At 36.5% G+C, this 72,089-nt stretch overlaps 1 protein-coding gene and 1 pseudogene across 1 annotated transcript; one reads left to right on the top strand and one right to left on the bottom strand.

Moving 5' to 3' along the window:
* Window positions 1-611: 611 nt before the first annotated feature.
* On the top strand, window positions 612-1,624 carry LOC138892783 (uncharacterized). Its single transcript, XM_070176521.1, has 2 exons — window positions 612-1,037; window positions 1,493-1,624. Exons 1-2 carry the CDS (start codon window positions 612-614, stop codon window positions 1,622-1,624), a joined length of 558 nt encoding a protein of 185 aa, XP_070032622.1.
* Window positions 1,625-30,090: 28,466 nt separating this feature from the next.
* Window positions 30,091-43,925, bottom strand: LOC104098491 (MLO-like protein 6; annotated as a pseudogene).
* Between the last annotated feature and the right edge of the window lie 28,164 nt (window positions 43,926-72,089).

Here is a 72,089-nt window from a genome sequence, read left to right as displayed (position 1 = left end):
AAAGGAACTTTTTGACAATGAAGAATGTATCAGCTTCACAGACAACTTTCCTACTCTTTCTACACCTTAGTAAAACACTGTATTCTTAAGTTTACAAGTGTTATAAAATATAGAGAGAAAGGGAAAAATATTGAGAGATTTTGTCATTGTTCGTTTCTTTGGTGAGAGAGTGAAAACCAAAGTGTCGTTGTTGGTGAGTGAGTAAAAACCAACCCTTTGTCATTTGTTGGTAAGCGAGTAAAAAACAACCTTTGTAAATGTTGGTGGTGAATGCTAGAAACCACAAAAGCTATACTCAACCCAACTTACAAAGAGCTCTAAAAGATAACACTCTTGCAATTTACTTTATCGTTCACTTTCAATTGTCATTTACTTTATCGTTCTCATATTATGTTCTGCACCTTTAGTATTTCTTATAATTTGCACTTGGTTAAATTAAAGGACTAATGATTATGTGCAGACTGTCTCTGTATCAGTCGACTAAGTCTAAATATAATCGATCAATTTTTTTAATAAAAGTACAATTCACCCCTACCCTCCTGTACTTTCAATTGGTATCAGAGCAGGCCTCACATCTTTACTTTTGCTTAACATCAAGTGAGAGAAGATCCATGACAGGTTATCAAATTACTGAAACTGTACTTCAAGAGGGTTACTCAACAAGAAGGCCACCGTACTTCAATAGTCAAGACTATAACCATTGGAAAGAAAGAATGAAGGTTTATGTTCAATTAATGGATTATCGAGCCTGGATAATTATTCATAATGTACCAAGGCCTATTCCGAATAACAATGATGGAAATAAGCTTGTAAAAAGGGCATCCATATTTGACTACACAAAAGAACAATTAGATATTAAGCTAACAAACGCTAGAGCAATCAATATGCTCTATTGTGCGATCAGTGAAGAAGAATATAAGAAAATATCCATGTGTGAGACTGCTAAAGCTATATGGAAAAAATTGGAAAATATACATGGGACACCATCAAAGTTAAGGAAATTGAATCCAAATCAACTCTTAAAGAATCTGAAAATGGTGAAGATCGAGAAGACTTGGCCGTGATACCCAGGACGAAAAAAAAGAAGAGTAGAAAGAAGCAAAATGGAAAATATCAATCCATCCAAAATCATCAAAAGAACCACAAGAATGAGGTTCAACAATAAGAGAACGTATGCTGCTACAAATGTGGCGAACCTGGACATATGGAATTAAAATGTCCTAACTTCAAGAAGAAGAATCATAGAATCTCAACTTGGAGCGATGAGGATGATCAAGAAGAAATGACAAACATATGTCTCAAGGAAATAGGAGAAACTATTATGGATTGTGATCTCAAGAAAATGAATCACAAATCTTGGAGCGACGAGGATAAATCTGAAGAAGAAAATGATCACGAAAGAATGGAGCACCTATGTTTCATGCTAATGGGATAAATTGATAAGGTATATCCTACTCCTATTACGTATTGTGATAAATGTGATGAATTGCAGGAAAATATTGAATTGGTTCTCAACGACCTTGAGAAAGTTCTTAATGAATATAATAAGTTTAGGAAAGAGAAGAAGATTTGGGAGATCGAACTTGAAGAATATAACAAGTTGATATATGAGAAGAAAGATTAGGAGATCTAACTTGAAGAATATAACAAGTTGAGAAATGAAAAAAAAGTCTGGGATATTCAGCTTGAAGAAAGTATGGTGAAGAACAACTTACTTCAAGAAGAGAATTCCGAGCTTTGCAAATAAATAACCAGCTTTCACAAATCCTCCGGCCACTACTTTGATCGATCAAAGTCTACTCCCAATTTTAACAGCTATAAGTCGACTGAAAAAGGTTTTACTGGTAGACGTTTTATTTCAAACAAGTTTACTAAGCGAAGTTTCAAGTCGACTAATAAGGTATCTATAGGTAAACACTCTTCTTTTCATATTACATGTCATTATTATGGTAATTTTGGACATAAAGTATTTGCATGTAATTATAACAAAAGTTATATTAGATCAAAATATATTTGGAGACCTAAACATGTACATGCATCTCCAATTACACTAGTTATTAACCATGAAGGACCCAAAAAGGTTTGAGTACCAAAAACAAATTAATTTATTTTGCAGGAATCTTGTGTCCAGCCATAAAAAGGGATAAATAATATTTGTATAATGGATGGTCCAGGTCCAGGCACATACTTATAAATGCTTCAAAGTATACATATACTATATAGAGGATGAAGGAACTATTACACATGTTGGCAAAGCTTAAGTGACTAGTATCATTAAAGTTTATTCAAGTTTTTTTTTATGCATTATAAGATGATGCGTATATAGTTATTTTTTAGTGTAAGTATATATTGCTTGAGTCGACTAGCTACATTTACTACAAGTCTGTTTGGTGTTACCTTTATCCTTGACTTAGAGATTTTAAATAGCACGAATGCATGTCTTGCATGAACCATGTCATTAACATTAGGATAAGCAAGTATACCTGTATTTTTTTTATGTCGTCATGTGTTTAAGATGTTACAAATGATATTCATTCTCTTGGTGAGAGTATCAATACTTCTTTCAAGTTCAAAAAAGTTGTTTAACCTTAAGGCCACTATAACTTGTGCACATATGGAGATACTAGACCATTCCTAAGACTCAAAATCTTGGAAGGTACGTGTATATGTTTCTATTGATATTTATCCATATTTTTGATTAGGTTATATTTCTTAATAAGAAAATGATGTATTTGAAATGATCATAGATGTGAGTTATAGTATTTGTACAACAAATGTGATTTCTCACATAATTTGTTTGGCGCCTGAATTGAATGCAGAGTTGAAAAGAAAGCATCACTTTTGCATAATTATTTTTTTTAATCATAATTGGATTTTATGTGCTTAAATATTTTTTCATTAGATCTTTTCTTGAATGAAATTCTGTTTGAGCTATGGGAAGAAAGAAAAACCAATTGTTGGTTATCTTATCCCCTTTGGTTACAACTGTCTTGGTAAGTCTCTGGTATATTCCTTATTCGTTAGTACTTATGATTTTATGAATTGTAGTTGTAGAGAAATCTAAACATGCATGTTTTCTTTACACTAATACTTTTTAAGCAAATTATGAATAATGATAGAGAACTTTCAGTGGATAGCTAGCAATAAACTGATAATGACACATCCATGCTAGTTGAACTGGACATACATGAAGAAGCATTAAGAGATGAATGCTGGATTCTAGCAGTGTAAGATTTGTTGTACAAAGACGAAAGAATAAAAAGTATGGAAATCCATTATCAAGTAGGTTTATTTCTTCATGAGAGTCTTGTTAGAATGTTATTTTTCATGTGCAAATTATAAAGTTTGTTTTTGGATGTTGAATATTTTAAATGGTCTTACAGTAAGATTTCTTTGTCTAGCATCTTACTTGAGTTGAAAGTCTTTAAAACCATGCTTATGTGACTAATATTCGTTATAATCTGAAATATCTCTAGATTACTGTATGACTATTTTTTTAATCATGGATTTGTAAGTGGCAAGTAAAACTGCATCATTTTTAGAAATGCGTGATCTTGAGTCACAAGTGTATTAACTTATGTTGATGATCATAGCATTATTGATAACTCTAATAGAAAGTGTGCCAAGCATTTCTTAAGCTTATGGAAGGTGATCGGTTCCGAGATGAGCATGATGAAAGAATTAACATTCATCTTCATGTTACCAATAATGCAAAGCAAAGAGAAAATTAATAAGTCCACCGATCGAATAAAGTACCAAGGTATGACCGACTCTCTATTGCATTTTTATAACAGATATTTTGGTATACCTGATCCCATAAAACCTCTTTATAGTGCCATAAAAGATTTCTGCTTGACATTTAAATTATGGCTTATTGTATGCAAGAACTAATTGCTTTGATCTAGTAGGATATTCTCAGATGAAAATCTTGCAGGTTGCAAAGTGGACTGAAATAGAAAAATTGGCATGGGGATTTTTTTTAAAATTCTTTATAACGACCCGACCGGTCGTTTTGAGCATTTGTACTTCGCTCGGTAGTTTAAGGGTATGAGTAGATCTGTATAATATATTATGACTTGTGTGAATCGTCATTTTGGTTTTCTTATTATTCAGAATTGATTTCGAAGAATGAATTTGATGATTGAAGCTTTAAGTTAGAAGAGTTGACCAAGTTTGACTTTTTTAGTATTTGACCTTTGATTGGAGTTTTGATGGTTCAGTTAGGTCCGAATGGGGATTTTAGACTCGGGCGTATGCCTGAATTTGCATTTGGATGTTTCTAGAAGGTTTCGGCGTAAATTGACGAAAATTGAAAATTTGAAGGTTTGGAAAGTTCATAAGTTTGGCTGAGAGTTGACTTTGATGATATCAGTTTCAAATTGTGGTTGTGGAAATTATAATAGCTTCATTATGTTATTTGGGACTTGTATGCAATATTTGGGTCATTCCGGGTTGATTTGATATATTTCGGTGCGAGTTTGGGAAGTCGAAAGTCCAAAGTTTAGTTAAGTTTGAATTGAGGTGTGATTTGTTGTTTCGATGTTGTTATGTGTGATTTGAGACCTCTAGTACGTCCATGTTATATTATGGTACTTGTTGGTATGTTTGTAAGGGGTCCTGATGGACTCCGGTGAGTTTCGAATAAGTTTGGGTTGTGTTGCACTCGTTTTTATATCATTTGAGACTTGTATGCAGAATTTGGGTTCATTCCGGATTGATTTGATAAGTTTCAGTGCGAGTTTTAGGAAGTTAATAGTCCAAAGTTTAGTTAAGTTCGAATTGAGGTGTGATTTGCCATTTCGATGTTGTTATATATGATTTGAGACCTCTAGTAAGTCCATGTTATATTATTGGACTTTTTGGTATGTTCGTAAGGGATCCTGAGGGACTCGGGTGAGTTTCGGATTGGTTTGGGTTGTGTTGCGCTCGTTTTTATATGTTTCGACATCGTTTCTTCAAGCATAAATGGTAGCACATTAAGCAAATGAGCTCCAATTTTTTGTTCTGATTGAAGCATTAGATCTGTATCGTAATTTTGGAACTATAGCAACTGGAATCATCAAGTTTCGACATCGTATGAAGAATTTATGATCATTTTACTTAGAAATTGAGTTTCTACATTTTTCAGATTAATTGCGACATTGCCACTGAATTCGTATTTAAAAATCTGCACTATTTGCAAATATTAAAACCATCATATCTCCTTCATTATAAGGTTAAATGGAGTGATTCAAAAGCCTAACTTGACTGAAATTTTACAATGAATACATTGGAGGCATCAAAAGTGAGTTTCAGGGTCATTTGACATGAGAAACGAGGCACAATAATTGGGTGGAAGCATATAAATCAAGAGTTTGTTCATTTGGTCATATTTTGAGTTGGGAACCTCAGATTTGGACGATTGTTTAAGTGATTTTCACCACATAGATTGGAGTAAGTATTCCCTACTCATTTATGATTATATTTTATTAATATATCTTCATTTTTGGCAATTGGTTGATGATTTTAAAAGTGAAATTTGAAGTTTTTGTTCTAAAATTTCATAAAGTAATTTGTTTAGTTTTGAACATCGATTTGGAGTCGGATTTGAGTGAAACTAGTATGGTTGGACTTATAATTGAATAAATTATTGGATTTTATAAGTTTCGTCAAGTTCCGAGGCGAGAAACCTGGTTGGATTTTTCTGTTAATTTTGGGCTTTTAAGTAAAGATTCGACCTTTATCAATTGGAATTGTTTCCTTCGGCTTTATTTGACGTATTTGAGTTGCTTTTGGCTAGTTTCGAGCCGTTCGGAGGTCGGTAGACATGGGATGGCATTTTTGGAGCATCGTTAGGCTTTCTCGATGTTAGACTTGACTTGTTCGAGGTAAGTAACACTTCTAAACTTGGTGGTGATGGTATGAACCTCGAATATACGTGATATGTGTTTGGTATTGAGGCGACGCACATGTTAGGTGACGGGCGTGTGGGCATGCACCGTGTGAATTGTGACTCGGTTATTTATGTGGTATTGTGTAGTCACCTAATCTTATTTGTATCAATTAAATCTCTATGTGCTAGAGTAATTGAGCTGTGATCCATGTTAGAAATCATGTCTAGGCTATATGCTTATCCTGTTGGGATTCACTGGGTCATTTCTGTTGTTGAGTTACCTTTTTTTAATTAAAATTACATACTCAGTCATACGCACTCATCTACATATCATATCTCAGTCTTTGTTACCATTTATTGATACATCACAACATTATTTTTGGGCTAATCTTTCATGACATTGTGAGCCCGAGAGACTGGATTGATTGATGACTGAGTGAGGTCGAGGGCCTGTTTGTGAGTGATATTTATGGAAGCGGGCTGCACGTCGCAGTATGTTATTTTTATTTATGCCATGATTGGCTTTTTATATCACTTGGGGTTGAAGGAGCCCCTCCGCATTTTGTACACACCCTCAGTGAGCGCATGTACCTACTGTGTGCGAGTGGCGAGTGATTGGGAGGATTGAGTAACTGTGAGGACTGAGTGGCTGTGAGGATTGAGTGACTGTGAGGACTGAGTGACTATAAGTACTGAGTGAATTGATACTCTAAGAGTATGCATATGGTTTTATCATTAAGTTATATCGCATTCGATATGCACACTTGACATACAGCATAGAGATGCATTTTCCTCATGTTGTACAGTACCACGTCATTCATGACTTCTCATACATAATGATATGTAGGCATATAGATGTATTTTCCTCATGCCATTTGAAAATAAAACATTTACCTGTTGCAAGCTTTGGAAAAAATTACAGTTTTAAAACTTACTCATACTTTTGGTGTTTTCAGTGAAAGATTTGGGATTTACTGTTATACTTGAAAAGCATGCCTATTTTTTCGTAACTGTGAATGAGCCGAACATCATATCTCTAAGTTATTTTGTGTACCATTCTTTACTATATTATTATGCAATGTTGTTGGTTATTAGAGTTGGACTCTGACCCTTGTCCCAGCTCGTCACTACTTTCAACCTAAGGTTAGGTTTGTTACTTATTAAGTATATGGGGTCGGTATTACTCATACTATACTTCTGCACCTTGCGTGTAGACTTGGATGCTGATGTTGATGTGTATGATGGGAGCTAGCATTGAAGACGTACCTGCATTCCGGTAATAGCTGCCTTTTGTTCATGGTAACTCTAGACTTATAAAAAATCTGTTTATTTATAATTCGGACAGATGATGTATTTATTTTACACTAGCTTTATAAACTCTAAATCTTAGACACTCATGATTTGTACTACCAGTCCTCGGGAAATGTATAAGGTTCAGATATTTCTTTTATTTATTTGTCTCATTAAATTTCATTATAATTGGTTTATTGTCAATTGGCTTACCTAGCGGGTTGGGTTTGGTACCATCACGACTAGTTAAATTTTGGATTGTGATAAGTTGGTATCAGAGCTCTAGGTTCATAGGTTCTACGAGTCATGAACAAGTGTCTAGTAGAGTCTTGCAAATCGGTATGATGACGTCCAAACCTATCTTCGAGAGGTTACAAGGCATCTAGGATAATTTTCTATATTTCTTTTCTTATCATGCAGAATTGATTCATCTTGAAACATAACTCTTTGAATTCCTTCCACGCATTCGTATGCGCATGTGAGCGCTCAGTATCGGCTGTGTATCGATGGCTTGTGATTCTATAGATGAGGTGCGAGATGTGATTTTTTCGTGCTGATGATAGGCCAATATGGAGGACTTGAGGCCAGGTTTTGACTGTAGCTTGAGCATTGGAATTTCGGCTTTGTGAGCACATGTTTTTTGACTTATATGTCTGATAGTGTCCTTATGAGTGGAATTTATGGCTCGATGAGTGGTTGGATGGCTATATGATGAGTATAGTGTGATTGCAGGATGTGTTTAGATGAATTGAATGTGACGAGAAGATTTTGCTTGAGATGTAAAAAGGATTATTGGGTGCTTGATTTGTTTCTTGATGTGGCGTATAGTCTCAAGTTATGAGAGTATTGGGGGATCTTTCATGTTATTTAACGGAGGAACGAATTAGGTTCTCATGCCTAGTTGGTGAGTTCATACCCATGAAGATTAAGTGATTGCATAGTAGTCATGGTTGTGAAAGGTTGTAGAGAGATGTCAATTTGGGGCTAAGCATGTGGGTTATAACCCGCAAGGTAATCTATGGATGTGTGATTTATATGATGTTGTGTGGAGAATTTCTTTTCTTCCAAGTGGGTTATACTTGTGCGATTTGAGTTTGGATAAGTGGTAATAACTGACCTGACCGTCACGAGAATAAATGCAAGGTTTGCTGATGATTTGAGGTATTAGAGGGTTTGTGTTACATGAGCTTATGAGGGATTGAGTTGAATTTCGTTGTGAGATTATGGAAGTAATAGAGAATGGGTATTATAAGTTATCGAGTATTTTTTCCTTTGGCTTTGAGACAAGTGGGGGAGTCTGCTATCGACGATTTGATTGCATGGTTGTGTATTGTACTAGTTTCGGTTTGAGGCATACTTGTGAATCGGTTATGACTTGCAGAGATTGAGATCGAGGATGGCTCGAGTAAAGGAATTTCTGGATACGGGTTATGTTACACTTTATGGGTATATGGAAATCATGGAATGATTGAGGTGTTATTCGTGAAGGATATAGTGTGCATGGAGTAGGAATTTGCTCGGTTGTGTTAAGGCGGTGTTACTTCTGTGGGTGTTGTCGTGCTAATGGGGCACAAGTCGTTCGGCCCGTTTGGTGTGGTACAATTGAGATTTGAGCAAAGTGGATGACTCTCAAGTAAGTTCTAATGGATTCAAGATTTTTATGTAGCAATTGTGAATTTTTTCGGATTTGTACGTGGCACAGAAGAATTATTGAAGTATTCCATGTGGGATGATCGTGTATGAAAGATGTGTTAGACATTTGGGCAGTGAAGTTGGGATTGGATATGGTGATTCATGTGTTCTATGGACTTGGAGACCAGAAGTTCTCAGAAATAGATCGTTTTGTGGTTGTGGAAGAAGATGTGGCCAAAGCTAGCTAGGTGATAGTATGTGTTATGGTTTAGTTATTGTGGACTTTCGAAGGGTTATGTATCTATTTTTGGGTGACCAAAGTGGATTTGGGGTCCATTTGCAGGCCCAATGAGGATGTGTATTCTACACCATGTCGGATTAGTTAACTTTCGTACTGTAGTTGTTGAGGGATGTGCCATTCGGTTAGAGTTGAGCTTATTCATGTTCTGAGATGTTCTATGAGTTACCCTTCTATGCTACAAGGGGTTGGGATTCGTTGGTTATAGGCACACATGTTGAGGTCCTATTTGGTCCTTATAGCGGAATTTGAGCGAGATGGATATTAGGGTGTTGAATGATTGATTGCGCATTTGGTTATGTTCTTTCCGGACTGTGGTATTGTGTTATTGGTTCCTCCGTGGTTATGGTCATGCACCTTGGGTACTTGAGGTCATATTGAGTGTGGTTGTTGATTTTGGGCATAGTGACTTGAGGTATTCCATATGGACAATGTTTGGATGGGATCACGCATTGCAACAGAGTTATGTTGAGATATGATCCTTTGTGTCAGATTCGTGTATCGTGGTTCTACTGTGTATGATGGACTCATGGCATTGTGTTTGTGGTGGTATTTGTTGAACTTGCGGGATAGTTTTATCATTTGAGTCATTTTTGATGAATGAGTACATTTGAATTGTTATGTATTGGTGCACGGATTGCATGGTTTATGGCTCTATGTAGTATTGGTGTGGCGTGTCAGTAGAGTCACTTGTATTTGATAAGAGGAGGTCGTCGGACCTATAATGATTGCTATTATATTTTATTGCAGAATATTTGAAAGGACAATGTCGCTGATCGGCTTATAAATTGGCTATAGTTCTTGTTGAAGGCAAGGGATCTCCATAACTTGTTGATCTGATGAATGGTTAGAAGTTTCTGCATGTTTCTTTCATCATCGGCAGTGTACGAAGGTTTTAAAACGAGGTTTTGCTTGATATGAGGTTTATTACCGGCATTGGGTTGTTTTGAGAAGCTACTGTGATCGGAAATTTTGCTACGATTATGCGAGTCGTGTGGTATGTTATGGGATTACATATTGGGTTATGGTTATGGCTTGATACAGCTTGTTCAGACTCATACAGTGTGTGAAAGCGAGATTCGGGTCTTGTAGGAAATTCTAGGTGTTGGAAATTAGATTCTGTGGTTTACGGGCTGAGGTTGAAGTAATGATCTTCAGTTATGTTGTGTTGTCCGACCTATATGGAATACGGTGACGTGGAATCAACCCTGGGTATGTGCATGGTAAGGTAACATGGCGGTTTGATGGCTTTGGAATGACTCTGGGCACGTTCGAGGACGAACGCATGTTTAAGTGGGGGAGGATGTAATGACCCGATCGGTCATTTTGAGCATTTGCACTTCGCTACGTAGTTTGAGGGCATGAGTAGCTCCGTATGATGTATTATGACTTGTGTGATCGTCGGTTTTGTTTTTCAGGTTATTCCTAATCGATTTGGAAGAATGAATTTCATGATTGAAGCTTTAAGTTAGAAGAGTTGACCAAGTTATTTTTTTAGTATTTGACCTTGGATTGGAGTTTTGATGGTTCAGTTATTCCCGAATGGTGATTTTGGACTCGGGCGTATGTCCATATTTGCATTTGGTTATTTCTAGAAGGTTTTAGCGCAAATTGGCAAAAGTTGGAAATTTGAAGGTTTGAAAAGTTTATAAGTTTGATCGAGAGTTGACTTTGATGATATCATATTCGAATTGTGGTTTCGGGAATTGGAATAGCCTCGTTATATCATTTGAGACTTGTATGCAAAATTTGGGTTCATTCCGGATTGATTTGATAAGTTTCAGTGCGAGTTTTAGGAAGTTAAAAGTCCAAAGTTTAGTTAAGTTCGAATTGAGGTCTGATTTGCCATTTCGATGTTGTTATATATGATTTGAGACCTCTAGTAATTCCATGTTATATTATGGGACTTTTTGGTATGTTTGTAAGGGATCCTAAGGGGATCGGGTAGTTTCAGATTGGTTTGGGTTGTGTTGCGCTCGTTTTTATATGTTTCGACGTCGTTTCTTCAAGCATAAATAGTAGCACATTAAGCAAATGAGCTCCAATTTTTTATTCTGATTGAAGCATTAGATCTGTATCGTAATTTTGGAACTATAGCAACTGGAATCATCAAGTTTCGACATCGTATGAAGAATTTATGATCATTTTACTAAGAAATTGAGTTTCTACATTTTTCAGATTAATTGCGACATTGCCACTGAATTCGTATTTAAAAATCTGCATTATTTACAAATATTGAAACCAACATATCTCCTTCATTATAAGGTCAAATGGAGTGATTCAAAAGAATAACTTAACTGGAATGTCTCAAGGAATCCATTGGAGGCATCAAAAGTGAGTTTCAGGATTATTTGGCATGAGAAACGAGGCAGAACAACTGGACGGAAGCATATAAATCAAAGGTTTGTTCATTTGGTCGTATTTTTAGTTGGGGAGCTCGGATTTGGATAATTTGTGAAGTGATTTTCACCACATGGATTGGGGTAAGTGTTCTATACTTATTTTTAATTATATTTCATGAATCTATCTTCGTTTTTGTCAATTGGTTGATGATTTCAAAAGTAAAATTTGGGTGTTTTGACTAAAATTTCATAAAGTGAATTTTTGAGGTTTGAATATCTATTTGGAGTCGGATTTGAGTGAAACTAGTATGGTTGGACTCGTAATTAAATGGGTTGTTAGATTTTATAAGTAGCATCGAGTTCTGAGGCATGGGCCCGGGTTGGACGTTTTGATTGATTTTAGGCTTTTAAGTAAAGATTCAATCTTTATCAATTAGAATTGTTTCCTTCGGCTTTATTTGACGTATTTGAGTTGCTTTTAGTTAGTTTTGAGCCGTTCATAGGCTGGTACGCGTGGGATGATATTTTTGGAGCATCGTTTGGCTTGCTCGGTGTTGGATTTGATTTGTTCGACTTAAGTAACACTTATAAACTTGGTGTTGAGGGTATAAACCCCAAATATACGTAATATGTATTTGGTGTTGAGGTGACGCACATGCTAGGTGACGGGCATGCACCATGTGAATTGTGACTCGATTATTTCTGTGATACTGTGTAGTCACTTAATCTTATTTGTCTCTATGAAATCTCTACGTGCTAGAGTAATTGAGTTGTGATCCATGTTATAAATCATGTCTAGGCTATATGATTATCCCGTTGGGACCCACTGGGGTCATTTCTGCTATTGAGTTACCTGTTTTTATTGAAATTGCATACTCAGTCATACGAATTCATCTACATATCATATCTCAGTCTCTGTTACCATATATTGATACATCTCATTCATACGCATGTTATTTTAATTTATGCCATGATTGGCTTATTATAACACTCGGGCTGAAGGAGCCCCTCCGGAGTCTGTATACATCCCTAGTGAACGCAGGTAACTACTAAGTGCGAGTGTCGAGTACGAGTGACAAGTGATTGGGAAGATTGAGTGACTATGAGGACTTGTTGAATTGATACTCTAAGAGTATGTATATGTTTTTATCACTGAGTTGCATCGCATTCGACATGCACACTTGACATACAAGCATACAAATGCATTTTTCTCATGATGTACGGTATCACGTCATTCATGACTTCTAATATATGTTGACATATAGACATAGCAATGTATTTTTCTCATGCCATTTAAAAATAAAACATTTACCTATTGAAATTTTTGGGAAAAATGACAGTTTTCAAACTTACTCTAACTTTTGGTGTTTTCGATGAATGATTTGGGATTTACTGTTATACTTGAAAAGCATGCCTATTTTTTCGTAACTGTGAATGAGCCGAGCATCATATCTCTGAGTTACTTCGTGTACCATTTGTTATCATATTGTTATGCATTGTTGCTGGTAATTAGAGTTAGACCCTGACTCTTGTCCCAACTCGTCGCTACTTTCAACGTAGGGTTAGGTTTGTTACTTATTGAATATATGGGGTCGGTTGTACTCATACTATACTTATGCACCTTGCGTGTAGACTTGGATGCTGACGTTGATGTGTATGACGGGAGCTAGCATTGAAGACGCACCTGCATTCCGATAATAGCTGCCTCTTGTTCATGGTAGCTCTAGACTTATGAAAAATCTGTTTATGTATAATTCGGACAGATGATGTATTTATTTTACACTAACTTTGTAAACTCTAGATATTGGACGCTTGTGATTTGTACTACCAGTCCTTGGGAAATGTATAAGATTCAGATATTTTCTTTTATTTATTTGTCTCATTAAATTTCTTTGGAATTGGTTTATTGTCAATTGGCTTACCTAGCAGGTTGAGTTAGGTGCTATCATGACTAGTTGAATTTTGGGTCGTGACATTCTCATGTCATGAAAAAGACAAAAGCAAGTTTCAACAATTTTATCTAGTCAAGAGTGAATACTTCTCCATGAGAAGCTATTGCGGATAAATTTTTCGATGAAATATCAGCTAGAGCACAAGGCATAAAACATGTCACTAGATTGCTTGTGACAAAAGGTAGTGTGGAAGCCTTCCTTGTGGACATTGAATATCACCTTGCAGATATTTCCTCACACTGGGAAAAGAAGTTGGTATGGTAATGATATCATCATGTATTCTTTCAAGGCAAAAATATTTCATTTTCTTATATGTTTATTACAGTGAGTTTGCAAGTCCTTAAGTTAGTCACAAATTCTTTAACGAACTCCATGCACTTTCTGCTACTTCACATTTTTACTAAGGCAAATAGTTTTCCTCACTAGTTTAAAATTTGTCTTTTAGACGGTGCTTATTCTTAGCTTTTGGTAACTGCTTTAGACTAGTCGATCAACTTAAGAGTTTTCAATTTCCTTAAACATTTTCCAAAGTTTTAACTTGAGATTCCACATGTGATAAGTATGGCATGTTCTCTTGTATGGTTCTTTATTTTACTATGCTCCGTGGATTGAATATATAGTTTTACCCTTTTGATGATGACAAAAAGGGGAGAAAATATATGATATAAAACTTGCCATATGAATATTTTAGATAAGGTGCATGAAGGCAAGGGGCATGACTAAGAAACCCTTAGAGTAAGGAGAAGCATTTACTTGCCATGACATTTATACGCGAGAGAGAAAGTTCAACATGAGCTCGATGTTTCAGGGAAGTAAGCAGTTTATCGAACTTATTGCTTATGAGCTTTTATTAAGTCTTCAGGGAAGTAACTAGTTTATCGAACTTATTGCTTATGAGGTTTTATTAAGTCTTTGATTAAATTTTTCATGTCTTCACCCAATGGTTTGCCATCATCAAAAAGGGGGAGATTGTTAGAGCCAAGGTTTCACATATTGATTTTGATGATACCAAACAAACATAAGTTTTAATCAAAGAACATTTACTTGCGGTAAATTTATTTTTATACAGGTTTGTTAATTGAGGAAGGTTTTGGACAAAAAGGAAAGAAGATGTACGAAGACGTATAAGACAACTAAGATCTATCCAAAATCAAGAAGATCTGAACGTGATAAAAATTATCTATATCAAAGTCAGAAGAGTCAAGAAAGTAAAGTTTCGATATATATTTTGGAATTTCTAGAAGCAAGTTTTGGGAAGGAAAGTTTGGATGCATGGAACACCGACAAAGAAAGATAAGAGAACTGTTTAAAAAGAAAATTGAAAGTTGTCCTAGATTGATTGCATTTAAGAAGAAGCTAGGCGTGTGAAATAAATATATGGATTGTTGTCCATGATACGTACTCTAGCCTTCCTAAATTCAAAGTGGGAATCTTTAGACAAGAAAAGTCTATATGGAATTAAGGTATTGATTTATTACACAACCAAGGGAGAAAATTATTTTTATATTAAAGATCTACTACCTTATGAGAGGGAGTTTGGACAGAAGATTGGCACTCCTCTAAAAAGGGAAGAAGCTTGAAGTGGAAAAAAGATTGGTACTACAATCAAAAAGGAAAAGAATAAAAAGGAGATTCAAGAAAGATGGTTCGATGCTTGATAAGGAAAAGTACTAAAAGGAGGCTTGGTACTGCTATTAAGGAGGAATATGATCTAAAACGTTTTTTGCTATACAATTGGATGCTTTAATATAAGGAAGTGTACAAGACTTATGGAAAGTCAATCAAAAGATTTAAATATGCGCACAAAGAAGGATCTGCAACATTAAGTGTCAATTTCAAAGAGTGGGAATAACTAGTCAAAGTCTAGAGATTAAGGAAGGAAAACATTAATTATGAGAAGGTAATCAAAAAGGAAATTGGCTCTACATTAGAAGATGATATGCTGACTCACACAATTTGTGGAAAGAATATATGAAAGAAGATTCCTCAAAATTCCTTAAAGAAGGAAAAGCTATTTTCGACACAAGGTATGAAAATATTCTTCCTGTGAGAATATAGCAGCAACTACAAAGAATTCAAGGAAGAGATTGTCCAGAAACTAAGGAGATTTATATCTTAGAGAAGTACCATATGGAGCAACGGTCAGAGATTCAAGAATATTATAAAATGAGTAGTTTTTTGACAACGAAGAATGTATCAGCTTCGCATACAACTTTCCTACTCTTTCTACACCTTAGTCAAGCATTGTATTGAGAGGTTGTGTCATTGTTAATTTCTTTGGTGAGCGAGTTAAAACCAAAATGTAGTTGTTGGTGAGCGAGTAAAAACCAACCCTTTGTTGTTTGTTTGTAAGCAAGTGAAAATCAATCCTTGTAAACGTTAGTGGTAAATGCTAGAAATCACAAAAGTTGTACTCAACCCAACTTTCAAAGAGCTCTAAAAGATAACACTCTTGCAACCCAAGAGGACTGGATTAGGATACCAAATTGGTTCCGAACTAGTATAAAATTTTCTAATGTCATTTACTTTATTGTTCTCATATTATGTTCTGCACCTTAAGTATTTCTTATAATTTGCACTTGGTTAAATTGAAGGACAAACGGTTTTGTGCAGACCGTCTCCGTATCAGTCAACTAAGTCTAAATATAGTTGATCAATTTATTAATAAAAGTACAATTTACCCCTCCCCTCTTGTACTTTCAATTGGTATCATAGCATGTCTCACATCTTTATTTTGCTTAATAACAAGTGAGAAAAGATCCATGGCAGGTTATCCAATTACTAAAACCGTACTTCAAGAGGGTTACTCAACAAGAGAGACCAACGTATTTCAATAGTCAATACTATAACCATTCGAAAGAAAGAATGAAGGTTTATGTTCAATCAATGGATTATCAAGCCTGACTAATTATTCAGAATAGACCAAGGCCTATTCCGAATAACAATGATGGAAAAAAGCTTGTAAAAAGGGCATCCATATTTGACTACACAAAAAAACAATTAGATATTAAGCTAACAAACGCTAGAGCAATCAACATGCTCTATTGTGCGATCAGTGAAGAAGAATATAAGAAAATATCCATGTGTGAGACTGCTAAAGCTATATGGAAAAAATTGGAAAATATACATGGGACACGATCAAAGTTAAGAAAATTGAATCCAAGTCACCTCTTAAAGAATCTAAAAATGGTGAAGATCGAGAAAACTTGGCCGTGATGCCCAGGACGGAAAAAAAAGAAGAGTAGAAAGAAGCAGAATAGAAAATCTCAATCCATCTAGAATCATCAAAAGAATCACAAGAATGAGGTTCAACAACAAGAGAACGTATGCTTCTACAAATGTAATAAACCTGGACATATGAAATCAAAATGTCCTAACTTCAAGAAGAGGAATCATAGAAGCTCAACTTGGAGCGACGAGGATGATCAAGAAGAAATAACAAACATATGTCTCAAGGTTATATAATTTTCTCTTGGTTAAATTGAAGGACTAATGATTCTATGCAGATTGTCTCCGTATCAGTCGACTAAATCTAAATATAGTCGACCAATTTTTTAATAAGCGTACAATTCACCCCTCTCCTCTTGTACTCTCACTTATGTTTTATGGTAACTATAATTTACCAATACTTTATGCTAAACCAAATCATATTAATTATCATAATTAGGTTATAAACTAAGGCAAAAATGTATTAACTAATTATGGTTTAGTGATAAGAATATATTTGAAAAGAATCATGTATTCATTATTTAGTGACTTGGTGTAAAAAACAAAAAAGAGTACGAGTAAATTTTTAACTACGAGCAACTATAATTGAATGAAAATCAATTCTAGATTTGTCACGACCCAGAATTGTCACCCTCGGGGTCGTGATAGTGCCTAACATTTCACTTGCTAGGTAAGAAAACTTTATCTATATTTATTAATGGAAATAAACCGTACGATAGAGAAAGAAAGAAGTGAAATTTTTCCTAAAGCCTTATAGCCTCTGAAAGATACCGATCCTCTAGACTTTACCTAGCTTGCTCATGACTTGTGAGACCTAATCAACCTAGTTCTCTAATACCAACTTGTTACGGCTCGAAATTTCCACCCTCGAGACTGTGATGACGCTTAACATTTCACTTGCTAAGCAAGCCAATGTTAGCTATATTTATTAATCATTTTTAACAATTAAAATCAAATGATAATAATAAAACTGAATAGTCTAAAATAGAGTGAATAAACTAATAAACGGCGTAATCCAAATACAATCCTAGAACAGGTATCACAAATACATGAGCGTCTAGAGTACTACAAACAATGGTCTGAATAAAATACATAACTATCTGAATCAAAATAAACAGGTAAGATGATATAAAAGGGGACTGCAGGGCTGCATACAACGTACAGCTATACCTCAAGTCTCCAATGATAGCTACATTCGAGTAATCTCACTCAGCACTGCTGAGACCAACTCCGGTATCTGCACAAAAAATATAGAGTGTAGTATGAGTACAACCGACCCCATGTACTTTGTAAGTGCCGAGCGTAACCTCGACGAAGTAGTGACGAGGCTAAGGAAGGTCACTTACAATAACATGCACGCAATAATAATAATAATAATAATAATAATAATAATAATAATAATAATAATAATAATAATAACAGAAATGACATGAATGAAAATAAAGCAGTTAACGCATAACAACAAACTCAAAACCAACTACCAGAGAGTCCATAATAATCAGTCTTATAAATGTATCTCAAAATAAAGAGGCAAATCCAATAGCCATAAACAAATACATCATAAACAATCCATTGTAGTGCGAAATCCGATCCCACCATATCATCATCTGTCAATATCATAATCCGTCCTTATTCCACCATTTCAATTCAATATCTTTTAATTTTCGTTGCGGCGTGCAACCTGCTCCCCAAACAATTTCAATCAATAATAGCAAATCAACAACCAAAATTTATAAGAATTTCAACATCAAGAGAGTAAATGTACGAGGCGATGAAGAATCATATAATAATCAAAGAATCTCTAACAACTCGAATGTCTCAACCTTACCAACTCATCAGTATCTACCAATTAACAACTCGTACAAGTGAAACTACGTTATTGAAGGCAACAAATATTACAAAACTATAAGGCAAGTAATACATATGACAATTTGGATATGCAAGTAAAGCGAGTAGATATAGGTAGCAAAGAAGCATGGAATCATGAAAGGGGTGGACAATTTAATACAAGGATAACTAAATTACAAGTAATAATTATGGTATGGAAGTCAAATAAGCATGTAGCAATTAAGGAATGAAACAAGATATATTACAAAGTAACGAGAATATGGAAGCAGGTAACATAAGGGTGTATATACACTCATCACCTTGCATATACACTGTTTCCCACACAATTCACATAACATGTAGTTCAAGGTTTCCTAATTCCCTAAAATCAATGTTAGACTCAACACTTACATCACTCTGCAACTCAAACAATCAATAAACCACGACCTTGCCTTTTGAGCAAACCTCAAAACCAACCAAATTTAGCTAATTATTGACCAGATTATTCAAAATAAGTTTTAGAAACTACCCACAAATGAAAGAGGTTCAACTTTGATCATTTTTTAAAAGGTCAACAAAAGTCAACCTCGAGCTCGCTTGGTCAAAAAAAAAGATTCTGACGAAAATACGATTACCCATTCACCCCCGAGCCCGGTTTTGTGATTTGTTTTGAACTCCGACCTCAATTCGAGATCTAAATCTCAGTTTTACAAAACCCCCAATTCTACCAAAATTCCTAATTTCTACCATGAAAATTCTAAATTTGATGTTAAAATATCATGAAGTGTAATGGGTAATTGAAAAGAAATGGTTTAAAGTCACTTACCAATGCATTTAGGAAGAAAAGCCTCTGGGAAAATCACCAGTTCTGAACTGCCTCAATCTTCTTAGGATCCACTTTAATGCCCTTTGCAGATACAACAAGTCCCAAAAAACTACCGAGTCCAACCAAAACTCACACTTTGAAAAATTGGCATACAACTACCTAACTCTTAAGGTCTGAAGTACCACCCAAAGATGTTGCTCATGCTCCTCTCGACTGTGGAAATATATCAAGATATCATCAATGAAGACGATCATAAAAGAATCCAAATAAGGCTTAAATATCCGATTCATCAAATCCATAAATATTGTTGGGGTTGCCAAATGGCATCACTAGGAACTCATAATGCCTGTACCGAGTCCGGAAAGCTGTCTTAGGGACATCTGATTCCCTAATCTTCAACTAATGGTAGCTAGTTCAATCTTCAAAAACACCCTGGCACACCTTCAATCTAATCAAATAAGTCATCAATCCTCGGCGAGGGATACTTGTTCTTAATGGTGACTTTGTTTAACTGCCGATAATATATACACATCCTCATTGAACCACTCTTTATCTTCACGAATAACACGGGCGCACCCTAAGGTGAGACATTAGGTATAATGAATACCGTATCATGCAAATTCTGCAACTGCTCCTTCAGTTCCTTTAACTTAGGTGGCGCAATACGGTATGGTGGAATAGAAATGGGCTGAGTGCCCGGAGCCAAGTCAATATCCCTGTCGGGTGGCATCCCCAACATGTCTGCAGGAAACACCTCTGGGAACTTACGCACAACAGGTATTGAATACATGGAAGGAACCTCCACACTAGAATCACGAACATAGGCCAAATATGCAAGGCATCCCTTCTCGACCATATGTCGAGCCTTCACAAAAGAATTAACTTTGCTAGTAGAATGTCCAGGAGTCCGCCTACACTCTAATCAGCGCAACCCCGGCATGGCTAAGGTCACCGTCTTGGTATGACAATCCAATATAGAATGATAAGGTGACAGCCAATCCATGCCCAATAACATCAAAGTCCACCATATCAAGAAGTAGGAGATCTACACTAGTCTCAAGGCTCCCAAAAGGAACCATACACGACTGATAAACACGATCTACAATAATAGGATCTCCCACAAGCGTGGTCACATATACAGGAGCAGTCAAAGAATCACGAGGAAAAATTAGATATGAAGCAAAATAGGATGCTTCATTCATTCGTCAGTATGAAGTAGGTAGAGTCCTTTGCTCGTATGCTTGGCATTACTATAGTCGCACCAGTCTTCCTTCCCTTTTAGTGCACATAAAACGGAAACCATAATAGAGACTACCCATACGGTGATCAAAACTTTTCCTTCTCTGCTTTACTGTCAATTTATTGGCACATGAATGAAGTTGTAATGGAGCATGTACGCGACGATCAAACACGGTTTTGCCAGCTGCCTGTGATAGGAAAAAGAAAACTTGATCAGATAGTTTGTGCGGGGCATTTCCCACCCCGCCTTTGATCTTTTCCTTTCCATGTAGGTAAAGCTAGAAGAGCCTCATTGGCCTGATAGCTAACAAGAAAAACCTTCCATTCTTATGTTTGCACCATTTCTCTCTTTCTCGCATTGACCAGACAAAGGATTCAAATGAGCATCCCATGGGGCAGCCATTAGGAATAAGTAGAGCCCAGATCAAACAGAATTGAAGCATCTCTATGGCAAACCAGAACAATACTTATGGTTAATGTGTCAAATGACTCTACCTCAGGTCTAGCTGGGAATGCATAAAAATAGGGTTGGGCCCCATCACTCTGACCTCCGCCCCTCGGGCGACCCCTAGCTGGCTGGCCTCTACCTCTAACAACCTGATCCCTGTCTCAAGCTGGTTATGCGGGTGGTGGAGCAACCGGTGCCAGCATGATGGAATGAGAACCCTATTGAGGTCTGCAACTCGTCAATCTAGGGAAATATCTCCTTATGTGACCTATTCCCCCACACTCAAAGCACTCTCTCGGCTGCTGAGGTTGCTGAATTTGAGACTGACCGTAATGGCCCAGATAGCCACTATAGTAACTCTGAAGTGGTGGTGCACTAATAGGAGTTGAAGGTGCACTGATTGTTGGCTGCTCAGGACAAGACCCACAAGAACCACGACCACCAGAAGCGCTGTGGGTCTACCTGAAGAGCTGACTGAATCGGCATAGGAGGATGGCCTGTACAAAAAGAACCTCTACCTCGAGACAAGGCATCACCAAAACCACTGAAACCACCGAAATGATGGAAACCACCGAAATAACGGGGCCTCTTATCAGATGTCGACCCTCTATCCTGACCACAAACCATCTCGATCTGTCTAGTAATCTCTATGGCCCTATGGAAAGAAATATTATCCCCCATATCCTTGGCCATCTAAAGCCTGATGCCGAAGGTAAGACCATCAATAAACCTCCTCACCCTATCTCTAACTATAGGAATCAACATAGTTTCATGACGGGCCAGGTCCACAAATCTGGTCTCGTACTGGGTGACGATCATGCCACCCTACTGAAGGCACTCAAACTTCCTACGGTACTCCTCTCTCAGAGTGAAAAGGAATAAACTTCTCTAGAAATAGCTGCAAAAACTGATCCCAGGTAAGTGAAGGTGAACCAGCTAGTATGCCCCGCTCAAAATACTTCCACCACCTCTTTGAAGAACCGGTCATCTGCATTACTCCAAAGTCGACCCCATTGGTCTCAATAATACCCATGTTGTGCAACATCCGTGGTAACGGTCCAAGTAATATTGTGGGTCCTTAGAGGGTGCACCGCTATAATTAACAAGGAAGAGCTTGGTGAACTTATCCAACCTCATCAATCCCTTTGAACACATTGCGGGCCTCTCCTCGGGCTGTGTAGCAACTACGGGCTGAACTACCCAAACTTCTCGAGCTGGCAGAGTTTGGTATAGGGGATCCATCTGCTCCGGAGTGTGAGTGGAGGGAGTTTGTGCTCCTCCCCCGGCTTGAGAGATGATTAGTGCCATAAGAAATGCCCCAATCTGATCCACACTCTCCATGAGTCCAACTAAGCGGACTAGGGCATCCTGAAGTACGAGGGTGATAATGAATCCCTTTGGGACTTGAGCGGGTCCGACTTGTGTGGCCTAAATTGGGAACTATTCCTCATGGTCAGGCTGAGGCTCCACCATGGGTGGTGCTGCTGCTCGTTCTCTAGGCTGAGCTCTGCCTCGGCCCCAACCCCTATCCCTGGTAGTGGCTGCAACAGGGTCTCTGGCTCTTGCCCAGCTGTAGACGTTGTGTGATTTCTCACCATCTGCAAGAGAACAAGAGTAGAATGGTTCAAACTTCAATAATGGAAATAAACTGCACAATAGAGAAAGAAAGAAGTGCAATTTTTCCTATAGCCTTATAGCCTCTGAAAAATACCGATCCTCCAGACTCTACCAAGCTTGCTCATGACTTGGAAGACCTAAGCAACCTAGTGCTTTGATACCAACTTGTCATGATCCGAAATTCCCACCCTCGGGACTGTGATGGCGCCTAACATTTCACTTGCTAGGCAAACCAACGTTACCTATATTTATTAACCATTTTAAACAATTCAAATCAAATGATAATAATAAAACTGAATAGTCTAAAATAGAGTGAATAAACTAATAAATGACGTAATCCAAATATAATTCCTGAACTAGTATCACGTATACATGAGCGTCTAGAGTACTATAGATAATGGTCTGAATAAAAGACATAACTGTCTGAATCAAAAGAAACAGCTAAGATGATATAAAAGGGGACTTTAGGACTGCAGACACAGTGAAACTATACCTCAAGTCTCCACTGATAGCTACATTCGAGTAATGTCACTCAGCACTGTTGAGACCAACTCTGGTATCTGTACAAAAAGTGCAGAGTGTAGTATGAGTACAACTGACCCCATGTACTCTGTAAGTGCCAAGTCTAACCTCGACAAAGTAGTGACGAGACTAAGGAAGGTTACTTATAATAACCTGCATGCAATAATAATAATAATAATAATAACAGAAAAGACATAAATGGAAATAAAGAAGTTAACTCATAACAACAAACTCAAAATCAACTACGAGAGAGCCCAGAATAATAAGTCTTATAAACTCATCTCAAAATACAGAGGTAAATCCAACAACCACAAACAAATACAACATAAATAATTCGTTGTAGTGCGCAACCCGATCCCACCATATCATCATCTGTTAATATCATAATCCGCCCTTATTCCGCCATTTCAATTCATTACCTTTCAATTTTCGTTGTGGCGTGCAAACCGCTCCCCAAACAATTTCAATCAACAATAGCAATTCAACAACCAAAATTTACAAGAATTTCGACATCAAGAGAGTAAATGTATGAGGCAATGAAGAATCACATAATAGTCAAAGAATCTCTAACAACTCGAATATATCAACCTTACCAACTCATCGGTATCTACCAATTAACAACTCATATAAGTGAACCTACGTTATAAAAGACAACAAATATTATAAAACTATAAGGCAAGTAAAACATATGGCAATTTGGATATGCAAGTAAAGCAAGTAGAGTCAGGTTGCAAATAAGCATGAAATCATGGAAGGGGTGGACAATTTAATGCAAGGATAGCTAAATGACAAGTAACTATTATGGCATGGAAGTCAAATAAGCATGTAACAATTAAGGCATGAAACAAGATATATTATGAAGTAACGAGAACATGGAAGCAAGTAGCATAACGGCGTATATATATTCGTCACCTCGCATATATGTTGTTTCCCACATAATTCACATAACATGTAGTTCAAGGTTTCCTAACTCCCTCAAATTATTCACCATGGCCTTGCCTTTTGAACAAGCCTCCTAACTCAAATAATAAATCAACCATGGCCTTGCCTTTTGAACAAGCCTCCAAATCAACCAAATTATTGACCAAATGATTCAAAATAAACTTTAGAAACTACCCACAAATGAACGATGCTCAATTTTGATCATTTTTTAAAAAGTCAATCCCGGATCCTCTTGGTCAAAATTCACGATTCAGATCAAAACTCGATTACCCATTCACCCCCGAGCCTGGTTATATGATCTATTTCGAAATTTGACCTCAATTCGAGGTCTAAATCTCAATTTTATAAAACTCATAAATTCTACCCAAATCCCTAACTTTTACCATGGAAATCCTTAATTTGATGTTTACATCTCATGAAATATAATGGGTAGTTGAAAAGAAATGGATTAAAGTCACTTACAAATGAATTTAAGAAGAAAAGCCTCTAGGAAAATCGCCTCTAGAGTGTTTAGGGTTGAGAAATAGTGTGAAATGAGCTAAGTCCCATTTTTCTCATATTTTACCCAGCCGCAAGTGTCGCAATTGCGAAGTCATGTTCGCAATTGTGAACGCCGCAAATGCGAGACAAGGGTCGCAAATGTGAACCATGACTCAGAGACACAGAAGTCGCAAATGTAACAAAATGATCGCAAATGCGAAAACCCCCTTCGCAAATGCTACCACCATTTTCGCAATTGCGAAGCACACTCAAGAATACACTGAGTCGCAAATTCGACTCTGAGATTGCAAATGCGACCTCTGATAGTTCGCAAATGCGAACATCTTCCTCGCATTTGCGAGGTTAGCCATCAAAGCAAGGCTCGCAATTGCGAGTTAGACCTCGCAATTGCGAGATCTGCAGTGGAACACCAACAACAGAGTGCAACAACTATCTTCAAACTTACCAAACTTATCTGAAACATGTCTTAAATTCACCTGAGCCCCCCGGGTTCTAAGACAAAATATGCACACACATGTAACAACATCATACAAACTTTTTCGTGCAATCAATCTAGTAAAATAATATCTAACTCAACAAATCAGCCCTCAAAACGAATGAAATTTTAAAGTAAAACTCAAGAACACTAGAATCACATTTAAGCATTTGAATCATGTCAAATCACTTCCGAATTGAACTAAATTTTGCAGACAAGTATCAAATAGCATTACAAAACTATTTCAAGTTTCAACATCAAAATCCGAACCCGGTAGCGAAGAAGTCAACTTACATTCAAACTTAGTAAATTCTCAAACTTTCAAAATGCTAGTTTTCGGCAAAATGAGTCAAATCAAGTTAGGGGCCTCTAATTTTAATTCCGGGCATACGCCCAAGTCTAAAATTACGATACGGACCTATCGAAATTGTCAAAACACCGATCCGAGGTCGTTTTTAGAAAATGTGGACCGTGGTCAAGTTGTTTTTAAAGCCAAATTCATGTTTCTTCAAATTTTCACATAAAAGTCTTTCAAATATTGAGCGCACGCAAATCAAAAAACATTAAATGAAGCTAATGGGTATCTGAACAATGTAATTAAGGGCTAATACTCAAAATGATCTATGTGTTCATCACAAGTTTCTTCTATCTTTTTTCCTTCAACAATTGGGGATATGAGAAAAGGTATTACAATGTGAGGAACTAACCGAATCCTTACCAACAAAAGTGAAAGTTCAAATGGCCAATAACTGAGCAACTAAGATTTTTCGCAAAAAATTATCAGTTGAATGGATGATAGGTGCAAAAAGGGAGGATCTAGAGAAAGAGAGATCGTAACATTACTATCTTGACCTCTAAATACTGCTAAAAACTCAGTGTTGCCCTTGGTTGAAATTAATAGTAATAGTTAGCTTAATCACTGAGTGGATCAAAACCACTTTGTTTAATCCATCCGTTTCAATTTATGTGAATTTGTTTGACTGGACACGAAGTTTAAAAAAAATGAAGACTTTTGGAATTTGCGATCCTAAACAATTCAAAAAGGGACCCAGAGTATTTGTGTGGTTATAAAAGTTTCTCATTAAGGATAGAATTGTATGTTTAAGCAAAATTATTTCCAAATTTAGAAATAGGTCATTCTTTTTTGAACGGATCAAAAAGAAAATAAGTTCACATAAACTGAAACTGAAACTGAAACGGAGGTAGTATTAGATATATAACCCGGGAGAAAAATTGAATAAAGTACCAATTAACTCAGAGAGCAAAATTACTATTTTTTCTTTACTGCTTCTTGCATGATTTTGGTACTTTATTTCATCTACAGTATCTTTATTTTATTTATCAAAAGTTTTTCGTCAGAGGTTTGAAAGACTATAATATCGCATGCCTCCAAAAACCAAAACAATGTTTCTTTTTGACAGGGGAACTTATGTCCTAAACGTGAAACGCATGTGTTGCAATTAATATTTTAATATAAGTGGAAGCAAAGACAAGCAATTTTTGAAAGTAAGTTAGAATTAAAATGATAGATATGCACGCGTTTTTGTTTTCCTAAAGTAAGAAAATTTTGTATTTAAAATTACTTTCAGAAAATGCAAGAGCATTTTGAACATTTTAAAGGTATTTTTGGAAGCCAGAAATTTTGACAAGGGTGTTTAAATTTGAAAGAAGAGAAAAAAATTTCTAACAAAAGGTATTCCTTATATGTTATATACCTCTACAATCTAATATTATATATATATATATATATATATAATATAATTTTCCGACGAAGAGTGGTTAATTGATTATTCTTGACCCAAAGTAGCTTTGCCCCTAATTTTTGGAGGAAAGTGATAGTATATATATTAATATGTAAGCTATATATATTAAAGTGTAAGGAGCATGTTAAAATATTTTAATAGTAGAAAGAGTGTAAGTGCAACAGCCAAAAGTCACACGAGGGTAATATGTTTGCTAGATAGAAAATAGTATATATTAGTATGTAACTCATGTAAGCTATCTATATTAAAGTGTAAGGAGCATGTTAAAATATTTCAATAGCAGAAGGAGGTGCTTGTTAAAATATTTCAATATGTAAGTGCAACAGCCAAAAGTCACATTAGGGCAATATATTTGACCGACAAAAATAGTACATATTAGTGTGTAAGCTATATATATTAAATTAAAGTATAAGGCGCATATTAAAATATGTCAATAGCAGAAGCAAGAAGGAATACAAGTGCAACAGCCAAAAGTCACATGAAGGTGATGTGTTCTCCCGATAGAAAAGGGAAACGAGATGAAACTTTAACTCATCTTAGCCATGGATAGGCACATGTAATGTAATAATAATTAGTGGTCCTACCGAGGGAAGTGGTTATCAATTGTTATAAGGAAAGACTAGTCAGAAGCTCAATGAGGTGATCGATTAGAATTTTTTTTCCTTTTATCGTTTCAATTTTTATATTTATTTTTCTCATTTTAATCTTTTTAATGAAAAATACCAATTACTTTCTTCATAAGAGTATCGACCACGAACACTTAACTTTCAAGTTATGTGATATGAACGAAAAAATGGTCTTTCACATATATTTTGCTTGTTTATGTTGGAGAAACTAATTGGTATTTGAAAAGGGAGTGTCCCTTATTGATTGGAAAGATCTCTCTGTTTCAATTTATTTATAATTTTTCTTTTAGTGGGCTAGGTAAAAATTGGACATTTTCATATATACCCACTTTTGGGACCATCATTAAAATTATACCAGCATTTAGAACATTTTGCTAAGTGTATTCGCTTCAACTTTAGAAATCAAACTTTTAAGTTGTTCAATCTATTGAATGTAACTTCAGAAATTTGAATTTTAAGTTGTTCAATCTATTGAATGCAACTTCAAAAATTAAATTTGAATCTCTTCTATCTTTTAAATGCAACTTCATAAATTTGAATATGAAGTAGTTTAATCTCTTCAATGCAACTTCATAAATCAAATATAAAGTTTTTCTATCTTCCAAATGCAACTTCAGAAATTCGAGTTGTTCAATCTATGAATGCAACTTCAGATTTCAAATCTTAAGTTTTGAAACATAAACTTATTTTTCGAATTTTAACAATTCAATACACGATTCAGTACGCAAAGCTACTCCAAATGAGCTCAATTTGACACATAACTTTTAAATATCATAAAGAACAAATTTCAATCATCAAATTGTCAAGATAATAAAAAATTTAATAAACTCATTTTGCAACTAAGAAGAAGAAACTCTAATCACAAAGAAGAAAGAAAAAAACAGTAAAGAAGAAAGGAAAAATGTATGTATCTGAAGTTATTCAAAAATTGGGTCCGAGTTAAACTTCTTTTAAAAAGTAGATACAAAATTTAATGAGTAACGTAAAATTAGGAGCCACATGAAACTTTTACCGAAAAAAAAAAAACGATTGGGCTTACACACAAGAGAGTTGGGCTGCAAAAGAAAAAGGGTCGCTCCCCTCTTCCCGCAAAACGGACAGGAGGTTCGATCCAAGTCATCTTGTGGAAAACAATTGATTTTTTACTATTATTTTATTTTATTTTAACGTGAAATGGTCAAATCTAGCCAGTATAATATTATTTTTCAAGTTAGCCAGTATAGACAATTAGAGGATCATATCTTTAATACACTAGCTATATATCGTCAATCCTAATACACTGAGGAATCTTAATTAATAGCTTAGTTGGTTGGTTAAGTAAACTTTTACATTGTTGGTAAATGTTAGATTCTTCACCTTATAATTTTCTCTCAGTCGCCTTTTCCCTCTCCCTATGTATAATACAAAAAATTACCAAAAAAGTCTATAATACAATAGCTATTATTTAGATGTTAATCTAAGACCTTTTAAGCATGGTATTTTGGAGAGCTAATCACAGAACTATGAAATTTTTTCCTCTTTCTCCTACCTCTTATAAATTGGGTTTTATTTATTGAAATTGTGTTGTTTCTGCACTCTTAATTTATAACTAGAAGAGCTTATTGAATCATAAGAGATATTCTATTTACTGTTATATACGGTCAAATCCGAGTTTGCTCTTCATGTAATTAGTCGAGATTGGAATGTGATGAACCGAGGGTCGTCATTGTAACATCAAGATCAGAAGTAAAGCCAAGTTATCGAGCTCAAGATACCGAGCTCGATTCAATATCAAGCTATGACATGAAGTAGTGTTATCAAACTCAAGAGTTAGAGACCAACCAATACCGAGCTCGAGTCAAATATCGAGCTTGAGTCAGTATCGAGCTCGAGATCTAGATATCGACCGATACCGAGACCGACCAAGATCGAGCTAAGAGACAAAGAACCGTTGTAGCCGCACCAGGGAGAGAATCTCAGCGGGAATTAAGGAAAAACTAATCAACTAATCTATTATGAGATCCCCACGATGCATTTTTTATCATATCCAAAGTATGATTCTTCCACTATATTAAGAGTGAGTATTATTTCTGTAAAGGGACATTAAACATCGAGAGAGGAAAACATTGATACACTCTCATATTCCGAAGTTATTGAGATTTACACACACATAGTAAAGATTATCCTTCTTTGGGCTTTATGTTTTGGTTCATCTTATTCATATAAATATCATTCCCCACTCAATTTCGGTTGGTTTTAATTCCTTTTTACAATCAATATTCGATACATTTTACTTATTTTTTCGGTTCATATCAATTTATACCACGTGTCCTTAGAACCGTGTATAAATTCAACTATATCCGTTTTTCGGGTAAACAACTGTGTATGTGAATATCTTATTCTATTCATTATGTGGCGAGATAGCCTTGATATGCCTCAAGCTAAATCCTATGTGCTCCATATTATTTATTTATTTTTGTAACAGATTAACCAAATTTGGTGTTTAACAATAATCCGCGCTTCATAACTCTAGTTAACTTAAAATAATACAAATCTAAGAAGTTTTCGATTACTGTAAAATAATAATAACAAGAAATAATGTAGATCATGTCATTATTTAATTTTAGTCTATACACAGTAATAAATGTACATTAGTTCGGAACATGCAACTTCTGCTAAAGCTTATAAGAACATGGAAGCCAATAACTAGTTTAATTGATTTTGTTGACAAGTGAGAAATCACTTAAGCTGAGCTCAATGTCAGGTTCACTGCCATGAATCATGATCAAATCTTTGGCTGGAGGTAGATTCTTGATTTGCCTCAATCCTCCTACAACGGGAGGATATATTTTTCTGGTAGCCATATTGCTTTAGGTGAAGAGGGGAGGAACCGGCTGGTGTAGCTGGCCTGCTTGTGAGGGGACTCACATTTCCTGATGGCCGGCCGTCTGCTGCCATGTTCTTATAGCCGATGCTACATTGTCACCAAAGAACACCGGTTTCATTGTTGACCCCATCTGCAAACATTTCCAATGATTAATGAAAAATATTCAAGATTTTTTTCCTATTTAACTATGAGATAGGAGTCACCCTTTGATAGTTAATTGGATGAGTTTAGGTTAGCGTAAAAGATATTTATACTTTAAATCACTTATAATAACAACCTAATAAAATTAGTAACTGACATGCTACCACATGTTAAAATGAATCTTTACATTGTCAATATATATATATATATATATATATATATAAATTGAGTCATTGTTCAAAGGGACAGAGATTAAAAGTAGCAGTATGGAGAAGTGGAAATTGTATGAGAAATGATACATATTAATTCGTTTCAACATATATTAACGGAAAAAGTAAAATAAGAAAAATTAATCCAGGAGAGAGGGAAGAGGATACCTGAGTAACCAAGGCATATAGCGGGAGAGTCACATAGCTACATGATAATTTGTACTTGAATGCCACACAAGAGGGGGTGATTTGTGTGATGTCCAATTTTCGCGTGCACTGATTATAGAAGGACCTGGTTCTTCTAAGTGTTCCTTATACTACTGTTGCAGAAATAGTAAATGCGGAAAGTAAAGAACACAAGTATTTTTACGTGGAAAACACCCGGCTCAAAAGGTGAAAAAACTACGACCTACTACTCAATAGGATTTTTCCCAACACTTCACTAAATTAATGAGCCAAAACAGTATTTACAAAACTCTTTGTAAACCTAAGGATTAACTCTAATCTCATTGTGGCAACCAGCCTCTAACTGTTGCGACAACTTCAAGTTAACTCTAACTTGAATACTCAGAGTACCTAATACAATTGCTTCTAGATAAAGCTGAAAGGTACAACTTGAAAACAACTACTACAATTGAACTAGAATAATAGACAGACGCTTGGAACTGATTCTTCTATCTGGTTCATGTAGCTTCAGATTCACACACTTGATTCACACAGGAATTGTTTGCAAAATGCCTTGCTATTTTGCTCTCAACTCATGTTTAACTTCAGCGTTTGTGCGTGCCGGTAGAATGAGAACATCCTGCAATATATAGAGTTAGTAGAATAAGAAATAACTAGAGTTCTAATGCTACTCTTCCTTGGTACTAGAAGAGTTATAGTTATCCTCAACTTCTAACTCCTCCTTTATCTTGGATAATGTTCTCTTTGAGTAAGAAATCCTTCTCCTTATAAATTATGCAACCTTTTTTATCATGAGATATCAAATATAACAAGTTAAGCTTATCTCCTTCACGTGCATCCCTTATGCTCGAATCTGCCCGTGTCTGTGTACACATGGGATTGACCTTGTTCATGCCTGAGTTCCTTTGTCAATCTTCAAAACAAACTTCACTTGGGCCAACAAATTCCCTCTTTTTGATGATGACAAACTCTATGCTTTTCATAAGAGTATGCCATGTTTCGACTTAACTCAACATCAACACAATGTTAGAATATTTTACCTTTTTAAAGTCACTTATCATCAAGGACCAGGTTCATTAGGTTATAAACATCACCGTCCAAAGTTAAAGCACAACCTAATTCCCCATTTTGGCATCATCGAAAAGTTGCATAATAATGTTAGATAACCATATTTTAATAGAAATTACTCATGGCCACTGAGACTACTTCAAATGCAATCATAGTGTCAAATATCATCGATCAATTTAAGGATATTAGTCATCTAAGAAATATCAACAAACAGTTAGATCAAAAGTAGTGAATTTCATTGATTGATAAGATCCTACCATAAAGCATAAAAAGAAATAAAAACACTGTATCATGAGCGAAAGGAGCAGAACAATCCCAAACTGGGTCACTGGTTGATCTACACTAGGCTAGGAGGCTTAAGGTTGGGAAAGACCATGTTCTTGGTTTGTTTTGGGTTGGAGCAGTTTCAGCATATCCTGAAGAATGCCATCATTCTTCTCTTTTTCTTTTGCCAGCTCAGCTCTAAGAGCATCTCTCTCAGTTTCCACCTCTGCTAACCTCTTCTTCAGCCTATCGATCTCAGCATCCTTAGCCCCACTTTCTTGCACTAAAGCTCGCACTTTGTTGTTCACTGGTACCATTTTGGATGAACCAGGTTCTTTGGGAGTGGTTTAGACTTCATAGTCACAAGCAGTTAGAGTGTTTTCCCTAAAATGATCCTTGTTTGTACCAAGTTCCCATTTCTTGATGAGTACCTTCAAGTGTACAAGTACAACCATGAGAATAAAGCCATATGGTATGGCGTGAGTTTTGGTTCCATTCAGAACCCTATCAATAAGCTGGATGATGAATCCAGGCCAATTTATTTGCCTCTCACTGCCCAAACATTCCATAAGGACTAGGGGCATGAATGTGGCAATGTGCCTCATTTCCTGGCTTGACAACACACATTTGTTAACAAATTCGAACAACACTTTGTGGGTTAGCTTCATCTCACTTTTTGTAAATAGCCTTGGGCTCAAGCTCTTCTTCATTGTTACCAAACTTCCTAGTAATGGCAAGGGCAATAGGGAGATTCTCTAAACTTGGCCATTTGAGCTTCTTATAATCATTGTACCCTTCAGCAGGTACACCTAAGATCTCTCCCAATTCTTTAGCATCAAAAGTCACTGTCACCCCATTTACCACACTGGCGACCCTATCATCTTTGATCTCAATGTTTGCCATGAACTCCACAATCTCAGGTCTGGCCAGCCTTCCATCCATCTGAAGGATCATGTCCTTCCAACCTTGCAATTGTAACTTCTCCAGCAACAGTAACATACCTTCCTCCTCCAAGTCCCAAAGGAGTTTGACTTTCAGTATGGTTCTCTTTCCAAACTTAACCATCTTGTCCTTCTTAGCATCAGAATATTCCTCTCCACTCCATTCTTCTTCCTTCACGATTTTCACTTTTCTTGATTTTAATGCAAGCCTGGTTCTTTTAGTCAAAGTATTTGGCTCAACAGACTTTGTTTTTGAAATATACTTCTTTGTGGAAGTCTTGAATTTCTTAGCCTTTGTAGTCATAACCTCCACCTCTTCTGTCTTATATTCATCCTGAAGAACCAGGTCGATCTCGTCAATTTCAACAGCCTCAACAGGCTCAACCACTTCTTTTTTTCCTTTAGCAACTGCTTTTCTCTTACTTTCTTCTAAGGCCTTTTTCAGTTCAGCCTCACTCTGCTTCTTCTGATTCCTTGTATCTCTTTCTCTTGTAGGAGGAATCTCTAAAGGGATAGAAGAGGCAACTTTTCTCTTCTTGTTCGCCCTAACAGTGCAAGGAACTTTGATTCCTAAACTTTATTTCTCTTTGGGATTGTAATTGTCAGTCACATTTTGCAGTAATTATTCGAAGGGTTCCTGCTCAAATGGAACAGGTTCTTGAGATGTCTTTCCCAATCTAATTAACCCCCTATTAGCTTCTCTAGACCTACTTCCCATTTTTTCTTTCACACTCTCTTCTTTTTTATCCAATTCCTCAGTCCCTCCTTCCATAACTCCAATTTCTTCTGTCTGACCAACATGGGTGGGTGAAGATTCAACCACTCCTTGTCCCATTCCCCTTACATCACCTTGAGCTCCCCCACTCTCCTTTTCTTTTTTCCTTTTATTTTTACCACCCATTTTCTCAGACTCAGCAGTCTCTACCCTAGCCATTTTTCCTACCAGAACAAATCTAGTTTCCATATTTTCAGTAGCTTCAAAGGTAACTTTAGGACCAGATTTTATCTGCTCTGTTTCAGATGAAACAGTTTCTTCCCCCTCAAATGCAGATTTGAACGAGTCTTCAAATTTTTGGGGTTCGACTCTTTGACTTGCCATTAACTGCTTATTGATTTTCTTCAGTTGTTCTTTTCCAGCAACAACCTTGTGAGCCAGCATCTTGACCCTTCCTTTCTTAAATGTGGGTGTGATGGATGGTGTGGGTGTGATTTTCTTGGATAGTGATGAGAGATTCTCAGAAGGGTTTGCCATTTTTTGTGTTTATGAATTTGAGAAAATGAGTTTGTGTGTGTTTGGAAGATGAGAGAAGAGAGAAATTCTTGATGGCTTGAAAATTGAGAATTGAAGAAATAATAAAGGCCTAATAAATTTAAAGAGGTGGAGTTTAATTGGGTAACAACTACCTTTTTAGAAGTTCAGAAGTTCAAAGGTCTAATCAACATGGGAGTCAGTTTGAGTTGACGTTTGTGACTTTCCCTAGAATCTAGGTATTTATTGCGTTTTGGGACTCCTTTGAATGAAACTGGTTCATTTCGTAATGGATAAGCTTAAGGAGGTTAGGATTAAATGGGACTCTCCTCTTGATCAGAATCCAAATATAATTATTTCAAAATGTGCAGAGTGGAGAATACGTAACGAGTAATCTTTATGAACCAGGTTCTTCACTAAGAAAACTCTTGTGTAAATCTGAATTTTTCCAAGAAAACATAGATAATATCATTAGAGATTTAATGAGTCATTTTAGCACATGACACAAGAGTATACAGATGAAAGTATGAGACTAAGGAAAATCTAATCTAATTATATACAAAAATTCACAATTTTCTAATCAATATTTGAGTTAGAACTGGTTCCGTTTAGGTGATATTAATCATCCCTAATTCTAACCTATTCCTTTCAAAGTTATCTCTATTTAGAGCTTTTGTGAAGATGTCAGCTATTTGCTTGTCAGTAGCAAAAAAATTCACAGTGGTCAAACCCTTCTCATAATTCACCCTAAAAAAAGGATGCCTAACATCTATGTGCTTAGTTCTCTTATGATGAACCGGGTTCTTGGTCATACTAATTGCACTAATGTTATCACAAAATATGGGGATACAACCTATATCAATTCCAAAATCCATTAATTATTGTTTGATCCACAATAATTGAGCACAACATGAGGCAACAACAACATACTCAGCTTCAGGAGTACATAAGGCCACATAATTTTTCTTTTTGGTGGCCCAAGATACAAGACATGAGCCAAGAAAGTATGTCATACCTGAAGTGCTATTTTTATCCACAAGAAAACCTGCACAATCAGCATCAGCATATCCTACTAGATTGAAATTACTACCTTTTGGATACCATAGACAAAGGTCAATGGTGCCTGTTAGGCATCTCAAGATCCTCTTGACAGCAGTCAAGTGAGACTCATTTGGATTTGCTTGAAATCTAGCACAAAGGCATACACTGAAAATAATACCAGGTCTGCTAGAAGTGAGATACAACAAAGAGCCAATCATTCTCATATACAACTTCTGATCAACAGATGAACCAGGTTCATCAACATCCAATTTGTGGTTGTTGCAATATGAGTGTCAATTTCTTTGGAATCTTCCATTTTAGACCTTTTAAGAAACTCTTTCACATACTTCTGTTGATGGATCATAGTTCTATTTGAATTTTATTTAATTTGTAAGCCTAAAAAGAAATTAAGCTCACTCATCATTCTTATTTCAAATTCACTCCCCATTAGTTTAGCAAATTCCTTACTTAACTTATCAGTAGTTGCTCCAAAGATTATATCATCAACATATATCTGAATTACCGGGAGATCTTTACTTTTTTCTTTCAAGAATAAAGTATTATCAATTTTACCTCTCTTGTAGCCATGCTCAAGCAAGAATTTTGATAATTTTTCATACCATGCTCTTGGAGCCCGCTTGAGCCCATAAAGTGCCTTGTCAAGCTTCTACACATGATCAAGACATTCCTTGCTTTCAAAGCCGAAGGTTGCTTGACAAACATTTCTTCCTTTAGATAGCCATTGAGGAAGGCACTTATGACATCCATCTGATGGAGAGTGAATTCCATATAAGCAGCAAAGGTTATGAGGAGTCTAATTGCCTCCAATCTTGCAACTGGAGCAAAAGTCTCATCATAGTCTATGCCCTCCTCTTTACTATATCCTTGGACCACCAATCTTGCCTTGTTCCTTGTAACTATTCCATCTTTATCAAGTTTGTTTCTGAACAACCATTTTGTGCCAATTATTGATCTGTCCTTGGGTCTTTGTACCAGATGCCAAACTTGACTTATCTCAAATTGGTTGAGTTCATCTTGTATCGCATTCACCCAGTCTGCATCCTGCAAAGCTTCAGCAACATTTTTAGGTTCCATAAGAGATAGAAAAGCATCAAAAGCACAAAGATATCCTGAGTTCTAGTTATCTTCAACTTCTAACTCCTCCCTTATCTTGGATAGTGTTCTCTTTGAGTAAGGAGTCCTTCTCCTTATCAATTATGCAACATTTTCGATCAGGAGATATCAGATATAACAAGTTAAGCTTATTTTCTTCACGTGCATTCCTTATGCTCGAATTTGCCCGTGTCTGTATACACATGGGGATGGACTGGTTCATGCATGAGTTCCTTTGTCAATCTTCAAAACAAACTTCACTTGGGCCAACACTAGAGAGCACTTGAATGAGAGCCCTAATAAAATCAAAATGCATCAATGAATATGCTCCTTGATTTATTATGGCCACATGCAATAGGGGGGAATATTAAAAGGGAGGAATGAGGATTTAGTCTTTGTTTTGTTAGGTAAAAGTAGAAAGTTATACCATTAGAATTATATAATGAATTTTTCCCCAACTCTTGTTACTAGTAAGAAGCTCACTCCCATGGAGAGTGATATGGCTATGTCTATCGCATTCTTGTGGAAGCAAGATGGTAAATTAAATTTCCACTGCAAAAGTAAGAATAATGGTTAGGATTAAAAACCTTTCACGGTAGAGCAGTCTATATTAGGGCTGCTTATCGGGCGGATTGGGCGGTTAATTACTCTTAACGGTTTGGCTTAACGGTTATCGGATTTTAAATGTATTAATCCGCTAGCCACCCGATAAGATATCGGGCTGATTGGTAACGGTTTAGCTCTTATCGGGCGGTTATTGGGCGGTTTATCGGCCTAATTCAATTTATATTGCGTTCATTAATTGTTTGTTGACCGCCTAGCATACAAATTCAGAATAGAAAATTACACATTGAATCCATACATACATGTCTGTTAACGCCTACATAAGAATGATGTAGTGTGTCATGTATTGTAGAGTGAAAAAAGTTGTGGCACAACACTATTGTACTTCTATTAAACATAGACAGCAGGCATTAGTTTTAAAAAAATAAAAGCAGAGGTGAACCATAGATAGCAGCTTAAACAATCTTGTTGTAGGGTGGGAGAATAAGCTAAGCTAAGCCAAGCCTGAGATCTTCTGATGCATAGTACGTAAAGGTTCTGATTATTTAGGAATAAGGCGTTAGAACTTAGAGATGGAGTACCGGAAGAAGTGGAAGGGTTTTTGATATTTAGTATATATATATATATATATATATATATATATGGATAAAAATGAATTATATATATATATATATATGGAAGGCGTTAGAACTTAGAGATAAAGTACTAGAAGAAGTGGAAGGATTTTTGATATTTAATATATATATATATATATATATATTCTTAACGGGTTAACGGATTATCCGTTAAGAAAATTGAATAATCCGCCACCAAACCGATAAGCCGTTAATAAAAAAATTTCAATCCGTTCCCCGTCCGTTAAGCCGTTAACCCGATACCAATAAGCCATTAAGCTTCAGTTTCAATTCGGTTTTCGGTTTCGGTTCGGTTTTGAACACCCCTAGTCTATATACATGTGTTAGTTTTAATATCCAAGAAACAGTGAAACAAGAAAGAAATTATTGTTTCCTCTTTCTTTCTTTTTTTCTTTTTTTTTTTGTATTTATCTTTTGGGATTTTGGGGGGGGGGGGGGATTTGGTTGGGGGTCTTGACCCCTTACTAAAATATGTAATTTAATCCTAACATGGACCCATTATGAATTTTTATCTTGCGGAGATCCATGCCGCATGAGGAATGAGTCAGTGCACTAAACATTAAATTTGTCTAGAATGTATCATATTCGTCTTTTGTTAAATATGTAGATCCACTGAATTGAAAATCATCAAAAAGGAAGTTCCTATTTAATGTTGTTGACTCTGTTAGCAGATTAAGTTAAAGTTTACATTGTTGCGTACGTTACCATTCGTTGTCCCAATTCCATCCTCGACCACACCTCATCCTACCCTTAAAGGAAGGAAAGCGAAAGAAAATGAAACATGTAGAAATACTTACCCAGCTCCAAGCAAAGAAAGCAAGTTGTTATGCATTCTGCAAAACCAAAAAAAAACCGACAAAAATATTTGAATTATCAAAGTATCAATAGTCATTGAAGTAGTAATATTGTCAGAACAATTTTCATCTTATAAATACACAAATGTGTATGATGCCACATATTATTATAACTATTCTAAGCAATAGAATGTGAAATTACTCAAGTATTATTAATTCATAATTACCTGAAAGAGAACAAAGTGAATCAAGAAGAGTAAAAGAGCAGGGCGATTGAACCAAAAAAGATCATCCCCTGGTTCAACTAATGGTGTCCCCTTCACAATATCTCCTCTTTCATGAATTCTTTCTTAGTCCCATTTTTGTTATGATCACTTGCAATTTTGTGCCCACCAGTAGTATTATCTGCAAATATATTCCACTATTACTTTAGACAAGTAAGTTGTACGTCCCACGTAAAACCCTAATCAATTTTTAGAATTAGGTAATTGAATTTTAAAAAAAAGGTGTGTGTGTGTGTGGGGGGGGGGGGGGGGCATGACTTACAATTTTGGGAATGATTGGTAGCCAATAGTATGAATACCAATTTGAGGAAGTAGAAGTCTTTTTTATTAGTCGAAAAATAAGCATGGACAAGGGAGATGCATGAAATAAAATATAAAAATAGGGTATTGCAAGAAAGAATGAGCAGCTCAAAGTGGGGTCATTCTTGAGAATTTTTAAGAGTGGTCATTTTCAATTGTTTGATGATTGATCCAATTTTATGCAACAATTGTTAAAGGGACCATTATAGTGCTGCCAAAATTGATCCAGTTTTCTCTGTCTACATCTACAAGAATGGGTCAAAATCATATTGACCGGGCTAGATCCAGTAATTTTTGTTTCTACTAAAGGTAAGCACATTTCACTTTCAACCAATAGGTCTGAATATACATTACCCTCCTCATATCTCACTAGTGGGTTTATACTGAGTTGTTGTTGTTGTTACTGATATTTAAATTCCGATCTTATTTGGTTTTCACTCATTTCATTAAACGCAAGGGCTACAACTTTTGGTAACTAGCTAGATTTGAGTAAGAATCTTTTTTGTCTCACTTGTATTTAAGCTGCCTAAATCTAACCTTAACTACTCATTTGCCACCACAAGTTGCAATAACCATGCCAAAGAAAAGTCTCTAATTAAAGGAAACAAGCTTACCATTGGTATTTGTCAGAAAGTAGAGCACTGCAAATAGCCATAACACTGGACTGCCTCATAGAAGAGGATGAAAGTCTAGTGAATAATATATACGAGTACATTATTTTATTATTTGAAGAAAATTAGGTGTAGTAAGGGAAGAATAGTAATAGTTATGAGAATGATTAACTAACTAACCTTATCCCCACGACATCTGTGAAATCTTCTTCAAGTGCTCTATTGATATACAACTGAAAATCGAAATTCTTTTCTTGTTGAGGTGCTAAATGTGCCTGCCATAATTATCCAAGTCATCAGATCAAATTATGATGGGGCTAAAACTTTTATAAGTAGCTCAAAACCTATGTTACTCGTACTCTTCAAAAATGTTGTTGTGTGAGATCCTTCAAATTTAGTGTATTTTTGGAGGATCCGACACCGGTACGGGATCACTTTTGGAGAGTCCGAACAACATAGCTCAAAACTGAATTTTCCATAACTGATATTTTTAAGTTGCACCAAACTTACCATAACAAAGCCATGTCTGAGGGTAAGATAGTCTATTTTTTCAACTTATGCATAAAACTGTCTGAAGAAACAAACCTAGAACAAGCCATGACCCCATTAATCAAAACAAATATTTTTTTTTATTTTTAAAAATACTAGCTTTTATTGAAGAAAATATATAAAAGGAATAGAAAAAGATTGCAGCTACAGTGAGCCACATGCACCCAAGGGGTCGGAAAATTACACTGTTTAACCCTGTAATTTTAAAAAATATATGCATATATACTATATAATGATACCCAAAAAAGTTTTTGTTGAGTTTATTTCTTTATGTTTTGATCTCACTAATAAAAATTCTGATTCCGCCACTGGCAGCTAGATCATACTATCCAGAGAAGAATTGGCGAGTTGCTCCATAAATGCAAATGTCTACGTCCAAATGATGTTTCCCTTGAAAATCTAAATCTCTCAGGATCTGCAACAAATAAAAGGCCACATATGTTTTCTTATTCATTTTATTTTCTTAATTAACTATTAAAATTATTTGGACAAAACATAATTACTAAACATAACATATATTAATAATAAAATAACTAGATATAAAACGATCTCTTTATGATTAATTCATCTATCTATTTGAAAATAAAAATCTCTAGACACATAAGAAATATGACTCTGTTAGACACGAATAAACATATAATAAGGGAAAAAATTTCTGCGTCCAAAAGAAAAAGAATAAAGAAAATTGACCCTCGACAACTTTGAAGTATTATGGTCCGCAAAATTTAGTAGCTGAGTTGGTTGGATACATGAACTTTCAGCTTGTTGGTGAGGCTTCGATTTTCACATTGTAATTGCAGTATTTTGTATAATAAATTTTTTTTTTTGAAAAAGCATTGTGGTCCAAAAACTAACCATTATAGAATTGGTACTCAACCATTCATCCTCCCAAGCTCTCCATGTCCTCATCTGCATTTCAACGTTGGTCAAACAACCACAACCATATCTTGAATTAGGCCTATTTAGTCTTAAAAATTCCTATAATAATTTACATAATTGAGTTAAGAGAAAAAAATAGCAATAGATTGCACAGCCGTCGAATGCCTTTAAATGAAGGTTTGTCTTTTGATATTTTAAATCAATGTTCTAAGGGAAAAAGAGTATCTCACAAACAAACCCCTGTAGTTGAAATCTAGTTCGAAACTGGTGAAAAAACAAAATTTTGCATATAATAGCTTCTGCTTTTGCAAATGAAGTTCACAAACAAACAATTCCTTGGTCATTTGGGAGATGAACCATTTTTTAAATGAATATTAATAATTACTATTATCAATTCATTGATACATATATAGATATATGTTTAAGTTAGTGAGAAGTTACCCTTAGTTTGCCAAATCCCAAAGTTGTAATACAATATAACACAAAGATAAAAATGTGGAGCTGGTGAATTGCGTATTTTGAAGCAAATTAGATTTTTCCCTGCATTTAAATCAGGATAAAACAGAAGTTAGCAAGTCAATTAATTTTATATGGTCCTGTCAGATTACTAACAAATATAATTATCCGGCTTGAACAAAAAGTCCTCATATCTATATAAGGCATTTCTCCGGGTTAGTTTTCACATGATTATAGAACTTTATCCCCTATAATAAATCATGAAATATTTTTTTGTCTCATTAAATTCATTGATTCTGTATAACTATAATAATAAAGTCACAGAATTATTTATTGTCATATTAAAGTAGTTGAATTTTATCCATTATAACACGTGAGTCCCAAAATACTACTCGTATAACAGTAAAGTCACCTTCATGAGTAAATTTTGTCATTATAGTGGATACATTAGCGATTTTATGCTAATAGTGAGTATAGTTTCACCTACTTTAAGGTAACAAAAAATAGATTTTTATAGTACATAATTTTGTAACTTTATTGTTTACAATGAGTAAATTTTAATTACTTTAATGTAAAAAAAATTATTTAATGATTTTATTAATAAATTTAAATAAAGTTCAATGACCATAAGAAAATATTAACTCATGGATATTTAGGAAACAAAGATTAAAAGAATACCTTAGTTCTAGATGGGTCGAGAAAAATCAAAAAAGGTTATAACCTACCTTGTAAGTCTGCAATTAGCTTTATTCCATCCATCTCAATTTCTTTTTCTTTTTGCCATTCGTCAATTGTTGATATATTTGACCAACTTTCAAAAATTAGTAAGCTGTAGTTTTAATTATTTCATTCTTGAAAGTAAAATTTAAATGTTTAATAATCTATGCAAATAATATACTTATATTCCTTCTATTTCAAAAATAATGAACTTTTATTTTAGTCAGTTTCAATAAGAATGAACCCTTTCTAAATTTGGAAATAACTTAACTTCAAAATTCATGTTTTACTCTTAATGAGATGATTTATAACTACACAACTATCTATGGATTATTTTAGATCACAAGTATCAAAAAAGAAAAATCTTAAACTCCTTGTCTAGTCTAATAGGTTCAACAAATTGAAACGGACCAAGTAGTTGTAACTTTCACACCAAATAGTTGTAACTTTCACGTAAAAATAACAAAAGCATTGCCTACGTTTTATTAATTGAATTGTAATAGCATGGGTCCTATTTATTTTATCCAATTTCGTTGTTCTGTTTGGACCCCTCTGTATATTGTTTTCGTAATAATGTTTCTTTTAATGAATTCAACCACCTCGTTGTTCTATTTTTTTTAATAAAAACATAAGAAAATGACAGAAATGTATTATAGTCGTTTCATTTTATAAATTAATATGGTAATATTTGATTGGATATGAAGTTTAAGAAATAAATAAATAAAAGTAGAACTTGTGGCCTTAAACATGCGATTTTTCTATAGGTAATGGCTAAATTGTTTAAAGTTAAAATACTTTTAAATATAAAAATATAATATGTTATTATTTTTGTAAGCATACTACAAAAGATACTCCTAATATACATCAAATAGAACAAAGGGAGTAACCAAATTTAAATAAATTGCAATAAAAGATACTCCTAATATGATTAATTCTTGGAAGTGAGACGTGATAAATATTTTAGGATAAATAAGATTGATAAAGCATTTACTGAAACTTGTAATTAAGTTCAAAAGTTTTCTCATGTAACACGCAACTTGAAATACAAACAAAGTTGGGTATTCCACGGGGTACCGCAAACTTTTTTGTAATTATGATATTATACTAGGAGTATTTATCTAAAATTTAAATTGCTATATAGGTAATTTTTAAGTTGTACCCTTAACCTTTCTTAAATGACTCCTAGAAGTTCACCAGACAAGGAGAAAGCCGTGGAAATGGTTGACATCTTTCATTTTTAACCATAAATATACTTTTTAATAATTAGTAGGGGAAACTTTATCTTCTTAATAGATCTATCTGGCGTAAATTCAAATTAGTCGTTAGTGGACTCGACAACTGACACAAATTAAAATGGTTAATAAAAAAAAGGAAAAAGAAAAAATACTCTTTACCTCTCCAAGATGATGAATGATTTGTTCAATGAACATGGAGATGGCAACTAATATGAAGCAAACCACAGCGACAGCCCATGTTGGTGTTTTGGCCAGTGGACGTTCATCACAAGTAGTAATACAGCTCGTTGAAGCCATATCAGATTCAAACAAAATTTAATTGATGGAAATAAATTCTCAAAATGTTAAAGTTACTAGTACGTTATTACTTAGCTTCAAAGATAAGCATGGAAGAAATTATATTGCGATAATCAAGCTTTCAACAATAAACTAAGTAATTGTCTTTACATGATTTCTAACTGATATTCGTGTAGACCTCTATCTTCTCTGCCGAGCATAAGCAAAGTCAGTAAAATTAGCTGAGTCATGACCAAATGTCGATATAAAAAAGAAATGATACTCTATATACGTTTGTCCTTATAAACATGTGTGACGTTTTGTGATGTAACATGTTTGAATCGTGTCCGAAAGTAAGAAGTGGATAGCAAATAATATCATACTGTTATAAGAAAAATCAAATTATGGTGGATGTCTACTCTTCCTCCATGATCTTCTCAAATGCTTAATGACATATTCAATGACATATTTCTATGCTTAATGACATATTCAATGACATATTTTTCTTCACTTTTCATGCCTATATAAAGGCTTTGTAATAGATAGGAAAATACACACAATTGAAGAAGAAAATCTCTTTCTTCTCTCTATCTCCATTTCTTGTTCATGTTTTACTAAATTGCTTTTATTTCATAACAACATGTCTTGTTCATGTTTTACTAAGTTGCTTTTATTTTATAACACGTTATCAGCACGAATTGCTCATTTCATGATCTTCTACGTCAAGACTATGTAAATTATAAGCAAGCAATGAGATCAAGTACAATGAAAGATGTCTTGTATGATAATACAAAGATAAGTTTTACATCCATCTAAACTCATTCATACTTTTATATTTTTGCATTAACTTTATGTGCAGTGTTTAGTAAAAAAAAAAAATTTCAATTGTATCCAGTGAAATAAAGAACTGAAAAGGTATATTTTTATTTGCTACATCTCTTATAGGACAAATATAATATTCCAACGTATATATATGTTCTGACATTTTACATACTATGATAGATAATTATTAAGGTAATTTAGTAATAATATTTTTACCATAACATGATGTATTTCATTGAAAGCAAAATTGGCATATATCCTAACTAGCATTTTTGTTGCAGAGGAACTGTTTCAAGATTGAAATAGTTATGTATGTCTTCTTTAAAGTTAATTTACTTATGCCTATAATTATGAAGTAATAATATTTTAAAGGCTCGAGTGTGAGTCCTAGTAAATTTTGGCCTATTATGCCAAAGATTGAGGGTAAGACGATGGGTTCAAGTACCAACGCACTATATTGATGAAAAGACGTTGGATTTAAGTTCCAACGCATTATGGCCTAGCATGCCTTTATATGAGTAAGGTATTGTGTTTGAGTCCTAATGCACCATATTAATAATAATAATAATAACTAAAGAAAAAATAATGTAATTTTTATGAAAAAGCGTGAAGCTTGTCCCACCTGATTTGCTCCATTCTTGAAGTGAATGTGATAGCAGTGCATGATAAGTCTAAATAAAGACAAGTGGTTGACCAATGAATGTGGGCGTGCGAAAGGCCAAAATAATAATAGTTATCACTATGGTAATTATAAAAAGAGAGAAATTCTTTGAAGAGAATGTGACTTGTGATAAACATTAGGATTGCATACTCATTCTTGAATGTGAATGTGAAAATATATATATGATAAAGATTATGCATAATAATGTACTTGTGCATAGTTGGATAAATACTACAACTCACCTCTGAGAGAGGTTTGAAACAAAGAAAGATAATGAATATTATTATGTAGTTACATGAATATATCATTGGTCGCATGCATGTGATACGCCAAAAATATTTTGTCATGCCTTATGAAAGTTATTAAAAGCAAAATTAAAGCAAGAAATTATTTTGCTTGTGATGATTTTGAACATGGCAATTATTATGATACTATTCTCTTTGTGAAGTAGACATTCATTATATGGATGGTGTGACAAAAGATCTTGTAGTACAAAAGTAGTTAAGAGCTCTGAAAGAACTAATTTGTTACTATCTGGATGAATAAAATTGTTCATGGCATTAATATTGTAGTAAGTCTCAAAAGAAATATTTTGATTTACAAATATATTAGTCAAAGTGGTTGGCATATTGAGACTATAAATGAAAAGAAGATTGAATATCTTTATATTACTATAATCATACCGGGTAAATATGAAAGGTTACCTGACTTTTCTTCTATCAGTACTACACAAGTATAAGCATGATGATGCAATCACAAGCCACAAGTAAACTAGAGGTTTACTGAAATAAATATTAGTTGGCATGACCGGTTGACCATCTCGGTTCAATTATGATGCGAAAAAATTAATTGAGAATTATATTGACATATATTGAAGAAATATAAGATTCTTCAAGAATTCTCTTGTGCTGCTTATTCTCATGATATACCAGTTAAGGTTGGGATTGAATCCCTTGATTTCTGGAACGAATAAAAGGTGATAAATATATGAGCCCAGTCACCTTCCATGTGGACCGTTTACTATTATATGATTTTAATAGATGCATCTATTCTATGGTCACATGTGCATTTGTTATCAACTTGTAGTTTTGCTTTTGCAAGATTGATTGCTCAAATTATTAGAGCACAGTTCCAGAATATAAATTATGATGATTTATCTTGATAATACTGGTTTAAATCCAAGTTGGTTTAGCAGAAATTGTATGCCTCCAATTATATCTAAACCATTGGTTATGAGAACAAAATTGCCAAAATAAAATTTGGTATGTGATGTATTATTTAATATACAACAGCACTTGTACGCATCTAACCAAGTTATGATAAGTTCTCCCTATCACAATCGGTTCAGGGTCAGGAACCAAATAATTTCCATCTAGAAATATGAATGTGCTATATGATTTAATTGTTCCACCACAATGCACAAAGATGAATCCCCAAATAAGGCTAGGGATATGTGTTGGTGATCCCAACAATAGGGGGAGAAAATGGGCAGCTGAAAAAGTAATGCATGTAATGAATTATTATGAGTACATCGAGATCCTCGTACGAGAAAATGTAAACTTGAAGTTCAAGTGATAATTCATTTGCAAAATATTGCCAGGAGTATTTGCTGACCCAAAGCTAAATGTCATATTCAGCTGCTAATGCTCCAAATAAAATAAAGTTCATAATGAATAGAGTCCATGGCATGCATAAAGCATAATAGACTAATCGGTTCCAAAGATAAAACTCCTTGAAGAAGGAGAGGAGCAAATGTTCAAGATGGTCATAATAAGGAGGCAAGTGCTCTAGAAGAGCACCACGACATAACACTTCATAAGACCTCATGGGAGAGGCTCAGGTACCTGAAAATAATAAGATAAAGAGATCTCAATAAGTTATGTCTTTATTGGGTAATAGTAGAACCGATATAAAATGATCGTCGACGATATTGTTAATATAATATAGCGCTCAATATTATTAATATTGACGAGGATCTTGAGCTCAAATCTGTCATAAAATTTGGACAAATAAATGATTGGCCAAATGAAAAATACGCAATGAAAATTAATTTTACATGAAAAATATGAAGTTGGACGGATAGTCCCAACACCTGAAAGTATAAAGCCAGTGGAGGTATAAATGTGTTCTTGTGCGAAAAAAAAGGTCAAGTCGATAGACATAAAGATGACTTGTGTCATAAGAAGATTTGTAAATATCTCGGCATTGATTATATAGAGACATGTTCTCCTGTGGTGGATGTCGCCATTTCAGGTTTTAATCTGGCAATACAAGAAAAACGTGATATGCGTATAATGAAAATAATTGAAAGATTTAAATTGTTCTGAAGCATATTAAGGTTTCCAAGAAATTTATTAAATAAAGCTTCAAACATCCTTATACGGATTGAAACAATCAGGGCGCATGTGGTATAATCGCCTGAGTGAGTACCTGTTGAAAGAAGGGTACAAGAATGATTCAATTTGTCCTTGTGTCTTTATAAAAAGATCTGGATCTAAATTTGTTATAATCACCGTGTATGTTGATGATTTAAATATCATTGGAACTCCTAGGGAGCTTCCTAAAGTAGTAGACTTTTTAAAAAAAGAATTTGAAATGAAAGATCTTGGAAAGACAAAATTTTGTCTTGGTCTACGAATTGAGTATATGAAAGATGGAATTTTTGTCCATCAATCAGCATACACTAAAATAATTTTAAAGCGATTATATATGAATAAAGCACATCCATTCCGACCTCATGAAAATAATGAAGAGCTTTTTGGTCCCGACGTACCATATCTTAGTGCAATTGATGCACTAATGTATCTTTCTAACATGACAAGGTCTGACATAACTTTTTCAGTTAATGTCTTAACTAGATATAGCTCTGCTCCTACAAGGAGACATTGGAATGAAATCAAACACATATTGCGATATCTAAAAGGGACTACCAATATGGTATTATTTTATGGCAATGATTGCAGTACTGATCTTGTTGGTTATGCCGATGCTGGGTATTTATATGACCCACAAAAGGTTCGATCTCAAACAGGCTATGTGTTTACATATGGAGGCACTGTCATATCTTGGTGATCGACTAAGCAATCAATCGTGGCTACTTCATCTAATCATGCTGAGATAATTGCTATTCATGAAGCAAGTCGAGAATGTGTATGGTTGAGGTCTATAATACACCTTATTCGAGACAAATGTGGTTTGAAGTGTGACAAACTACCCACAATTTTGTATGAAGACAATGCAGCATGCATAGCCCAGTTGAAGGGAGGATTCATAAAAGGGGATAGGACAAAGCACATTTCACCAAAGTTATTTTTCACACATGATCTTCAAAAGAATGGTGATATCAATGTGCAACATATCCGTTCAAGTGATAATATGGCTGATTTGTTCACCAAATCTCTACCGACGTCAACCTTCAAGAAACTAGTGTACAAGATTGGGATGCAAAGGCTCAAAGATGTGGATTGATGCTCTCATCGGGGGGAGTTAATATGCGTTGTACTATTTTTCCCTTACAAGATTTTGTCCCACTGGGTTTTCCTTGCAAGGTTTTTAACGAGGCAACCAAAAGGCGTATTTCTAAACATGTGTACTCTTTTTCCTTCACTAAGATTTTTTTCCCATAGGAATTTTTCCTAATAAGGTTTTAACGAGGCACATTATCTATGGACATCCAAGGGGGAGTGTTATAAGAAAAATCAAATTATGGTGGATGTCTACTCTTCCTCCATGATCTTCTCAAATGCTTAATGACATATTCAATGACATATTTTTATGCTTAATGACATATTCAATGACATATTTTTCTTCATTTTTCATGCCTATATAAAGGCTTTGTAGTAGATAGGAAAATACACACAATTGAAGAAGAAAATCTCTTTCTTCTCTCTATCTCCATTTCTTATTCATGTTTTACTAAATTGCTTTTATTTCATAACAATATGTCTTGTTCATGTTTTACTAAGTTGCTTTTATTTTATAACACATACCAGTTTGAAAATTCAGAACAGAGATTACTCTTCCGTAGTAGCTTTGGCATATGTCAAACTTACAAGGGATTCGTACTTGACCATTTTCATCTTAATTTGAATTGATTAATGACCACCAGATTTTGGCTTTAGGTGTCTACACATACACACATTCACAAAACAATCAACCTTAATCAAATCAGCTAACTTATAATTTTCTTCTCATAATTTTCCATTTTGGTGTTGCGTCTTACAGTTTTTTCTTTCTATTTTTTGTTGAATTTTGTTATCGATGTGACTACACCAAATTATACTTTACGTCGTGTCGTTATCTCTTTTTTATCTCATTTTACCTATTATTATTATTAATCTCGTCTTACGGTACGCGCGTTGCATGTATACATATATTATAAGAACAAACTTCTTAAAAATAACTTAAATGATATATCTAAATAAATATATTGTTACACTTAAAGTTTTAATGTTGACAATAGCAAATACCTAACTAATTCTAATCTATGCAGGAAAGAATTGCAAGTGCTGAAATTGATAAAAGAAAGAGCAATCAAGCAAGTGCCGAATTTAGCAAAGTCCGGAGCAAATCAATCAAGACAAAAGGAAGGAAGAGCAATCAAGTTCGAGAATAAAAAAAAATCTCCGAAGAAAGAAATCAGAGATCATGTTTGACAGAGTTCATATTTAGACAAGAAGCAAAACAGAAGATGGAGTGTTTGACGATCAATTAACTACATGCCGTTGATTGCTCCTGAAAGTTAGGAAAATATAAGGAAAGAAGAGCATAGTTGAGAATTGAATCCAGCCATCTTTTACGAAGTGGATTCACAGGTAACCCTTGGGTCATATCTCATAGAATATTCTTTGCATCAATCAATGGACAGTCTGTCCAAAATTTACAACGACTCTGATGACAAGAATAACTCAAGACCTACCTATATGAAGAACTGAAGAACAAAAGAAATGATTATTGTGATGACCCGATAGGTCATTTTTATTTTTAGATTTTATTTTTATATTTTGAGACCTCGAAAAGCTCTGTTCAGTATTTCTCGATTTGCATGTGCAGTCCCTGTATTTTTTGGAAAACATTTTATGTGCAAAATTGATGAAAATATGAAATTTAGCCTTAACAATGAATTGAGTTGACTACGATTAATATTTTATGTAAACATATCCGGATCAGTATTTTAACAGTCCCGGTGGATCCGTATCATGATTTGGGACTTGGGCGTAAGCCTAGAATCGAATTCGGAAGCCCCTAACTTGATTTAACATAAATTATTGAAAACTAGTAATTTAAAGGTTTTAAAGAATTTCTAAGTTTGACCGTAGGTTGACTTTGTTATTACCGAGTTTGGATTACGGTTTCAGAACTTGGTATATGTTTATTTCAGTATTTATGACTTTTCTGCAAAATTTGGTGCAAAACAGAGTTGATTTGACGTGATTCGGATGTCGGGTTGTAAAATTACATGTTCTTGAGTTTCTTTGAAAATATCATTCATTTTGACATTCGATTCATAGTTCTAGGTGTTATTTTGGTATTTTGATCGTGCGAGCGAGTTCGTAGGATGTTATTATACTTGTGTGCATTTTTGGTTTGGAACCCGAAGGGCTCGGGTGAGTTTCGGATAGGCTACAGAGTGATTTTTGAACTTAGAAGAATGCTGGTTTTGTTGATATCTGATGCCTGAGATTTTGTGTTTCGTGATCGCGAAGGTGCTCTCACATTAGCGAAGGGGATTTGGGCTAGGAAAGGAATTTACTCTCTGCGAATGCGAGTAGTTGTTCGCAAATGCAAAGTACTTGGGGGGGGGGGGGGTCTACCCTTCGCGAACGCGACATGTCCTTCGCGAACGCGTTGTGTTAGGAGGGGGACTAGGGATTGAACTTTTACTCTACGCGAACGCGAGCCCAGAGGCGATTTTGAAGAGAAATTTCATCCCCATTTGGTAGGTTAGTGTACTTTAACTCATTTTCTTCCATTTTCATCAACACCCATTGATTTCTAACCTTAATCTATGCTCTTTCATGGTAGAAAATTATGGATTTGGATAGAATTGGAGATTTTTGTAAAATTGAGATTTAGACCTCAAATTGAGGTCAGATTTCAAAACTAATTACCTAATCGGGCTTGAAGGAGAATGGGTGATTGGGTTTTGGTCCGAATCTCGGGTTTTGACCAAGCGGGCCCGGAATTTACTTTTGTTGACGTTTTTCGAAATTATTAAAGATTGAATATTTTTCACTCATGGGTAGTTTCTAAAGCTTATTTTGAATTGTTTGAACGATATTTGGTTAGATTCGATTGGTTTTGAGGCGAATTTTAGAGGAAAGGCCGTGGTTGAGCTTTGATTTGATTGCGGAGTGAGGTAAGTATCGCGGTTAACCTTGACTTCAGGGATTAGGACTTGTTTGCCTATTTGCTACGTGTTTAGTATGCGGGTACAACGTATATGTAAGATGACAAGTACTTATGCGTTGTTGTTGGGTTAAAGCATGCGGGTGAAACTTGTTTCCTTGTGATTTATTGCCTTTTTAATTATAATATCCATGCTTAGGTTAGATTATTACTTATTTGATCATTTTTTCATAATTATTGCTTATATTGTTGAGTATTTTGAAGGTTGAAGTTTGGTATCTTGGCATCATATTTGACGTTAACTACATTCTCCGCATTATTTATTTCCCAAATTTATATTATCTTCATTACATGGTAAGGAAGAGTGTTAAAGTACGAAGGGTAATGTTGTGCCATTTATATCATTTATTCATTATATTATGGCGAGGAAAAGAGTAAAATCATGAAGGGTGATGTCGTGCCATTCATCTCATTTATTCATTGTTACATGGTGAGATCGAGAGCAAGAGCAAGAAGGGTGATGCCGTGCCATTTTATTTTTACTTATGTAATCATTTCATGGTAAGGATAAGAGTAAAAGTACGAAGGGTGATGCCGTACTATTTTTATATCATTATCTTATCTGTTTTCATTGGTTGATGATTTATTTGGCTATTACGTGATGTCATTCCTGTCGTAATTATCGTATCCTTATCAAGATTAGGCTCAATATTTACGAAGTACATTGGGTCGGTTGTACTCATACTACACTTCTGCACTTCTTGTGCATATTCTGTTATTGGTCCCAGTGGTGGGTGAGGTGTCAGCTCAGATTATTGCATTCAGAGACTTGAGGTAGATCTGCTTGTGTCTGCATATCTTGAAGTCCCCTTCCTCTTCCCTCTTTTACTGTTCATTTCCTTCGAAACAGTTGTATTTATTCCAGACTATGTTTGTAGAACTTCTAGTTGCTCGTGTACTCGTGACTCCGAATCTTTGGGAGTAGATATTATTACATGACTTATGTTGGTATTGTATTATATTGGGTTCTTATCTCTCGTTATTTATCATCATTTTGTTTAAACTGTTAAAATTTGGATATTTAACTATCCCTAGCAAGTGGATGTTAGGTTCCATCACGACCCCGAGTTTGGAATTCTGGATCGTGACAAGTAAGTATTAGAGCACTAGGTTGCCTAGGTCTCACGAGTCATGAGAAGTCTTAGTAGAGTCTGGAGGATCAGTACGGAGACGTCTGTACTTATCTTCCAGAGGGTGTGAAGTTAGGAAAAAATTTTACTTCTTTTTTTCTCTATCGTGTGATTTTGTTCTATCATTGATGATTAAACTATTCTATTCTTGTTCTCTCGTAGATAGCAAGAACACGCACAACATCTACAGCCGGATAGGAGCCACAGCCCCATGTGGAAGCAACTAACAGGATTAGAGGCCGAGCCAGAGACAGAGCTCAGCCTAGGGCTCGAGCAGCAGCACCCGCAGTGGAGACTCAGATTGATAATGAGGAAGAGGTTCCAGCTCAAACCGTACCCGTCAGACCAGCTCGGGTCCAGGAGGGGTTCATAGCCACTCTAGTGCTTCAGGATGCTCTAGTCCGTTTGGTAGGACTTATGTAGAGTGTGGCCCAGGCTGGTACATTCCCGGTGGCACCATACGTCTCTCGAGCTGGGGGAGGAGCACAGACTCCCTCTACTCACACCCTGGAGCAGGTGGCTCCCCAATATTAGACTCCAGCAGCCCCACCAGTTGGGATGGTTCAATCGGTTGTTGTGGCACAGGCCGGTGATAGGCCCACTATGTCTTCTGAGTCTTTGTTAATATTGGACAAGTTTACCAAGCTTTTCCTTGTTCATTTCAGTGGTGCACGTTCCGAGGACCCATATGATTATCTAGACCGCTGCTACTAGGTGTTGCGAAATATGGGTATAGTTGAGACCAATGGGGTTGACTTTATAGTGTTTCAGATGACTGGTTCCGCGAAGAGATGGTGGAGAGATTATATGTTGTCTATACCAGCTCATTTTCCTGCACTTACCTGGGATCAGTTCTCACAGCTATTTCTAGAGAAGTTCATTCATGTCACTCTGAGAGAGGATTATTGCAGGTAGTTTGAGTGTCTTCAACAGGATAATATGACTGTTACCCAGTACGATACTCTATTTGTGGACCTAGCTCGCCATGCCATTATCTTGCTCTGTACTGAGAGGGAGAGAGTGAGGAGATTCATTGATGGGCTTACTTTCACTATTAGGCTGTAGATGGCCAAGGAGACCGGAGATGATATTACATTTCATAGGGCCGTAGATATTTTCAGACGGATCGAGATGGTTCATGGTCAAGAGAGGGGGCCTGTGTCTGATAAGAGGCCTCGTCATTTTGGTGGTTTCAGTGGTGCCTCGTTAGGAGGCAGGGGTACTTTTTGTAGAGGCCATCCTCCCAGGCCTTTTCAACCAACGCTTAAGGCATCCCACGGTGCTTCGGGCAGTCGGGGTCCTTATGTGTCTCATCCTGAGTAGCTAGCCTACAGTGCACCACCAGCTCCTATTAGTGAACCTCCGATCCAGAGTTATCAGAGTGGTTACCAGGTCGACAGGGCTAGTTCCAGGGTCAGTTTTATTTGATCCACGCTCTACTTATTCCTACGTGTCATCCTATCTTGCTTCATATCTGGTTGTGCCTCAAGATTCTTTGAGTGATCCTATGTATGTGTCCACACCTGTGGGAGATTATATTGTTGTAGATCGTGTCTATCGCTCGTGTATGATTATTATTGGGAGTCTTGAGACTAGTGTAGATCTCCTATTTCTTGATATGGTAGACTTTAATGTTATTTTGGGCATGGATTGGTTGACACCTTATCATGCTATATTGGATTGTCACACTAAGACGGTAACCTTAGCCATGCCGGGATTGCCTCGATTAGAGTGGAGAGGGACTCCTGGCCATTCTACCAGCAGGGTTATTTCTTATGTGAAGGCTCGACACATGGTTGAGAATGGATGTCTAGCTTATTTGGCCTATGTTCGTGGTTCGAGTGCAGAGGTCCTTTCCATGAATTCAGTACCAGTTGTATGTGAGATTCCAGAGGTTTTTCCTGCATATATGTCGGGGATGCCACCCGACAGGGATATTGACTTCTATATTGATTTGGCTCCGGGCACTCAGCCCATTTCCTGCAGATATTGTCGAAAGATTTGCTTGATAAGGGATTCATTAGACCTAGTGTCTTGCTCTGGGGTGCGCCTGTGTTGTCTGTGAAGAAGAAGGATGGCTCGATAAGGATGTGTATAGACTATCGGCAGTTGAACAAAGTCACTATTAAGAACAAGTATCTGTTGCCGAGGATTGATGACTTATTTGATCAGCTTCAATGTGCCAAAGTGTTTTCGAAGATTGATTTGAGGTCTGGCTACCAACAGTTGAAGATTAGGGTGTCTGATGTCCCTAAGATGGCTTTTTGGACTCAGTGTGGGCATTATGAGTTCCTAGTGATATCCTTTGGGTTGACAAATGCCCTATCAGAAATTATGGATTTGATGAATCGGGTTTTCAAGCCCTATTTGGATTCTTTTGTGATTTTATTCATTGATGCTATCTTGATCTACTCCCGCAGTGGATAGGAGCATGAGCAGCATCTTCGGATTGTACTTCAGACTATGAGGGATAGTTAGTTATATGCCAAGTTTTTAAAGTGTGAGTTTTGGCTAGACTCGGTCACCTTTTTTGGGGCATGTTGTATTGGCCAAAGTCATAAAGGTGGATCCTAAGAAGATTAAGGCAGTTCAGAACTAGCCTAGACCTACTTCAGCTATAATGATTCAGAGTTTCCTCGTTTTGGCGGGTTATTATCGCATGTTTGTGGAGGAGTTTTCATCTATAGCAGCCCCATTGACTAGATTAATGCAGAATGGTGCTCCATTCAGGTGGTCCGGTGAGTGTATGTTGAGCTTTCAGAAGCTCAAGACTGTTTTGACTACGACACCAATGTTAGTGTTGCCCATAGGTTCAGGATTATACACGGTGTATTTTGATGCATCTCGTATTGGGCTCGGTGCATTATTGATGCCAGACGACAGGATAATTGCATACGCGTTGCGGCAATTGAAGGTTCTTGAGAAGAATTACCCTATTCATGACTTAAAGTTTGCAGCCATTGTTCATTCTCTGAAGATTTGGAGGCACTATCTTTACGGCGTGTCATGTGAGGTATTCAAGGATCATCAGAGTCTACAGTATTTGTTCAAGGAAAAGGATCTCAACTTGAGGCTGAGGAAGTGGTTGGAGCTGTTAAAAGACTGTGATATCACCATTTTGTATCATTCAGGAAGAACAATGTGGTGGCCGATGCCTTGAGTAGAAAGGTTGTGAGTATGGGTAGCCTTGCATATATTCCAGTTGGGGAGATGCCGTTAACATCAGACTTTCAGGCTTTGGCCAACCAGTACATAAGGCTAGATGTTTCGAAGCCCAGTCGTGTTCTAGCTTGCACGATATCTCGGTCTTCTTTGTATGAGCGTATGAGCGTCAGTATGACCATCCCCATTTGGTTGTCGCACGGAGGTGACAAGCAGGTTACTGTTTTTTATCATATGGTTTTGCGGATGTAAGGTCGTATGTATGTGCCCAATGTGGATGGACTTCATGAGTTTTTTCTTGAGGAGGCCCACAATTCCCGATATTCTATTCATCCGGGTGCCGCCAAGATATATCAGGACTTACGACAACATTATTGGTGGAGGAAAATGAAGAAAGATATAGTTACATATGTAGCTCGGTGTCTGAATTATCAGCAAGTAAAGTACAAACATCAGAGGCCTGATGGTTTGCTTCAGAGGCTAGAGATTTCTGAGTGGAAGTGGGAGCGTATTACTATGGATTTTGTTGTTGGGCTCCCACAGACTCAGAGGAAGTTCGACGCGATATGGGTCATTGTGGACAGGTTGACCAAGTCAGCACATTTTATTCCAGTGGCAGTTACCTATTCTTCAGAGTGATTAGCTGAGATCTACATCCGCAAGGTCGTCCATCTTCACGGTGTGCCTGTGTCCATCATTTCTGATCGAGGTACGCAGTTCACCTCGCACTTCTGGAGGGTCGTACAATGTGATTTAAGCACGCGGGTTGAGTTGAGTACATCATTTCACCCCCAGACGGACGGATAGTCCGAGCGCACTATTCATATATTGGAGGATATGCTTCGCGCTTGCGTTATAGATTTTGGGGGTTCTTGGGATCAGTTCTTGCTGCTTGAGGAGTTTGCCTACAATAATAGCTACAAGTCGAGCATTCAGATGGCTCCCTATGAGGCATTGTACGGGAGGTGGTGTCGTTCGCCAGTTGGATGGTTCTAGCCGGGAAAGGCTCGGTTATTGGGTACCGATTTGGTACAAGATGCCTTGGAAAAGGTCAAGATTATTCAGGATCGACTTTGCATATATCAGTCTAGGCAGAAGAGTTATGTCGACCGTAGAGTTCGTGATTTTGCATTCATGGTTGGAGAGAGGGTATTGCTCCGGGTTTCACCCATGAAGGGTGTGATGAGGTTCGAAAAGAATGGCAAGTAGAGCCATAGGTATATCGGACCCTTTGAGATTCTTGAGAGAGTAGGTGAGGTGGCCTATAGGCTGGCATTGCCACATAGTTTATCAACATTCCATCCAGTGTTCCATGTGTCCATGCTCCGGAAGTATCATGGTGATCCATCCCATGTGTTAGATTTCAGCTCAGTTCAATTGAAAAAGGATTTGACTTATGAGGAGGAGCCGGAGGCCATTCTAGTGCGGCATGTCCGACACTTGAGGTCTAAGAGTTATCCTTCAGTTTGAATACAGTGGAGAGGTTAGCCGATCGAGGCAGCCACATGGGAGACCGAGTCGGACATGCGGAGTAGATATCTACACCTTTTCACCAGTCCAGGTACCTTTTTATGTTCGTTCGAGGATGAATGTTTGTTTTAGAGGTGGAGAATGTGATGACCCGATAGGTCATTTTCAGTTTTAGCTTTTATTTCTGTTTTTTGAGACCTCGAATAGCTTCGTTTAGCCTTCCTCAATTTGCGTGTGCAGTCCGTGTCTTTTTCCGAAAACGATTTTTGTGAAAAATTGATGAAAATATAAATTTAGCCTTAAAAATGAATTGAGCTGACTACAATCAACATTTTGTGTAAACGGACCCGGATCAGTATTTTGACGGTCCCGGGTTCGTATCGTGATTTGGGACTTGGGTGTATGTCCGGTATCGAATTCGAAAGTTCCTAACTTGATTTAACGTAAATTGTTGAAAATTAGTAATTTGAAGGCTTAAAAAAATTCTTAAGTTTGACCATAGGTTGACTTTGTTGCTACCGGGTTCAGATTACGATTTCGGAACTTGGTATAGGTTCATTTCAGTATTTATGATTTGTCTGCAAAATTTGGTGCAAAAGAGAGTTGATTTGACGTGATTGGGACGTCCGGTTGTAAAATTATATGTTCTTGAGTTTCTTTGAAAATATCATTCATTTTGACGTCCGATTCATAGTTCTAGGTGTTATTTTGATCACGTGAGTGAGTTCGTAGGATGTTATTACACTTGTGTGCATGTTTGGCTTGGAGCCCGGGGGGCTCGGGTGAGTTTCGGATAGGCTAGGGAGTGATTTTTGAACTTAGAAGAATGTTGGTTTTGCTGATATCTGATGCCTGAGATTTTGCGCTTCACGATCGCGAAGGGGAATTGGGTTGGGGAGGGAATTTACTCTCCACGAATGCGAATGCGGAGTAGTGGTGGGGGGGGGGGGTCTACCCTCTGCGAACGCAACCTATCCTTCGCAAACGCATAGTGTTAGGAGGGGGGACTGAGGATTGAAACTTTACTCTACATGAATGCGATTCCAGGCTCGCTAGCGCGAAGGCAAGGGGGGCTAAGCCTACGCGAACGCAGAGGGTTGATCGTGATCGGGATGGCCAATTAGGCAGTGCTCATCATGAACGCATCAGGTTCTTTGGGAACGCGGATGGTTGATCGTGATCACGATGGCCAATTAGGCAGTGCTCTTCGCGAACGTGAAGTAAACCTGACGCCCAGACTTTAAAACATCTAAAAATTGGGATTTCACCCATTTTTCACCATTTTCACATTAGAGCTCGGCCTAGAGGCGATTTTGAAGAGAAATTTCATCCCCACTTCGTAGGCTAGTGTACTTTAACTCGTTTTATTCCATTTCGATCAACACCCATTGATTTCTAACCTTAATCTATACTCTTTCATGGTAGAAAATTAGGGATTTGGGTAGAATTAGAATTTTAGTGAAATTGAGATTTATACCTCAAATTGAGGTCGGATTTCAAAACTAATAACATAATCGGGCTCGGGGATGAATGGGTGATTGGGTTTTGGTTTGAATATCGGGTTTTGACCAAGCGGGTATGGGGTTGACTTTTGTTGACCTTTTCCGAAATCATTAAAGATTGAATCGTTTTCGTTCATGGGTAGTTTCTAAAGCTTATTTTGAACTGTTTGAACGATATTTGGTTAGATTCGATTAGTTTGGAGGTGAATTTTATAGGAAAGGCCCCAGTTAAACTTTGATTTGATTGTGGAGCGAGGTAAGTATCGCGGTTAACCTTGACTTCAGGGATTAGGACTTGTTTGCCTATTTTCTACGTGTTTAATGTGTGGGTACAACATATATGTGAGGTGATGAGTACTTATGCGTTGTTGTTGGATTAAAGCATGCGGGTGGAACTTGTTTCCTTGTGATTTATTGTCTTTTTAATTATGATACTCATGCTTAGGTTAGATTATTACTTATTTGATCATTTCTTCCGTAATTATTGCTTATTTAGTAGTTGTTGAGTATTTAGGTTAGATTATTACTTATTTGATCATTTCTTCCGTAATTTTGACGATAAATACATTCTCCTCATTATTTATTTTCCAAATTTATATTATCTTCATTACATGGTAAGGAAGAGTGTTAAAGCACGAAGGGTGATGTCGTGCCATTGAATTTATCTCATTTATTGATTAATACATAGTGAGGAAGAGAGTTAAAACACGAAGGGTAATGCCATGCCATTTATATCATTTATTCATTATATTATGGCGAGGAAGAGAGTAAAAGCATGAAGGGTGATGCCACACCATTCTTCTCATTTATTCATTGTTACATGGTGAGATCGAGAGTAAAAGCACGAAGGGTGATGTTATGTCATTTCATTTTTACTTATATCATTATTTCATGATAAGGATGGGAGTAAAAGCACGAAGGGTGATGCCGTGACATTTTTATATCATTGGCTTATCTGTCTTTATTGTTGATGATTTATTTGTCTATTACGTGATGTCATTCCTGCTGTAGTTATCGTATCCTTCCTCTTTCGCATGTCCCCTCCTGGTTTGTACGTTGTTAAACTTTGTTTTTGGTACTGCTTCGTATATATATACTTGTACAGGTTTATTTACGTAGGTGTCCTGTCATAGCCTCGTCACTACCTTATCGAGGTTGGGCTCGATACTTACGGAGTACATTAGGTCGGTTGTACTCATACTATACTTCTGTACTTCTTGTGCGGATTTTGGTATTGGTTCCAGTGGTGCATGAGGTGTGTCAACTTGGATCATTGCATTCATAGACTTAAGGCAGATCTGCCGGTATCCGCAGACCTTGAAGTCTCGTTTCTCTTCCCTCTTTAATTGTTCATTTCCTTCGAAACAGTTGTATTTATTTCAGACTATGTTTGTAGAACTTCTAGTTGCTCGTGTACTCGTGACTCCGGATTTTTGGGAGTAGATATTATTACATGACTTATGTTGGTATTGTATTATATTGGGTTCTTACTCTCGTTATTCATCATCATTTTGTTTAAAATGTTAAAATTTGGCTATTTGACTATCTCACGTCGGCTTGTCTAGCAAGTGGATATTAGGCGCCATCACGTTTTTTCTACTATAAATGAATGACCTCTCCATTTATTTTCAAGCTTGGGATTCTAGGTCGTGACAATTACGCATCTCAACATATAAGTTTCTACATCTTTCTAGTTCTTAGTACAAACACTGTCTTCTTGAGTTTATTAGTGTCACAAAAGATATGAAGAGATAGAAAACAATCAAGAAGTTGTTTCAAGCATTGAGAACCATTCAAACTGTATTTTGTTAGTGGTGATCGAAAGAAAACCACGACTGCTGTAACAATTCACATATTGAAGATCTAAGAAAACCCTTATGACCCAAGGGAACTGGATGTAGGTACTATAACGGTATTCAAACCAGTATAAAAACTCCGAGTCTTTACTAATTTTCATTTCTGCATTTTATATTCTGCCTTATCCTAAGCCTTACGAGAAAAGGAGTCGAATAGCACTCACATTAGTCAACTAATTTTTAATTTGGCACAATTCACCATTCCCCTCTTATGTTTTAAATGGTATTATAGTAAGGTCTCACACAATATTGCATAACCGCAAGTGATTAAAAGATTATGGCATCAAACACAGTTATTGGAGCACTCTTTCAAGAAAGAACCTCTCAAACAAGACCACCCTACTTTAATGGTCAACACTTTTCACACTGGAATGTGTGTATGAAAACCTACACAAAAGCATATGACATAAAGTCTGGCGCGTGATAAAAAAAAGGGAGATCTTCCTATTTCAGCAAAGAAGGATAAAGCTCCTGAAGGGAGATAAAAAGCGGAGATCTTCCTATCATCTGATCCTCTTGATTTAGACAATTATACTAATGAACAAGCTGCTGATGTTCAAGTGAATGCCCAGGCAAAAAAATCTCCTCTACAATGCCATAAGTGGAGAAGAGTATGAGAAGATATCAAGTTATGAAACTGGAAAAGAAATGTGGGACAAACTAAAAGTCACATATGAAGGAACAAACAAAGTCAAAGAGACAAGAATTAATCTTCTGATTCATGACTGTAAATTATTTCAAATGAAGGAAGGCGAGTCAGTTGAAGAGATGTTCGCGAGATTTAGCAAAATCATTTGGAGACCACTGAAAAATGGAGAACAAGTTAGAAAAATTCTCAGGAGCCTACCCACCACATGTTAACCTAAGGTTATTGCCTTAGAATGTCAAGATCTTGATAAAATCTCGTATGATGAATTGCAAGGAGATCTCATAGCATTTGAAAAAACTCATCTAAACAACGAGTACAAGTGTCACACCTCATTTTTAGGAAAAGAAATTTTTCCACTTTAAGTGACATTATTTGGAAATGGATTGATTTTATTTATTTTAAAAGAGTCGCCACTTGAAATAAATTATTAAGATGTCCCATATCACCGGTTTATTTTAAAATTCTAATTCAAGGAAAGTATGACTCTGTTTAAGTCTGCGAAATATAGAAAAACGGATAAGAAATTCTATTAACCCGGAAGAAGGTGTGAGGCAGTCTCGAATTTCGTAATTTTAGCACGATCCCTTTACAATTACACTTAGCTTAATTATTTGATTATTACATGTTTTCAAACCTATGTGCATTCTTTCCTACAACTTTAATTTGTATATTTTAAGCCATTTTGATTATTTATGAAATTATTTTAAAACAAGGTATGATTCGTACACTTATTATTTTATACACATTGCAAATCGTCCCACGTTAAATACACCCGCAATTTATAATATGTTTATTTTATTATTATTTAAATTTGTAAAATCAAATCGCGCGTACGTGCACTTGGGGTTAGAATTTAAGTGTCACGGTTATACCACGGGAACCGTACCCACAACTATGGCGATTTATTAGTTAAACGTGCCTAGAGAAACTATGGATGTTCATAAGTTAATTATCTTCCTAAGATTTGTGGTTGTTTGTGAGGGTTCAAGAGTTTTGGAGTTTTATATATATATATATATATATATATATATATATATATATATATATATTGATGCATGCGATTCTTTGGAGCATTAAAATTTTGAAGCTTAGTGTTGTAGCATCTGAAAGAATAAACTTCACAAGTAAACTAGATTTTGTTTTTGAATTTTAAAAGAGGAATGGTGTGGGATGTACTAATTGTAATTAAAGATTCACTTCCCTAAGGCACCCCTCTCTTTCAAGAGGATTCACGGCATGTCAAGCCCTGATAAGGTTCTTCGCTTTGTGTCGAATTAAACCACATGTTCCATCGCTTGTGTGAACCCCCGTCAATTTCTTTGAGTTTCTTTATTGTGAAAGTACTCCCCAGGCGGGGCTCATGTTTTATTTATGTCTACTTAATAATTTATTAGTGGTGTTATAAACGGCATGTGATTAAAAGCCCATGTCAAGACGACCTAGCATATGCGAGCATGGAATAAAGCCCAGGACTCCTCAGTCCTTTTGGAATGTCAGCCTCTCGAGACTATAAACAATTATAGGCCTCCACATTTTGGGCCGGTCTAATGCTAATTTCAGAGTCCACGTGAACTCTTAGTTCAGTAAAAATAGCACGGGCTAGCTAATTTTCGGACTGGTAATTCAAAAATAGCTAGTGTTTGTAAAGTCATTGAAAAATAGTCACTATTTTGCTGCAACACGGACCGGTTCAGCATAATATACTGGAAATTGGTGCACCTGTGTATGAACTTCCAGTATATTATGCTAGAACTCCAACACGCGAAAAGTTCCAGCATAATATACTGGAGATTGGAGCACATGTGTATGAACTTCCAGCATATTATGCTGGACCGGTATATTATACTGGAACTCCAGTATATTATGCTGGAGTGGTTCCAATATATTATACTGGAACTCCAGTATAATATGCTGGAGTATACTGGAACTCCAGTATAATAGTTCCAGCATATTATATTGGAACTCCAGTATATTATGCTGGAATATTTTCCTGATTTTGAATAGTGTTTTCGTTCAAATTTATCTTTACAGGAAAAGTGGCTTAAATTTTGATTACTTTTGAAGCTGTGACTATTTTTCAATTACCATTTGTAAATCTGGCTATTTTTTAATTTCTCCCCTTAGTTCATGCACAAATTCAGCTGAGCCAATTATTGGGCTCAATAATATCAAAGATATAGAGGCCCATTAGCCTATACACATGCATATCCCTAAACAAGTACAATTAAACAACCCACATGTAATTAATAAGTTTTAGAGCCTTGAAAGCAAATTATTACGTCAATAATTATCTCCAGTAACTACAGTAATAGTCACACTACCATTTAACGTACTCAGTCAACAGATACTCAAAAACTTAACATAATTGAGTTTGAGATTACAAAAACTGACTGTTAATTAAGTTTACATAACTGAATAAAATGAACAACCAAATATACGAATGAATTTATCTAAAAATTTATCATGGCTGCCGCCATTTAGCTTGGATCCTCTTTCATAAAGCTAATCCCTGAAATCTCATTCAATCTGCCAAACTATTGCTTTACCTGCTTCAATTGCCATCATTATATAATTAAATTGGTATAATCAAACTGCCGTAAACTGATCCCCACATCCTTAATTCAACTCAAACATGCTATAAACTTTCATAATAACATTTCGTTACTTGTTCTTAAACAATCTGTCGAGTACCACTAAATCAACTTGAGGTCGACCAATATGAGGATTATGCACCCTAATTCACAGATTTGACATCACTTCACTTATTGACTAAACTTATATGAAGATTATTTAACTTATTTCCATTTAGTACTACATTAACTGAAACTACAGCAGTATAATCAATGATCATAGCCAAACATAGTTCACAGCAGCAGTAATTAAAGGCAGAATAGTCTGACAGACACATATACTTGTTCGTGTTTATCATCTCGGTCTCTGTACTTAATACAGTTTTATCCAGAAACATGAACTCAATCAAGACATGTGTTCTAAACCCCTCCGGCATTACGTGTTGGTTACTCGCCCTGGTGTGGAGAAAATATCATGTCCACATCAGATAAATTAATGTCACATCTTTATTTATTTAAAATATCACTTTTTAAAAATATTCCAAATCCATCCCCATCTTCCTATGCTGTCGGCGACCCTTATCACCGGGAAACACACGAAAAGTCACAGAGTCGCCTCCACCGCTTTGCTCTCTTTCCTCCTTTTTAAGCATAATCTTAAACCCCAATTCATATATAAAACTCTTCAATTTTCATAAAAAGATTTCTATCTTGCTTCATCTCCTTATTCTCACTATTTTAGGTAAAATTTAGATTACCTTAATAACCTTGGAATTTATAAGCTTCAACAAAGTAAATCCTCAGGAACTCAAGAACAGAGACACAAAAAGGGCCAACGAGCAGTGTACCTCACTAGAATTTAGTTTGAAAGTATAGTAAAAAAGGGGGCAATAATCACTTTTTGGACAATAATATACTTTCAATTTTTATACTGCAAAACCATTCTTCCTTCTCCTACTAGCAACGTACCTAATCAAGAGAAAGGGAGATTGTAGAGATAATATTTGATTTAGTTTGAATGAATCTTCATATGGGAATTTTGATGCAGTGCTCTATTTTCATTTTTAATATAATCTTTGTATAGGGTAAAATATGCTATGACATATGGCCGTCCAAAAAGGGACACGTGGAATCCAAAACGGAGGTTGGCCAAAGACCGAAGGCAACTGTTTCGTTTATCACCGGAAAGAATAACGCTCATAAAGATGTGATAAATGCTCTTCGCCCCGGTAGCATTTAATAGAGAATATTTCATGACATTAAGAACAATTACCCGTTAGAGAGAATTTGACATTTATGTTCACCCTTACATCTTCATCAATGTCCCTTATAATTGACATTAAAGAAGGGCACGATCCTAGGACCTCCTTCTCTAGACATAGCTATAAATAGTGAGCTTAATTATCATTGCAAAGGATATGGATTTTCTGGAAAACTTATGCTACATTCTATACAAAACTTAATATCATTTTATCTTCTTACTTTTTGATTTCGTTGTTGTTGTGTCCGGAAAACCTGTTCTCGAAACTGTTGTTTCTGCTGTTTCGTCTACATCCTAAGGCTAAGTATTGCATAATTCTTCGATTATTTTATTATTTCAGGATCAAATTAAATTATTTATCTAGAAATCACGTATAAATTCAACTGTACCATTTTACGGGTAAACATTTTGGCGCCCACCGTGGGGCCTAGATAGTTGTGTAATTAAATTGATCCTTGCCTTTTTTACTAACGTATTTTGATTATTTTGTCTTAGAAAAAATCATAAGAAATGGCAGATAACACTGTTAACAACATGCACAACCCCGAGATTCGAGGGGATCAGCCTTATTTTGAGGACTCAATCAGTGACACCCACACTGAGGGGAATGGCGCCACACCGGTGCATGCCAGAAAATATCCTCGACATGTTAGGGAGACAACTCCCGATGATGCTGATGAGGAATATGTCGTTGATGTGGTAAGGGTCTTGCAAGAGTAACAGGTGATCATTCTAGGACACCTCACGTGACAGGATAAGGTTATAACAGAGCTGTCGGGAGCTTCAAATAATGCAAACAGATGAGATCCGATTCCTCCCAGAGCTCCCGCAAATCAAACAACGTAGAGAGTCGACAACAATACTCCCAGGGGTGAAATTGGCTTCAATAGGGGAAGGGGGAGCGGATCTGGCCTCAATAACGAGAATGATCCTTTCAAGAATAAACTTTTACGGTTTATGAGGGAAGTGAATGCCCACATGGACCATATCCCGGGCGTGCCACCAGTTCTAAAAGGTCCGAACTCAAAAAAGTATACTCAATTTCCATACAAGCCAAGTGCGCACTAGAGTTAATCCCGAAGCGGTTCAAAATGCCTGAAATGCCAAAGTATGCCGGAACTTTAGACCCCGGGAGCATATTACCACCTGCACAACGTCAGTAAAGGGAAATGATTTAGCTTCTCACGAAATTGAATATGTGTTGCTAAAGAAATTTGGAGAAACCCTCATGAGGGGAGCCTTGACGTGGTATTCGCTGTTACCCGAGCATTTCATAGACTTCTTTGAAATGCTTGAGGATTCTTTTATCAAGGCTCATGACGGGGCTAGAAAAGTACATGCCCGAAAGGCTGACATATTCAGGATTGCGCAAGGAGAGTCCGAGCTACTACAAGAGTTCGTTAACGATTCCAGAAGGAGAGAATGTATCTCTCGGATGAATGGGCGGCTGAAGCATTCACCAAGGGTTTGATCCGAGGAGTTCAGATGCTTCTCGAAAATTAAAGGAAAGCCTACTCAAGTTTCAAGCAACGACCTAGGCGGATGTCCACAACCGGTACGAATAAAAAATAAGGATTGAAGATGATCAGGTTAGTTTTCCGTCATCGACCAAAGGACGAGAAAAGAAGAAAGAAAAGTCAAAGGATAATTATGACGCAAACAGACGGACTTTAAGGGGTTGGTTTTTTCCCTACGAATAGACCGAAGGCTGCAATAGAGGTTTTCGGACAGCGGACAGGTTCGCCATTGATAGGAGGACTGATCACGGTCGGAACAATCGATCACTGCAGGATAAAGAAGCGTTAGGGTCACGAGATCCTTCTTTTCCTAAATTATCGGAATACAACTTCAATGTCAGTATAGTGGAGTTGGTGTCGGTTATGAGAAATATCAAAGAAGCACGGTTCTCAAAACCGATGAGATCTCATCCCAGTCAGAGGGATCCCAATTTGTGGTGTGAATACCACAGGACGAATGGTCACCGGACAGGGGACTGTCGACACCTCCGGGAAGAAGTGGCAACATTATTGAAGAATGGTCACCTCAGAGAATTTTTGAGTGATCGAGCTAAGAACAATTATGGTCGTAACCAGAACAACGCGGAACCCTCGAAAGAAGCAGAAAATCCCCCGCGTCAAACAATCAACATGATATTCTGAGGGAACGAGATTAATAGGGTCACATTTTCAGCAACAAAGAAGATGAAAGTATAAATAACGCATAGCAAAAGGATTCGGGAAGAAAATATCACTTTTACGGAGGGAGACGCAAAACCGATGAGATCTCAAAACCGATGAGATCTCATCCCAGCCAGAGGGATCCCAATTTGTGGTGTGAATACCACAGGACGAATGGTCACCGGACAGGGGACTGTCGACACCTCCGGGAAGAAGTGGCAACATTATTGAAGAATGGTCACCTCAGAGAATTTTTGAGTGATCGAGCTAAGAACAATTATGGTCGTAACCAGAACAACGCGGAACCCTCGAAAGAAGCAGAAAATCCCCCACGTCAAACAATCAACATGATATTCTGAGGGAACGAGATTAATAGGGTCACATTTTCAGCAACAAAGAAGATGAAAGTATAAATAACGCATAGCAAAAGGATTCGGGAAGAAAATATCACTTTTACGGAGGGAGACGCAGACAGATTGCTACTACCACACAACGACGCACTGGTAATTTCTTTAAATGTGCTAGATTTTAAGATTAAATATGTTCTAGTGGATCCGGGAAGTTTAGATAATATCATACAATGGAGAGTATTGGAGCACGCTAAACTCACCGGAAGCATTATTCCGGCCACAAAGCTCCTCGCCGGATTCAACCTCGCAAGTGTGACAACCCGGGGAGAAATCTTATTACTCACGAACACTGAAGGAGTAATGAAAATAACTCTTTTCGAAGTGGTAGATGGTGATATGGGATACAACATCATTCTAGGAAGGCCATGGTTGCACGAGATGAAAGTTGTACCATCAACATATCATCAATTACTGAAGTTTCCAACGCTCGAAGGAATTAAGCAGATAAGGGGTGATCAACTGGCGGCAAGGGAGATGAATGCAATTTCGGTCTCTAGTAGCAAAGAAAAGGAACACGTGGCATAGCAATTACAGGGACCGACACCTACTCCTGAACTAGATGAAGTTAGCCTGAGGGCAGAGGCATCGGAATATTATCAAGTGTCGAGATATTTTCAAGTTCCAAAAGAGACCGATGCAACAAAGTCCAGAGCGGAAGAGCTGGAGCAAGTGGCATTGTTTGAAGAATTCCTAGAAAGGAAATTCCACTTGGGGACAGAGCTGTACCCAGAACTCAGGTCCGACTTTATTAAATTCCTTAAATCTAATGCCAATTATTTTACATGGTCGCATGAGGATATGACAGGCATCCCGAAAGAGGTAAACGTACACAAGTTAAGCTTGGATCCCAACATACCTCCGATAAGACAAAAGAAACGCCCGACTGCCGAAGCCAGGAATAAATTCGTGAAAGAAGAGGTAACCCGCTTACTTAATATTGGTTCGATCCAAGAGGTAAGATATCCAGACTGGCTAGCCAATGTAGTAGTAGTTCCTAACAAGAATAATAAGTTTTACATGTGTGTGTAGATTATAAAGATCTTAACAAGACGTGCCCGAAAGACTCGTTTCCACTGCCAAATATCAATCAAATGATTGATGCCAAGGCCGGGCACGAGTTAATATGTTTCCTTGATGCTTATTCCGGGTACAACCAAAATAAGATGAACCTGGAGGATCAGGAAAATAATTCATTTATAACGAATTTTGGTATATATTGCTACAATGTGATGCTCTTCGGGTTGAAAAACGTCGGAGCCACTTATTAATGGCTTGTGGACAAGATGTTTGAAAATCAAATAGGAAAACCTATGGAAGTTTACATAGACGATATGCTAGTTAAGTCTTTAAATGTAGGTGATCATCTTAAACATCTACATGAAACTTTCGAACCAACTATCAAACATGAAGGAAGGGCATAGAAGACATCCCAGACCAACTATCAAACATGAAGGAGGTCCAAAGGCTTACGGGGAGATTGGCAGCTTTAAGCAGAATCATTTCCCGGTCATCAAAAAAGTGTCATCGTTTCTTCGCACTGCTCAAAAAGAAAAATAATTTCGAATGGACCCCGGAGTGCCAACAGGCTTTGAGGGATTTCAAGAAGTACTTGTCAAGCCCTTCATTGCTTTCAAAACCAAAAGAAGGTAAAACGTTGCTAGTTTATCTTGCAGTCTCGGAAGTTGCGGTAAGTGCGGTTTTAGTCCGAGGGAATAAAGGTACACAATCTCCAATTTATTATGTTAGTAAAGTTTTAACGGGAGCAAAAATGCGCTACCCACATTAGGAGAAACTGGTCTTAACTCTCGTAGTCGCCGCTCGGAAGCTGAGGCCCTACTTCCAATGTCACCTGATAGCCATGGTGACTACATTCCCTTTGCGGAACATCCTCCATAAACCCGAGCTCTCGGATAGATTGGCCAAATAGGCCGTCTAAATGAGTGAATTATACATAGAATATAAACCAAGGACTGTAATTAAGTCACAAGTCTTGGCTGACTTTATGGCCGATTTCAGTCCGAGATTATTGCCTCTGGCAACCAAGGAGGCAGTAATGGTGTCGGAATCGACATTAGGGGTTTGGAACTTATTTATGTACGGGGCTTCCAATGTAAAAGAGTCCAGGATAGGTACAGTCTTAATCACGCCTTCGGGGAAAACAATAAGGCAAGCCATCAGAACGGTCCCTTTAACTACCAATGAAGCAGAGTATAAAGCTTTAATTGCAGGGCTCAAATTGGCTCGGGGACTTGACTCCGAGGCTAATAAAAATCAAATGTGACTCACAACTGGTGGTAAATCAGGTCTACGGGATCTTCGAGATCAAAGAGGAGCGCATGCAGCAATACGTGGTAAAGGTTCAGGCTATGTTGGCGCAATTTCGGGAGTGGTAAATTACTCATATCCCAAGGGAAGATAATGCAGAAGCAAAAACATTGGCAAACCTAGGATCATAGACAAAAATAATGGGATCGGAGTCCGGGAAAATAGTAAAACTGATGAACTTAGTCCAGGATATAGATGGTTACTGTGAGGTAAATTCGACTAATTTGGTCTGGGACTGGAGAAATCAAATCATCGATTACCTCAAACACTGGTAACTACCTGAAGACCCCAAAACATCCCGGGCGCTACGCGCCAAAGTAGTGTGATATAGCTTCAAGAGAGTCCAATTGTATAGAAAATCATTTCAAGTCCCATTACCCGATGCTTAGGGGCATCTGAAGCAAACTATGTCTTGTTAAAGGTTCACGAAGGGATATGCGGCAACCACTCGGGCGCATATTCCTTAGTGCTGAAGTTGGTAACGGCGGGATATTATTGGCCTCGCATGGAACAAGACACCAAAGAGTTCGTACGAAAATGTGATAAGTGTCAACGCTACGCACCACTGGTGCATCAGCTGGCAGAACCCTTACATTCGGTTCTGTCCCCGTGGCCGTTCATGAAATGGGAGATATACATCGTCGGACCACTGCCACCGGCTCTCAGAAAGGTAAGATTTTTTTTAATTTTGACGGACTATTTTTCTAAGTGGGTGGAAGTAGGTCCTTATCAGAAGATCGGAGAATGCGAAGTGGTGGATTTCTTGTGGGAAAATATAATTTGTAGGTTCGAAATACCAAAAGAGATAGCATGTGACAATGGGCCGCAGTTTATCGGCGCAAAAGTTACAAAGTTCCTCAAAGATTTAAAAATAAAGAGTATGATATCTTCACCCTATCATTCGAGCGCGAAAGGTCAAGCGGAGTCAACGAACAAAGTGATTACTCAAAACCTTAAGAAAAGGTTGGAAGCGGCTTAGGGTAACTGGCCCGAGGAATTACCTGGAGTTCTTTGGGCATACCGAACTACGTCAAAGTCGAGCACAGGGGAATCCCATTTTTCTCTCGTGTACAGTGTAGAAGCTTTAATCCCGGTGGAAGTAGAAGAATCCACCTTGAGATATTTCAAGGCAGATGAAGAACCGAAAAACGAAGCAATGTTAGTCAACTTGGAACTGCTCGATGAACGCAAGAACTTGGCGCATGTAAGAATGGTAGCTCAAAAGCAGAGAATGGGGCAGTATTATAATCGAAGAGCCAACCCTCGTTATTTCAAAGTAGGAGACTTGGTCCTAAGGAAAGTAACTCAAAACACTCGGGAGCTCAATGCGGGAAAGCTAGGTGCAATGTGGGAAGGCCCCTATCGGGTTTCAGCTATCACTGGGAAAGGTTCATACTAGTTGGAAAACCAAAATGGTGAAAAATTGCCTAGCAATTGGAACGTGGCACGCCTCAAAAGATACTATTGTTGATGGACATTATCCAATCAGAAAGTATGTGTTGCATTCTTTTTCCCTTCGTTAAGTTTTTGTCTCAATTGGATTTTCTGGCAAGGTTTTTAACGAGACATCAACAGAAAGCATACTACGAAGACATCAACAATAAGACCTTTAATAGCACGGCACACAAGGAAATATCCTCTCGGGGATGGTTAGATAATCTTTTGCTCTATAGCAAATTCTCACCGGGAACTTAAGTTTGCTATTGAACAAAGGTTACCCGATCGTTCACCAGCACAAATCACTAGAGGGTTATTAGATAACCGTTCGCTCAATAGCAAAAATTGCTAAGGGGAAGTAAGTGTGTTACCAAGTTAAGGATTATCTAGCAATGCATTAGTGAAACTTCGAAGGTACAAGACTTCTAATTTTCAAATTCGCACTCTTCGCATTCGAACACTGGGGAGAGG

Source organism: Nicotiana tomentosiformis, chromosome 5 (assembly GCF_000390325.3).
Source record: "Nicotiana tomentosiformis chromosome 5, ASM39032v3, whole genome shotgun sequence".
Classification (NCBI taxonomy): domain Eukaryota; kingdom Viridiplantae; phylum Streptophyta; class Magnoliopsida; order Solanales; family Solanaceae; genus Nicotiana; species Nicotiana tomentosiformis.
The sequence above is the reverse complement of the archived record's forward strand: the minus strand, read 5'-3'. Positions and strand labels throughout refer to the sequence as shown.

What these genes read in the sequence shown, in the direction of transcription:
- LOC138892783 (XM_070176521.1), top strand. Translation starts at nt 612, where the DNA reads ATGACAGGTTATCAAATTACTGAAACTGTACTTCAAGAGGGTTACTCA. An exon ending in TCTTAAAGAATCTGAAAATG is followed by an intron (nt 1,038 to 1,492) that starts GTGAAGATCGAG and finishes GATGAATTGCAG; the next exon opens with GAAAATATTGAATTGGTTCT.